The 69,545-nt window shown below is 37.9% G+C and overlaps 9 protein-coding genes across 14 annotated transcripts in view; 6 read left to right on the top strand and 3 right to left on the bottom strand.

The window, feature by feature from the left end:
• Positions 1-3,757, bottom strand: part of LOC306907115 (interferon-induced very large GTPase 1-like) — an 11,230-nt gene extending 7,473 nt beyond the window's left edge. The window contains exons 1-4 of one of the 2 annotated variants that reach the window (XM_079478977.1): positions 3,698-3,757; positions 2,395-2,436; positions 1,229-1,864; positions 1-727 (exon numbers count right to left, since the gene is read on the bottom strand). The exon at positions 1-727 is cut by the window's left edge and continues 1,588 nt beyond it. In XM_079478977.1, coding sequence (XP_079335103.1) covers positions 1-727; positions 1,229-1,864; positions 2,395-2,436; positions 3,698-3,713 — 1,421 coding nt within the window. In that variant the 5' untranslated portion in view covers positions 3,714-3,757. Of the gene's footprint in view, positions 728-1,228; positions 1,865-2,394; positions 2,437-3,256; positions 3,354-3,697 lie in introns of those variants that run through there. The other variant, XM_079478978.1, reaches the window with a different exon arrangement.
• A 14,918-nt stretch (positions 3,758-18,675) lies between these two features.
• LOC306907118 (uncharacterized protein) lies at positions 18,676-23,939 on the bottom strand. Of its 2 annotated transcripts, none has more exons than XM_079478982.1 (4): positions 22,578-23,939; positions 21,125-21,424; positions 20,663-20,760; positions 18,676-19,339 (listed from the first exon to the last, which is right to left on the bottom strand). In XM_079478982.1, exons 1-4 carry the CDS (start codon positions 22,660-22,662, stop codon positions 19,151-19,153), a joined length of 672 nt encoding a protein of 223 aa, XP_079335108.1. In that variant the 5' UTR covers positions 22,663-23,939; the 3' UTR covers positions 18,676-19,150. The 2 variants fall into 2 exon arrangements, with proteins under 2 accessions (XP_079335108.1, XP_079335109.1); XM_079478983.1 differs by lacking the exon at positions 18,676-19,339 and adding an exon at positions 19,886-20,308.
• Positions 23,940-26,571: 2,632 nt separating this feature from the next.
• Positions 26,572-39,597, bottom strand: LOC306907117 (interferon-induced very large GTPase 1-like). Of its 2 annotated transcripts, XM_079478980.1 has the most exons (5): positions 39,552-39,597; positions 37,192-37,877; positions 36,792-36,938; positions 32,315-33,429; positions 26,572-31,934 (listed from the first exon to the last, which is right to left on the bottom strand). In XM_079478980.1, coding segments are annotated over exons 2-5 (5,904 nt in total). In that variant the 5' UTR covers positions 37,193-37,877; positions 39,552-39,597; the 3' UTR covers positions 26,572-27,293. The 2 variants fall into 2 exon arrangements, with proteins under 2 accessions (XP_079335106.1, XP_079335107.1); XM_079478981.1 differs by lacking the exons at positions 36,792-36,938; positions 37,192-37,877; positions 39,552-39,597 and adding an exon at positions 34,320-34,364.
• Positions 39,598-44,102: 4,505 nt separating this feature from the next.
• LOC306906273 (uncharacterized protein) lies at positions 44,103-46,259 on the top strand. The gene is made up of 4 exons (XM_079477538.1): positions 44,103-44,181; positions 44,418-44,594; positions 44,825-44,996; positions 45,095-46,259. The coding sequence occupies exons 2-4, from the start codon at positions 44,418-44,420 to the stop codon at positions 45,892-45,894; spliced, it is 1,149 nt and encodes a 382-aa protein (XP_079333664.1). The 5' UTR covers positions 44,103-44,181; the 3' UTR covers positions 45,895-46,259.
• Positions 46,260-49,421: 3,162 nt separating this feature from the next.
• Positions 49,422-53,782, top strand: LOC306906853 (uncharacterized protein). Its single transcript, XM_079478540.1, has 5 exons — positions 49,422-49,509; positions 49,951-50,127; positions 50,215-50,392; positions 50,489-50,560; positions 51,607-53,782. The coding sequence occupies exons 2-5, from the start codon at positions 49,951-49,953 to the stop codon at positions 52,215-52,217; spliced, it is 1,038 nt and encodes a 345-aa protein (XP_079334666.1). The 5' UTR covers positions 49,422-49,509; the 3' UTR covers positions 52,218-53,782.
• A 1,664-nt stretch (positions 53,783-55,446) lies between these two features.
• Positions 55,447-58,353, top strand: LOC306906851 (uncharacterized protein). The gene is made up of 5 exons (XM_079478538.1): positions 55,447-55,543; positions 55,716-55,889; positions 56,161-56,332; positions 56,466-56,980; positions 57,060-58,353. Exons 2-5 carry the CDS (start codon positions 55,716-55,718, stop codon positions 57,747-57,749), a joined length of 1,551 nt encoding a protein of 516 aa, XP_079334664.1. The 5' UTR covers positions 55,447-55,543; the 3' UTR covers positions 57,750-58,353.
• Positions 58,247-60,836, top strand: LOC306906852 (uncharacterized protein). Its single transcript, XM_079478539.1, has 4 exons — positions 58,247-58,353; positions 58,504-58,680; positions 58,947-59,118; positions 59,256-60,836. Exons 2-4 carry the CDS (start codon positions 58,504-58,506, stop codon positions 60,062-60,064), a joined length of 1,158 nt encoding a protein of 385 aa, XP_079334665.1. The 5' UTR covers positions 58,247-58,353; the 3' UTR covers positions 60,065-60,836.
• Positions 60,837-62,429: 1,593 nt separating this feature from the next.
• Positions 62,430-67,980, top strand: LOC306907153 (uncharacterized protein). Of its 2 annotated transcripts, none has more exons than XM_079479070.1 (6): positions 62,430-62,503; positions 64,678-64,740; positions 65,010-65,181; positions 65,307-65,749; positions 66,518-66,689; positions 66,823-67,846. In XM_079479070.1, exons 1-6 carry the CDS (start codon positions 62,480-62,482, stop codon positions 67,362-67,364), a joined length of 1,416 nt encoding a protein of 471 aa, XP_079335196.1. In that variant the 5' UTR covers positions 62,430-62,479; the 3' UTR covers positions 67,365-67,846. The 2 variants fall into 2 exon arrangements, with proteins under 2 accessions (XP_079335196.1, XP_079335195.1); XM_079479069.1 differs by lacking the exon at positions 62,430-62,503 and adding an exon at positions 63,769-64,076 and having other exon boundaries at positions 64,564-64,740; positions 66,823-67,980.
• Positions 67,855-69,545, top strand: part of LOC306907154 (uncharacterized protein) — a 2,753-nt gene continuing 1,062 nt past the window's right edge. Inside the window, exons 1-4 of one of the 2 annotated variants that reach the window (XM_079479071.1) lie at positions 67,855-67,961; positions 68,112-68,288; positions 68,501-68,672; positions 68,806-69,545. The exon at positions 68,806-69,545 is cut by the window's right edge and continues 1,042 nt beyond it. In XM_079479071.1, the coding sequence (XP_079335197.1) occupies positions 68,112-68,288; positions 68,501-68,672; positions 68,806-69,545 (1,089 nt within the window). In that variant the 5' untranslated portion in view covers positions 67,855-67,961. Of the gene's footprint in view, positions 68,289-68,500; positions 68,673-68,805 lie in introns of both variants that reach the window. The other variant, XM_079479072.1, reaches the window with a different exon arrangement.

The raw sequence follows: 69,545 nt of genomic DNA, 5'->3' as shown, positions 1-69,545 counted from the left end.
TCTTTCTCCATCATCATCTTCATTCTCTTTATCTCTTCTTCTTTCTCTTTGCTCAGTTGTTCAATTCTCTCAATCAGTCCCTTTATTTCTTTTTCTTGTTTTTCTCGCTCCATCTGTCTGAATATCTTACTTGAGTAGTAACTTCCTCCGTTTGCTTTCACCATGACGTCTATTTTCTCCAGTAGAGCAGAAACTTGTGTTTGGTCTTCAGTCGCAGTATTATTGAACACATGATATCTGTTTCCACACTGTTCTATGAGGTTCTTTAATGGAGGTTTGGATTTTTTCAGGTACTCTTCAATGGTTTTATCTTTAAGATTATATCCTCTGGTGAAGAGCACCATGCTGTACATTATAGAGTTTTCACCAAAAGTCTCTTGGATGATCTTGACTGTTTCTGTCTCTTCTTTGGTGAAGCGTTGTGCTAAACTCAACACAATAATGAACACATGTGGTCCTGGCAGTGTCATTGAGATACAGTTGATCATTTCTGTCTGGATCTCTTCATGACTCAGTTCAGTATCAAACAGTCCTGGAGTGTCGATCACAGTGATGTTTTGCCTGTTGACTTTACCTGTTTCTCTCTGACACTCTTTAGTAACAGACCCATCAGATGCATCTGCTTTGAAAGCTTTTCTCCCTAAGATGATATTTCCCGTCGCACTCTTCCCAACTCCAGTTTTTCCCAGCAGGACAATCCTCACATCATCTGAACCTTCTGTGATATCTGAAGAAGAGAAGATTACATATGGTATGAAATATAGCAATAAATAAAGCCGCAACATAATCAGTTTAAATGTGAATATCACTTGAATGTTTAAAACATCTGCTATTGTCACTATTGTCCGTGTTTAAAACATCAAACTCGGGCGCAGCTGCATAGTATGTCAGTGTATTGCCTACTAGGCTATTAGTGCAGACAGAAAATTTGTCTTGAATTCAACAAATCAAGTGTTTAGGAAAGCCAATGTACAGAAGATAAATGTTTTCCTTTTAGTTCACCACAAATCATCAGATTTTACTCTGAGCAGCAAAAGACAAAACTGAAAAGAGCTGTTGCCACAAAGAATATTTCAGTTTATTAATCTTGTCAGCTCTGTTGAACACTTTGTGCGGTATTGAAATAACAGGAAAATGTGAATATTCTATTTGATCAGAGTATTACAAATAACTGATTATGGGTAATATACTTCAAATGTGTCATCTACTGTACATTTCTGATTGTCACCTTGTGTTTGCATCTGTTTCTTGTTCATCTCTTTGAGTTTCAGAAGTTTCTCCAGCTGTGTATCCCAAAATGTTTCTGTGCAGTAATAACTTCTGCTGTTGTCTTCCATCATCTGCACCAGTTTCTCCATCAACATGGAAACCTGTGTGGTAAGATCCAGAACCTGATGTCTTCCTCCAAAACTCTCAATGACAGATTTAATTTCATCATTCAGTTCTCCTGTGCTGTGCTCCGATTCATGAATAAGGACCATAGTTTGATTGTTGATCCTTGAGCTGAATATTCTCTGGATCTGCTCTGTTTCTGCTTTGTCTTCATCAGTCAGTGGACCATCACCGATAATGAAGAGAAACACATGAACTCCTGGATGACAGAGAGACACACAGCGGAGAGCCTGACGCATCACTTCCTCTTCTGAGATTCGAGGGTTAAACAGAGCTGGAAGATCCACCAGCGTGATGAGATGACCACACGCTTCTAACCTCACATACTCTGAGCTTCTGATGTCCTGATCTTCTGTCTTTGATTTGATCTCATGCTGATTCAGGATCAGGTCTGATATAGAGGATCTTAATGTGCCATCACTTCCACACAGAACCACATTCAGTGATGGCAGAGTGTCAACTTTCTCTGACACTGAGAAAACAAACATATTTGTTTACTGGCAAATAGAAAAAGTACGATTACATGATCATCCTGTTGTTGTTTTCTGCTATAACCGGCTGGATGTAGATTATCCTTTATGTATGAATATACTGTTTATACAATTTTAACAAGTAATGTTTTATGGCATTTTCTAACTATTTGACTATAAAGTCAGTCTGTCATAACTACAAGAGTCCTTATAAATAGACCGTACGAAAAATTTGGTCAAATTAATTTGCCAGGTAATGTTTTTTAGGGTGTAAGATGTATAAGTTTGTAAAAATATGTATATACTTTGATAATGGAAATTTTCAGCTGCCTTAAATTTGTAAGTTAAATCAAATTAGCTGTATGCCTAAATTGAATTTAAATGATACTGAACTGATTTGTAAAATACAACTAGTCAGTCTAACAACATGTAAGTTCAATTGACTTAAAAACTTACATCAACCAGCTTCAGTACATTTTTAAGTTGCTTTTTTACAGTGTAGTTGGCACAACTAAGCACTTTATTGACTTACTATTAGGGCGAACACCAGGTGGACTATGCCTTCTTCTGGTAACTGCATATAAAACAAAACACAAAATAATTTTCATAGGTTAGTTTACAGCAAACAAACAAAATGGATTTTGTGCTAATCAGTAATATCAATACAGAACTCAAAACACTAATGAATAATGAACCATTTGTGACCCAGTGTGTGAAAACTCTGTGAATACTGTTTTCAACATAAACTCATCCTATATGCCCATAATTGAAAAACAGTTTACAATATAAACAGAAGATATTCTTGATATCTTTAACCCACATGTTATTGGACTATTCGACGAGCCGCCAGAGTTTAACTGGTTAATGCTTTGGAACAATGCAAATTGTGAAAGGCGCTATATAAATAAAAAAAAAAAAAATTAATATCGACTGAGTAAGGCCAATTGAAATCATATATATTACATATATTACTCACAACTTTTGCTTCATTCAGGAAATTGGTTTCCCAGTTTTGTATATTGTGCAGGATTCAGTAGTGTTGTAAGTCAAAGTAGAACTGAGAAACACCGACAGAACAGTTTTTATATGTGCAGCTATTCTTCACCTGTTTTTCAGTTTTTATCATACTTTGTTTTAGTTATTCTTAAGCTTAGGTGCAGGTGTGTTCTCCATGGGGACTGTATAACATTATAAATATTTGTGCAATTCAGTTCAAATTGAATGTTTGAAAGATTGATCTCACTCCCAGATAGCAAATGGGTTTTGGGCCTTAACAGGTTGCATTATGGGTGTTGTTATGGCACACATACCACCACGGACCCACTCCCTCGATTGGGCTTAAGCTGCTTGCCTAAAAGAAACCAAACCAATACCTGAAACAGTCCAGAACTCACCCACAACTTTATTCAAGTCACTAAAACCAGCCTTAACTGTCCCAGAACACTCCCTAAACCCCCATGTGTATCCCACGAAATTGCCATATGCTGTTGCTGTCGCTGTCGCCTGTGCATTAGCAAGTTCAGATTCCAGGAAGAACACATGCACGGACCTATAAATCAAACTCATTGCACTTCATGCGACTTTTGATAAAATAATCTGTCAAATGCATAAATGTAAATGTAATGCTTGCATCATGAAACGATACCAGTTAAAATAGTAAGTTAACAATTTCTTTGGTAGGCCTAAACACTCGTTGAGTTAGAAGCCAACATACTTTAAACGTGGAAAACATGATCAAATGCATCAATAAACTGCATAAAGTAAACCGTCTATACGGTAGAATTTCATTCAACTGGATCTTTAGTTTGATTATGTTTAGTGTTTGAATTGTTTACCGTAAGTCGACGCCATTTCATCTTCATCTCATCGTCTGTAAAAGAGAAAGAGAAACTAGTTTCGCGAGGGGCGGGTTTTAGTATGAAGTCAGTACTTTAGTCAGTCAGCTTTATAAACTTCATAATCTTGAGTTTAATTAGTTTATTTATCAACAACTACACACACAGCACATAACAGCACTGACGCTATGTCTAATGTCTGTAGAGGAGGTTTGGATGCTGTGATCTTGCGGTGATTTAAAGACTCTTGCGTGACTATCATATCGCTTCCTATTAAATTAGGTAAATCCCTCAGGTAAGGTCGTGTATTTTTTTAATAAAATAGATTTGAGTTTTATTCCTGTACATTGTTCAGTAGCCTAATTCAGCCTTAATTTAGCTCAAATAACATAATGTACTATTATACTTTGCTCATTCAAATCCTTTTCAGATCCGTGGGCGTGGCTTGTTGGTTTTTCACGTTATTCTTAACTCTAACCAATAGAACTACCTTAAAGCACGGCTGCGTGATGACGTCAGACTCGAAACACCAAGGGTTTATGGAGAAGCGTAAAGTTGGTTTGACCGTCTCTAAAGTTACACACACATTAAAATACCAACCATGGCTATATATTAAAGGGTAAAACGTGCATTTTATGTGACACAAAACCATCGTTTTGATAAACGTTGTTGGTACATTTCACTTTTAACAATACTGCTTGAACATTTGTTTATGTTGAGAGAACGTTTTCCCTGTTAGCTGTTATTCATCCCTTAAAGCTTGTGTACAGTATTTTGGCTCCCTCTGGTGGAGTGACACGGATTTATCACCTGCGTATCTTTCTCTAGTGACACACAGATACTGATAAACTCCGTATAATGTTCATCAGATCATCGTTGATAATCAGTGTGAAGGGTAAGACATTTAAAACTTATGCAAAATTATGTTTTCGTGATTTTTGTCAAGTGGCCTGATGAAACTCTAAAGTTGGTAGTTAATAGATGTTGTCTATGAGAAAAGCTCAAATATTTTCATACAATAAAAGTTTTAATATTAACAAAAACATAAAAGTTAATGGTTTCAATAGACTCATAATATTATTAAGTCAAATAAAATAAAGTAGTGAAAGTTCTTGAGCAGTTCTTGTAAATAAAGAGAAATGCTTGTGTGTTCACGTGGTTGTTGTTGCGTCCCCAGGCGTGATCTAAGAGTGTTGGGATGCAACATTTAAAAGAATAAAATCATGCAGGTGTGTGTGTGTGATGGACAACAACAAAACGTGGATACAGACAAAGACATTTATTGCTGTTTTTCTCAATTGTTTACACGCATTTTCTGAAAGCATGCCTCGTACTCTCAGAGCTACACACAAATCATAAACACAAACACAATGGGCAAAACCCCTCAATTCTCCTGCAAAACAATGTTCTTTCTTCTCAAAATGGTATTTTGTTTTCAAATACATTTACTTACTTACTACAGACAGTACATAAAGTGTGTTGTAAAATATTTTTTTTATATATATATATAAAATAGTTTTTATAGTCAGAACACACAAATACACGAAAACAAATATATTTTATTTTTCCAACAAAAACAATGTACAGTGTACATCCCAACCAACGCAAAGTTGCACATACAGTGGTGTACATACAAAACAACAGAAGAATTGACTGTATACAGTTATAGTAATAAAACTATGATGCATCTTCTCTTCGGTTTGGCCACAGCACATCATCCACATCACAAGCAATGTTTTTCAGTCCAGCCATGAACAGCATCAGCTGCTATATCTCCACATGCGTCTTCCATAGCTTGGAGAAGGGCTATAGGCGTTTGTGACAGGTGTTTGCACATGTGATGAGTCAGTGTGCATATTTGAATGGCAATGTGTTCCTTGTGAAAACAAGAGATTTTTCTGCCTGAAAATTGTGCCAAATGCAGAGAATTTTGTGTAGTGTTTTGAAAAAAGTGTGTTTTAGAACTGCAATGTGAGTGTAAAGCAGGAATTGTGCTTGTAGTTTAGCAGATTTGGTTCAGGGGGTTGGTGAATGAGTTACAAGTTGTTGTCATTGTGTCTCAAGGACCAATATTTGTGTGTAAATAATCGAGAAAACTCTTCTTCAGTCTGTAGACGGGACAGCAGTATGACGGTGGAGTTTAGTCTGGAAGAATTGGATGCAGCGTCTGATAATCTGCCGCAGCTCCTGATAGTAATGGAGTAAAATACATCAACACATGCATCACAAATGTGTTCATGTTCAGATTGCAAACGTCCAAGTACAATATCTTAAATATCTACATTAATATCCAATTCATTTATGACAGTCCATTTAAAATAATATTTTCATTTTTTGTGTCTCCAGGTTCACTGCTTTATTTTGTTAAGTGGCAGTGTACTAAATAGGATAATGTGAAGTCAGTTTGTCCTTATCAAGAAATAAACACCAAAATGGTTTTAATTTAAATGATATCAATCCCTGTATGTAAGAACTTTATAAATGTTATGCTTCACCCAAACACAAATTAACATTAAATTAAAGTCTTGTTAAATTTGTAGAATAATACTTACCTTTATAAATTTGTAGCAAACAACAGCCAGAACAACAACAACAACAACAACCACCACCACTATTCCGACAATAGTGTTTCTGGACTCTGGTTTATCAATAGGTGGAGTTTCTGTGCTGCTGTTAACTTTCAGAGGTTCTGTAAGAAGCAAACAAGAAAAAATGACAATTGTAACTTCTCTACAACTCTTAATAAAAACATTTGAAAGAGACCATTAAATACGTTTAATTGCATAAAGTTAAAATTGAAAGCTTATGTATTTTGAATTGACTTTAATATATTGTGACTGTTTTATGGTTTACCCAAATTGCCCATATAAACAACCCCTCAGTGAGTATTTCAGATCACAGGTCATCATCAGGTTCAATTCTCATGAGTTTCCTTTGGGGTTCATGGTGTTTGTCACATTCGTTAAAAATGTTGTTTAAAAAAATGTTTATATCTGCATTTATGTACAAGATATTTTTAATAACGCGTTTTGCATGTCTAAATAAGACAAGGGAACAACAAAAGCACAAAATTATCATAAACCACACAATGATTTATTATAATACTTTAATTAAAAACAAGAGTAACCAAGTTTATACACACAAACACACTTTAAACAGACATTTAAATACTACAATTAATATATTTTAGGCCTATATTTAAAAAACACTACGTTTTGACATGGAAGAAGTGGCTTTAACTGGAACGCCACCAAACCTGGTCAAGCTGGTGTGGTGACTACAAAAATGTCAATCACCTCTAAACCGGCTCGCTTTACAACCAGGCTAGCTCAACCCAGCCAAATACTTGCTAATGGTTTCATATATATTAATACATTTAATAGTAAGTAAAGTATTCAGTGTTCAGGGATACTCACCAATAGTCAAATTGAAAGATTTCTTCTTGGCATCTTTTCCGACAGTTTGAAAAGTGTATTCTCCAGCGTCAAGTGCGGTAACATTAGTAAAGACTACTAAACAATGGTCAAGGTCGATATAGACTCGATGTGACGTGATTTCTTTGCACCCAATATTATTTTCTTCGGTTGAACAGTTTTGAGAGACAATAGTCTCGTTTCCGCGGGCTTGTAGGCCTACTGTGGCTTTATAGACAGATGTACAGATGTCGAATTTTAGGATGATGTTCTCTCCTTCCGTTGCAGTCACAGTCTCAACACCTGTTAATATGAACAGTGAAAGGCTTTTGTAAATTACCGAGTGACATACTGACAGTTTTAAATCATAAAACCATTTAATATAACAAAAACTTATGTGCGAGCGAGACGTGTCGTGGGAGATTCTCACCAGTCGAGAAGTTGAGAAAAATCTGTTTAGAAGTCACAATGTCGGAAAGCATCATCATCATCATCATCACTATCCCCTTGACGAAGCCGTGCATGTTTGACGCTTCCTGTTGTTATTTGGTTCAAGAACAATGTTTATAATGTTAGTTAACGGTTATTTGCAGTTATTAATGCGTATCGACTCAAACGCGGAACAAGGTGTTGAATGACCGTTAGAGCGCACACCCGGTAGGCCTAATGGTTTGCATATGTAGAATTGCTTACGGATCCCGCCTTCTGTTCGGATCTGGCCACAAGACCTCGTCGAACTCACAGGCGATATCCTGGCAGGCTGTGCACCGGGAAGAGATCGATTCGCCTTGTGTGCCGAATCCAACCTTCGATTGATCCCAAGTTCTCAAAATGGCTTACAAGTGCAAGTGTTTTCAGGTTCATGATTTGCATGATTTACATGATTTTGCCTAAAAAAGTGATTTACATTGCATTACCCTATAGGCTACATTTACATAGGTATCTGCAATCCCCTGGGATCCAACACACAAACTTGCTCCACTTGTCAGGGTTCTGCCACGAAGTGTCAGGTTTTTCTAGTCTTCGGGCAGGATCTTGACAGTATCATGTCTTTTGTGTGCGTCTCGTCTTTGGCCCCGCCCCTCTCGTTCTCTCATTAGCGTCCCTTTAGTGTTTCAGTCCCCACACCTGCCTTGTATTAATTATCCTTGTTAGTCTCCTTATATATTGCCTCTGTGTTTGCTGTCCTGTGCTGAATTGTTTTGTATTACTTTCATGTCGTGTGATATTGTTGCCTTGCCTTGCCGTGTATCCTGTGTTCTCGTTTTTGCCCTTGTGGGAAGTCTTTTGTTCTTGTTTATATTTAGTTTGGTTACATCTTTACCCCATCGTGGGCTTTATTTTATTATTAAATACTCCATTTATGCACTGCTGCCTGCGCTTGGGTTCTTCCCCTAAAAATCCCGGACAGAACAATTCAGCCAGAACCGAACCCAGCAGGCAGCCATGGACGGTGCAACCACTTCGCGGTGGCAATGCACTTCCGATCCCGAGTGGTGGGAAGCAATCGCCTCTCAGTCTCATGCTGGAGGAGGTCCATTCCCCGCCCAGTGCCAGCGCCCCTTGCTGGACTATGCCCGGGACGTCGAGGCAAGGAAGGCGTCCGTTCCTGACGTGCTGGTCCGGGCATACCTGGTGGCCGGGATGGACGATCCTCCACCCTTTCCGGAGCGGGAGGAAATGGTCTATCAGCCGTTCTCGCACCTGGTGGAGCGGCTGCAGCGTCGAGAGGAGCTAGGGGAAAGGCTTCTCTCCCAGTTGCCGTCCAGTCTCTCGTTCCGGTCTGGTGTCCGTCCCGGAGCACTGTGCCCTGGGTGTGGTCACCCTGGGGAGCAATCCACCACCAGCTAGCCTCCGGGGCAGACGCGGACGGAGAAAGTCGTGGGACTCCCCGTCCGACTTCCTACGGAACGGAGGTAACTGGGTCCAGCATCGCCTCTCTGCAGCCGGCAATACGTCCCCTCGGCCGGTCGAAGAGAAAGAAGCCGAGGAGGGGGTCGCGGTGTCCCATCCAGCAGCCGGTATCCACTCAGGCCGGCGCATCCAGTCCTTTCCAGTTGGCAGAGGTGCCCGCGATCCAGTCGGCAGTCGAGGTGCCGGCCGTCCAAGCGCCGATTCAGCCGGCCGCGATTCAGCCAGCCGGCCGCGATTCAGCCGGCCGTCCAAGCGGCGATTCAGCCGGCCGTCCAAGCGGCGATTCAGCCGGCCGTCAAAGCGGCGATTCAGCCGGCCGTCCAAGCGGCGATTCAGCCGGCCGTCCAAGCGGCGATTCAGCCGGCCGTCCAAGCGCCGATTCAGCCGGCCGTCCAAGCGCCGATTCAGCCGGCCGTCCAAGCGCCGATTCAGCCGGCCGTCCAAGCGCCGATTCAGCCGGCCGACAGCCCAGTGCTGCCGGCCGAGTCCCGGTCTGCGTCCGGGCGGCCTTGGTCTGGTCCCGGGGCCTCATGGAACTCTTTCTCTTGCCCCGGGAGCACAGGACATTTTCCCCTGGACTCTAACCTGTTCAAGGTCCCCACGGGCAGGCCACCTCAGGCTGCCCGCTCTCGCCCTATGTCCTCTCGGGCAAAGACATTTTCTCCCTCTGGCCCGCGGACTCCTTTCCCCCAGAACATTGTTGTTGAATTGTTTTGTATTACTTTCATGTCGTGTGATCTAGTTGCCTTGCCGTGTATCCTGTGTTCTCGTTTTTGCCCTATTGTGGGAAGTCTTTTGTTCTTGTTTATATTTAGTTTGGTTACATCTTTACCCCATCGTGGGCTTTATTTTATTATTAAATACTCTATTTATGCACTGCTGCCTGCGCTTGGGTTCTTCCCCTAAAAATCCCTGACAGTAACAATGCATCATTTAAATAACATGTCTAAAGAACATCGTTTTCAAAAACTTAGCATATATAACTTTTATTTCATAAAATTACTTCTCTCTTAAACCTCAAAACTGTACCCAAGAAAAAAAACTTGCATTTAAAAACTTACATGTAGATTAATAAAAAAAATCTACTTGCAGTCTCTGCTAAACATCATAGCTTGAACGTTTTTTATTATTTACTGTTAAATGTAAAAATAATAATGACAGTATCTGACCCTTACCCAAACTATAAACAATGTATTATGCTATTTCATCCATATGTCATATAATCAACTCTCTCATCAATCAACATTTTCAGTATAAAAAGAAGGGCCACATACAGACAAAAACGGATTAAGAAACAAGAGTCTTTTAGGATTAAGGAACAGTCTAAAAGACGATGAGATCACGGTTTACACTCTGCAGTGGTGTCTTGCGTGAGGACTGCTGGAATTTTTCTGGGGTCTCAGCAGCCATTCAAAGGCGGTCCATCTCACTGATGGAGCTTAGATTTGAAATGTTGTGCCTTGATAGAGAGTTCCCCTCCATCCAACTCCATTATGGGTTTTTGAAGAATTTCTAAAGTAAAACTCAACTTTTTGGGGTACTGCAGGTTAAGAGCATAAATTAGACCGAACAACATTGACGTTGCAAAAGCCACACTGTCGAGATCATGAAGCACTGCCACACCCTCTAGCACAATTCCGACATCATGGGCTTCATTGTCAACAGTGTCCTTTATCACGAAGATGCCCATGGTGGTCTTTTCAAAGGCACTCTGTAAAGGATCTTCGTCCATGTCCTAAAGATAGAACACAAGAGGAATATGTAGTTAACACATAAACAATATTTCTAGTGGATAAATGTAAATGCTAAATGTATGCTGCAGTGTGCATATTTGATGACACCATGGTTTTTAGATGTAGTAATGTGTTGCTACACAGTACAGATTCCATTGGTTAAGCTATAACTACTCACCACATACTCCTGAATGAGATCTTTAGGGTCCTCATTAAGATAGATACAGAGTCCTTTGATGGCAAGTTCACGAGCTGCATCAATGTCATCCTTAAAGAAAATTAGCCAGAGCAGAAAAAGAAAGGTTAGTAACAAACATTACTCAAAACATAATAAAAATAAAGAGCACAATGGGTCTCATTCACTAAAAGTTTATAAAAATGTATCAATCAAGCTATTATCTGTATTTTCTAAAGTGAAACGTACTGAAATGTAAATGATGATATTCGGGGATGCAAAAACATTGGGGTGAAAAAGTTGAGGTACACAAGCATATAATGACAGAAAATCATGGTTACTGAATTATTAAAATGTTGATGTCAGAGATTCCGTTAGCCTGGAGACTTTAGTGCACATAATGACATTATTAATGTTCATTCAATGTTAAGTGTAGGATAATATACAGGCACCCGGTTGTAATCAGCACTAAAGGTTTACATTTACATTTATTCATTTGGCAGACGCTTTATCCAAAGCGACTTACAAGTAGTTTTCTACAGTGTCACATTACTGCAGAGCAATCAGGGGTAAGGTGCCTTGCTCAAGGGCCCTTCAGTCATGACCTGCTGGCACTGAGATTAGAACCTGCAACCTTCTGATCACAAGCCCAACGCTCTAACCATTAGGCCACAGCTGACCCCAGGTCCACCCCAATCCCAAAAGCATGACCCCATTCGTGAATGTTATTGATCCCAATGTGAAATCTTAATGTTATAATCTATAATCTGTAATCTATAATGATATAATCTGACGATGCGTTACGTCACAGTCGGTATATCAGTCAACTTCACGCCGTTCCTTTAGACAGACATAGACGGCGCTTTTGCCCATTACTGTTATATGATAATGGTGCCGACATATAGTGGAAGACGGTCCTAAAAACACACAGCAGTGATTTTGGAAGCTAAGGTTTCCCCTTTTTTGTTAATACTAAACGTTAACGTTAGGTTGTCTAATTCACTTGCTGTACATTACCAATACCAGGCCCTGACATAAGAACGTATAGGCTACAAAACGCATTCTTTCCTATCAAACCTCAGCACAAAACACTTTTAGTCAAGGTATGGACAGGTAACGTTAGCCTAATATTATTCGCCTGACGAATAATTAACATTTATGACTGATTTAGTCACGTGGAATACGTGTGATAAACTACGAGTAATATTTACTTTGACTTTCCTCAAAAAAAGAATTCGAAGAAATAGACCGTCGACATGATTTATCTTTAAACACTATTTGTTGCATTTACTCTGACAATGACTGCCTTTTAGTTTATATCATACGACATTTACTTAAATTCTTACCTTTTAACGAGCTCTGGAAACAAATCAGTCAGCCCCCTCAAGCGTCCTCGCCTAGACCAACGGTCCTAGTTTTCAAAGCGCATGCTCCCGCGCAAACCTGTACCGAAAGCGGCTTACTTCTGGTCTGTGAACATTTTATGTTTTTTAAATAAAAAAGCCTAAAGTGGTATGTCAGCAATTTGTCGGAAAAATATTTTACAAAGGTAAAATGGTAAAGTAATTTTTTAAAATAAAAACGGAAAACAAGCAATAATTATTTGTAATAATATTATTAAGAATATGTAATATACTGTATAAATATAATTTTTCATTGCATACATGTTTTTTCAGTCAATATTCAACAATATAACACTGATGCAATAAATCATATTTATGTAGGCCTAAAAAATGAATTACTTTAATTGTATGCAATTGAATTAAGTTTATATGAAAATACAAAGTAATTGTGTGACATGAGCTAATTTTAATCAAGTAAATCAAACAACAGAAAAAATAATTTTACATGAACACCATTTGTTGGACATCTTAGTCAATTTGAACATATTCTTGCAAAGTGACCATATCATGTTTTGATGACTGTGTTGAATTTCATTTAGACTTTACACAATACAATTGTGTTTGCATTTCAAACATAAAATTATTAAGTAGACTGTAAGTGTTTTGTTTTAATATATTCAGCAAAACAGCTTTTCCTTTTTTTCAGTGATGTAAGAAAACGTGTGTTGTGTTTTGCAATAAGTGTGTTACAGAATTGCAAACAAAGTGCAAAGTTGACAATGTGTTTATGCTATGGTTACACTGTGTTTAAGGTATTCTACAAGTGGGTATTGAGGCTTTGGTCTTAGTGTGTAAGCAATGGGCAAAAACTGTAATAAATTTCCTTATGCAAATTACGTTTCAAGCCTAAAAAAGCATCATTTGACTTTTGTGATTTTGTTGTGATTGCCTAATGTAGTCTATTGTGTATGAATATGTGTTTATGATTGTGTATGTAATTATGTGTATTTTACTCTTTTCCCCTTTAATTCTATACTGTTTTTAAACCAGAATTCTTAGTGAATTTAAAATAGTCAATTTAGAGATCACAACTTTGAACTGGGAGTGTGAGTCTGACCCCCGAACAGTGTCAGGAAGGTTATTCCACAGCTCAGGTGCCAGGTGTGAGAAAGCTTTACTTCCTTTTGTAGATTTGTTTTATCCTAGAAAGTAGAAACTAGAAAGTCCTACTAAGAGTTTTTCCTCACATCCTCAGACTTTCTTACATCTGCAAAAGAGAAAACCACATTAGATGTACAATATATAAAACAACAAAATCAGTTTACAGTTTTTCTTGACATGAAACAATTCACCATTTTCTCACAACTATAAACTCATTATCAGAACAATAAATCAACTTGTACAAACCTCACACAAACACGTCCTAAATTTGCTAAAGTTTAACGATCAGAAAACACTAAACACATTATATAATGAACTGATCAAGATGTAAACTCAAATAGCACACATTTATCCATCAGTAAACATTGACACGCCAATCAGAATCTCAGGATTGAATCAATAGTTGTTCATCCTAGAGTCTACAGGGCTTTATACTACTAACCTACAGTCAACCTACAGTAGAATTACAGCACACACTTTATATGAGAAAAGAGAGCAATTTCACTATTCTATAATTATTATACCTGTACAGCCTCAACATTTTGAAGTGCATTTTGTACATGCTGTATTTTGCAGAACTTCGAGACGACTACTTACTAAAAATATTTTGTCAGAAGAACAATAAATTGTTATCCTGTAACAAAATTGGGCCAAATGTGCATAGGATGCCATGTTTATTAATATATTTATTCAATTGTTTTCTGTATTGTGTTGCATACCCAGTTTATATTGTTTTTTTTACTTTTCTTGTCTGTCTACTTCATCAATTACATTTAAGATTACTTTACAGTTGTGTCTTTTTTTCCCTAAAGCTCATTGTTGCATTTTGCTCTTTCTGCACTCTTTAAGGTTGTATGTTGTAATAGACACCGAGCTGCCAAATGACTATATTCTTGAATCCCAATAAGAGGTTCAGAAGTTTTGAATTGATCTCACCATTAGACTATGTTGTGGTGTGAGGGTTTCTGAGGGCTTGTGTGTCATGTTTGGGGGAAAAGTTTGCTTTTTCAGGAAGTTAGAATAGTTTTGAGTGAAGGGCTTCATTTTGACCCAAAAAATAAGATGTTGAGGCAATTGGGTAAGAAGATATAGATTTGGTGTTTAGAGTTCAGAGGAAGGGAGCGGTAATTTCAAGAAATGTGTTTTAAGCAATCGAGAAAAACTGTAATTGTCATGTGTTACCTTTACTTTATGAGAGAGTTGTGATAAAGTTTAGTTGCTGCACAATGTAAATGATATATAAATATATATCATCAATATATATTTAAAAAAAATTAAAACAGAAAGTACAACAAAACTGTGCAGGGAGAGGGCAAAAACCCCAAAGGGCTTATCTAAAGCCTCCACCTAAGTAAACAAAAGTAAGATAAAATTAAGCCTCATTACATAATATAATTATATCAAAACCCCAAAACAATATACACCAGAAAACAAAACAATAAAAAACACCCAGAATTTACAAAACTAAAAAACAATTTGACAAAACATACAAACATGACCGTCTAAACATTTTACTCACTTAATACTAAAACCCTCCAAAACAATACGTACCAGAAATCAAACAAAAAAACACATTTTATACAGAAAATCAAAAAGATTACACTTTCAATATGTTTTGTAACGTGATAAATATTTATTTTAGCCAAATGGGAATAACCTCAAGCTAATAGAGTATTGTCCTATACAAATAACGTATTAAGGAATATGAACATTGGCGAGTAAAATGACGTGAACCTGTGAGTTTACTTTAAATAAATCTTAAATTGTTCAGGAATATTTCCTTGACTTATATATATATCTTATAAATGAAAATGCATGATTGAGAAACATTAATATCATAAATTGTAAGAACCTGAAGTTTCTGAAATAGAGGAGCAGGCGAGGCATATGCATTTGAATGGGTTGCCATCCTCACAAGACGTTTCTAAAAAATGAAAAGTTTTGCAAGAACACTTTTACAGTTGTGATAAAGTCTTTTTGCTCCATCTGGTGGAGTGACACTGATTCATCACAAGCGTCTCTTCCTCATGACAGTGACACACAGACGGATCTTCAGTATTGATTCTTACTGCTCACACGAGCTCAATGACAAAAGACAAATCATCAATAATGATCTTCAGCTCATGTGTTTTCACTGTGCTGTTCATCAGTGTGAAGGGTAAGATATTTAAAACTCATTCTTTTCTTTCTGTAGCACACTATTGTGTTTGTGGTCAAGTGGTCAAGACTAGTTAGTCGAAGCATGCTGTCATAAATCATACTCAAAACATTTAAAGTGTCTTTACATATATGTAGTGTTTATGAGATTTGATCACATTTGTTGATATAAAATGTGTATTATAAAACAGACACCATGAAATCTGTTCAATAAGTAATATCACAGATATATATGCACGCTTTAAATCATAAGATGAGTTTAATGTTACACTGTACTTTTATAGTTGTTGAAGGATGTCTGTTTTGTCATAAGAGCAGTTGAACACACACAGTTCTTCATAAATCTCAAATTTAACCCAGTCTGTGAAAAAAAAGAACATTCGGTAAAAATATAACCTTGATATCTTTAATATTGACTGAGAAAGACCATGTCAAAGATTGAATTCATAGTGAAATGAATACTACAGTATGTGTATAGAATGTGAAATTCAGATTAGAGATTGAAGCGGATTCTGACAGCAGTTTAGTGGTGAAGGTAAAAGTAGTTCGGTAGTTTCATGTCCGCTCAGCCATTGTTGTGCCTTCCTAACAAAACCACATTGTGATGACGCTGATCTCCTCTGTTAAACACCGGTGCTGATGTGTGGGTTACAACAAACTCCCTGAAGTTCAGAACATCTGAAAACCATCAAACTGCTTCAGAGGTTCTGAGAATGATTTAAACTGACATCACAGCTGTGTATGTGTGTTAAAGCTTGTTTATTGTTTCATATTGTTTCACGTGTTCTTGAAAACAACATCTTACTACTGAATCCTGCCTGCTGTCTTTAGTTTGTGTGTAATGATAAAGGTTTGAAATATTAGTATGTTAAATGTAACCCAGATATTATTTTCATACAGTGACTGGTGAATGGCACGAGATGAAAACTGTGATGGAGGGAGATGTTCTCAATCTAACAACAAATAATGCTGAACCCAGGAGTCTTGATGATGTGATGTGGCTGTTTGAAAGAGGTGACCGAACTTTCCGTATTGCGCAGATGTATCGAGGATTTTCACCCTTTTATGATGAGAGTCTAACAGACAGAGTGCAGATGGATCAACAGACAGGATCTTTGAGCATCTATAACATCAGCACCCGTGAATCTGGACTCTACACAGCATCACTCACCATTAATGGATTTGTGACAAGGAGGAAGATCAAAGTTGATGTTTACAGTAAGTATTAGCTGCATCACAGAACCAATGTTTTATAATCAAGTCATCTGAAGAACTGATGTTTCTTCTGTTAAAGCATCAGTTTCTGTACCTGCTATCAACATCTCAAACCAAACTCAAGGTGAGTGTCCTTCAGTTTGTGAAATGAAACTCGTTTTATTTACATTAACAGAGATTTGCATGAGTTTAATGTGAATAATTAACTGATGAATGAACGTCACAGGTACATCACAGGAGATGCAGGAATTCTGCTCTGTGGTCTGTTCATTAATCTCAGTTTACCTTTAAAACTTCATTATAATGATACAGAATCATACAGCTGCACGGCTGCAAATCCAGTGAGCAATAAAAGCATCCGTCTACACACAAAACACCTCTGTCCACATGATCAAGGTAAAATAACACAGAAGTACATCAGGAAGTCTCTTCCTACCACAACCACATCTGTGGCACTTCACACAGACAAACCGTTTACTGGCAATGAGAATGTGTATGAGAATGATTCTAGCAGAATCTCTTGGTCTACAGACTGTCTGCAGCATTGTGGAGATGTTGAGGTTCTGATCCGCTTGATTCTGTCTGTTCTGGTGGGAATTGCTACTGCTGTGTTTCTACTTGAACACATGTGCTTCTGCGCTGTTCAGGGAAGAGTTGAATCTTCTGTGCACTTGTGATACTTTTATTGGACTGAGATGCAAGTGCTTGATAAACTAGATGTTTGTTGAAACTTGCAATAATACCATGAGAGTTGCTCTTATAATCATACATAATATATAACGCTTATACAATATATGTGTACGTGTTCTGTATATGTGTATGCATTTGCTTTTCCTTTCCTTCTCCATTGCATATTACACATTACAGTTATATCTTGTATGTGTGCAATGTTGTTTTTCTTGGTTTCGGTTTTCTTGTCCAGCTGCTTTGCAAATTGTAAAAAGCGCTTCATAAATAAAACTGACTTGAATTGACTTGCTTTCTTGTGTCCATGTATTTGTCACTGCCTGTAAACATTTAGCTGTGTTCAGTGGTTTGTTTTGTGCACTGTTAATGAGAAACAGGGATGCACAAAGTATAACAGAGACACAGGCATTGACACAATGCTTCTATACAAAAAGACAGTTCAAGCTGGCTTAAGATGTCAGATAATTGAGCAACAAGGGCTAGTAACTGAAAATCTATCCGCACCACTGTGTTCTTGAACAAGCCACAGACTCGATAAAATAAAGAATAGAGCAATTTGTAAAAGAAAGGCCTTAATTATTGGTAAAAGAAAGTTAAGCCGTTGACGTGAATTGCAGGCGTTTACCCTGTGCTAATATATAGTTTAACTAAACAGAAAAATATCATAAAACATAACAGATACCGCGAATAAAACATATTGTAATTATATTTTGAATGTGTTGGAAAAATTAGTTTGCTTGCTTCAGCTTTTTCTTTAGCTTTTAGGGGATTTATAGTAGGAACAGAATGTATAATGTAAAAGGTCAACAAGTATCTGTAGGTGTAAAAATCAGTTATATTGATGAAGCCTATTGAAGAAATGACTGTTCAGATTATCTTACAGAGTGTTTTAACCAATGAGTCTTTTAACCAATCAAAACATGATGCAAGTCCTGTGTATGTGTGTGTTGCTCCTTGCAAGAATACACTTTTTGAACATTACCCAGAATCTCTTCAAGTGAATTTTCTAAAGGCACGTGACATCAAATTCGCTGATACGCAATAGTTATCCTCATGTTTAGGCTCCTTATTAAAAAAACACTGGACAGATTTTTTATGATTAAACTAAATTTAAAGGAATATATTATTTGATATAAAATAATTTATGCATATACAAAATATTACATACAAAATAAGTTATGTATATACAAAATATAAATTATTAAAATAATATAAACATTATCCAATAAATACCTCTCTCCATTCCATATTTACAAATTCTAGTTTAATTGCATATAATGCAACAATTGTCCATGCCACAATGGACCTTCTGCGCTATATTGATGACCCTCTGAAGGGCTCTCCCGTCCGCCCATGAGCAACTGGCATAACACACATGAATGAAGTGCAGCACAACACTGTTGTTATCAATGATAGTTTTGCCTAAAAGTCCTCATGTACCTTCTTAGCTACTGGAGTGGTGTTGATAGCCCGCAAGAGATACACAGAAATATGTAAGCCTCAGATAATCTCATAATTATTGTTGTAAGTACATACAATTGTTCTAAGGCTATAAATGTCTTACGTTTAGTAATAGAATAATTGTGGCATACTTTAAATTAAATCATGGATGTACACTGGAATTTAAGTGGAGGTATTTGTGTGGTGGTGAGTCTTCAGATGTGTCTTGAAAGTTGTGATGGACTGGAGGTTTTTCCATCACTGAGCAACAGAGGTTGAAGGTTCCGGTGATTTATATTGTCAATGATTATGACAGAATCCATAGATGTTTCTTCACATTCTGAAGACTGGACAATCACGTCGCAGTATGGTTCCGGTTTCCCTTTAAGACAGATTTTGATTTTCTAGAGTGCAAGCAAGAAGGAAGAACAAGTTCTTATTAAAATAATCCATAAATTAATTTGATATTAAAACAGAAGTGTTGAAATATCAACACAATATCAGTGTTGAAAAACAAAACTGGACAGAGAAACAGAAAACACTTCAAGAATCCAGAATGTTTTTCTCTCAGCCGTTGCTCAATGTAAAAGGAGGAAGGAGAGAATTCAACTGACTAAACAACAATGTCAAGATGACGTCATGAGAGTAAAATCAAAGACATATGAAGAAGACAAAGAAGAGCCGTGGAGAACATACAACTGTGCTGCTCTAAAGCAACTTCATGTCTACAGGTAAATGATCAATACGGTGATTGCCGATGATGAACCAGCCGAGATAATTAAGAAGAGATCACGTTCTCGGCTGATAGGTGATTGCTGCTGATGGAACATTGGGCTGATTTATATGCTTAGGTTCCTCCCGAACTTTGTTAATAAAACATAATTTCTACGGTGTGTGTGCGAGCGATTTTTCTTATATTAAACCAAACTTTGTAATTTATATATTTATTTCCTTTAATGGAATATATAATTATCGCCAAGATAAGACGCTTATTTTAACAGCTTATTTAGTTTTTTTTATAATAAAAATATTTTTTTGAATGATTTTGATTTTTTAATCACTGCTCAACACCTTTACAATACCGTCTCAACAGTAAAGTGTGGTGGAAACAGCATCATGATGTGGGGGTGTTTTTCAGCTGCAGGTTCTTGGGCATTTGTTAAAGTAGAACAACAGCTCAGCGGCACAATATACAGAGAAAATTATCATGAAAACCTAGCCCAGAACATTCAGAACAGGACAGAAGGTTCATTCTCCAACATGACAATGATCCTAAGCACAGAGCTAAAACAATGCAAGAGTGACTTATGGACAACTCTGTAGTGGCCCAACAAGTTCTTGAACCCAACTGAACATCTCTCTAGAAAAAGGAACTGAGAAGAAGAATGGCAGAAAGATGTGTTAAACTTGTCACTTCATACACAAAAAGATTGGAGTCTGTAAATGTGCTTTATCCAACTGTTAAGGGTAAAAATGCTATATTTTTTATTTTTTTATTTTTTTTTATTTTGCAATGCTGTCACAAATCTGTTTTTTTTTATTTTTATATTATTGTGCATGGAGTGTAGATTATTGTAAACACTCATTTTAAGTTAAGATAAGGCAGCAGCATAACAAAATGTGAATAAAATGAAGGGGGATGAATACGTTTACAAGGCACTGTATATAAAAGAACATTATAAATCACATTTCAAAATGAAGATTTAAAAACATATTCTTGTACTTGCCTCTTTATGTTTGTATATGATACAACGCACCAGCAGCAGCAGCAGAATAACAGCTAATATGATTAAACATATGGCAAGTATGTTTGGTGGTTCAGTTTCTGTAAGAAACAAACAATAACACAAATTTACAACCCGAAACATTAACAACAAAACATTACAAAGAGACATTTAAACAGATTCAATGTTTTGGTATTTTCATAAATGCAGCTTTAAAAAAACATCATTAGGTGGATCACTGACAGTTTGTGAAAATTGCATAAAACTGTTTTGCTTTTGGCTAAGAAAACAAACACAGAATGGAATAAAGGCTTATTAATATGTCTTCATGTGTCTGAACTGTAAATTCATAGCCAAAGCATCTACACAGCGATGTGGATTTAAGATGAAATGGACACAACATACATCAAGTCAAGTTTACAGCGGTACAGTACTGACATTACATAGAAGAAACAGAAAGCTTACCGACAGTTACATTCAACAGTTCTTCCTTTTTACCGGAAACTTGAAAAACATAGATCCCAGCGTCACTGTCGGCCACATTATGAAGAGCAATAAAGATTCTGTCATTGACCGTCTGGACAGAGAATCTAGGTAATGTGAAGTTTTTACATCCTTTCACTTCATCCTCAGGAGAACAGAGCCTTAAGACAAGAGTCCCGTTTTTTTCCAATGTCAACCTGCCACTGAGTTCTGTTTGAGAGATGTCTTTAAGTCGAGACATCGGCTCGCCTTTCTTTAAGATCACCGGTTTGGCAACATCACCTGTTAATGTTAATAACCAAACTGTAGATTACCGAATTATTACAGTGTGAAATCTCTGGTTTCATCGATGTCATAATTATAAAATGCGTTTTATATGAGAACGAGACACATTTTAAAAAAAGCACGATAACCATTGCAATACACACCTTTAACTTCGATGGAAAGAAGAAAAATCACGGCAACGTATTGTCCAATGGGAATTTTTAATGTTTTTTTATGACTGATAAGGCGCGCCGGTAAGACACGTCAGAGAAACGTCAGCAGTAATACAGGAAGACGCTCACCAGGTGCTACAGGTAAATGCTAGTATTCACCGACCCAAGTAACTTAACTACTTTTTTTAAAGCGAATTTTTAATTCTGAATCTCAATCGTTTATTTCGTTTTTAGACAATAAAAGAAACTTGTGTGTAATCGCGGGGAACGTCATCTGGTCCGCGGCCTTATACACTTCTGGAAGATTCCGTCCGTCTGTGCTACTCGTCCATAACCGGTTCGAGCCAGTTATTGATGGGTCGTATTTTCACCTTATGCTGCTTTATGTTATGGCGCTAGTGGGTTTTGTTAATGAATCCTGTATGTATAACAATTATTTCATATGATTGAGTGAAAAAGCAACTAGCGGTTTGTTTATAACCTGAACGCAATGAGAATTCGTCATTTCCTCAATGTTTCGTTTTGTATATCATGTATTTGGTATCTAAAGGATGTACAGAAGTTTATAAAAATTTAAGCCAAGTATGTCTACTATGAGGTTTTAAATAATGTTATGTAAATATATTGGTTTCTAACTATAAATCGTCATCCATTGTAAACAGCTTAACATCCATGTTGTTAAACTTCATACATATTAGTATTTCAATGCATTTCTGATAATGCATATATTAATTCTAGACGCCGAAGTTGCTAGTTGCCATTTCAATCTCAACATTTACTCCCATCAAAAAGCTTAAGTCAAAATGCAGTAAACCGACTGTGATCGACCACCCTTTGAAACAGATTTTAATTCACTTTTGACTTTGATTGCATTTAGGTTTTGTGCTTGCAAAAAAAAGCTATGAATTTCATAAACTCCATAACCAATCATTTGTACGAGATTATATTCAAGTTGTTAAAGTAATGTGTAAGCGAGACGTGTCGTGGGAGATTCTCACCAGTCGAGGAGTTGAGAAAGAACTGTTCAGAAGTCACAATGTCGGAAAGAAGCATCATCATCACTATCCCCTTGACGTAGTACATGTTTGACGCGCTCTGTTGTTGGTTCAAGAACAATGTTTCTAATGTTCAGGGCCCTCAAGTGTTCACTTTTGTATTGCACTGCCGCCACAGATGTGTGCCACATTACTTCAGCCACAGTGCGCGAGGGAAGCGTTAAGCGCGAGTGAGTCACATGTCGATGCAAAGACGCCATAGATCTACCTGCGGTGAGATTCGCGCGAGTGATTAGGCTTGTTGAAGACAAGTACACCTGGCTGCAGTACGGGGTGGAGCTCAACGTTGTGCTACGCGTCTCATTGGTCAATGGGTGGGGTAATATTAAGGGCGGGTCTATGTGTCGTCTCGTCGTAGCCTCGCCTTATTGGTTAAACACAAGTAATGACTTCTGAGCTCAATATTTCTGTGGGTGGTATCCAGATTGAAACTAAAAAATGTGTTAAATATTTGGGTTGTGATTTAGATAGTTCTGTGAGTGGTGAAAGTATGGGTCAAAAGGTTATCATAAAAGTAAACCAAAGAATTAAATTTCTGGCTCGTAAGGCTCAGTTTCTAAATGAAGAAACTTTAAAAATGTTATCTAATGCTTTAGTTCAGCCACACTTTGATTATGCCTGTACTACATGGTACAGTAGCACCCCCAAGAGAATTAAAGTTCAACTCCAAACAGCACAGAATAAGTTAGTCAGGGTAATTTTAAACCTCAACAATAGAAACCATGTCGGTTCTTCAGAACTTAAGAAATTAAAATGGCTGACAGTTGAAAACAGGGTAAGACAACTGAAACTGAGATTAACTCGAAAGATTTTGCACAAAAATGAGCCAAGATATTTTAAAGATTATTTTAGGCTAATTAGGAACTCTCATAGCTACTCAACCAGAGGCAGTGCCACAGACATAATTCCGTGTAGATTTAAGACCTGTTCTGGGCAAAATACCTTTTTGTACATGGCTGCAATGGAATGGAATAAACTTCCAGTTGAGATTAAGTTAAGCCAGTCAGATTACTGTTTTGATCGAGCCTGTGGTGAATGGTTGCTAAATGCTAATTAGATTTTTTTAGTCTTCATGAATATTTATTATTACTGTGTGTATATTTGTGTTTGCTTTGTATTTGTATGTGGTTGAGTGTACAAGGTACCTTTAGTCATATTTATAGCTTGCCTGGACATCATTTCAGACTACAACGAGGACCACAATGGAAATAAGTTTTGCAACTTTCTTGTGTTATCCTCGACAGTTTGGATAAATGTACAATGTCACTGTGTTGGCATCTTGTTATGCATTTATTTTATTTTTTACTGTCTAATAAATAAATCAAATCAAATAAATCAAATCAAATCGATTCTTCAGTATGTATCATTTCCGCTATATCTAGCATTACGGTGAGTACACAGTCTGTATTTGGGCAGTTTATTCATAAGGTTTAATCCCCACGTGTAATGAACTTGATTGTCATTGATAAACAATTGAATAGTTCAGATGCAAAACCCTCTAAATGCCACATCATTAACTTGTGATGTTGAGTCAATGTTTTTTATACATAGCAGTCGGAAATATGTTATTAATGAATATAATTAGTTTTTGTTTAAAAGAAACGACGTCTGATTGACTCCCCATTCCAGATAAAAAAAATCACTGTAATGAAACTTAACTTGTTAACAAATCTGATAAAATTCTGATCCACATTCTGTAGCCCACTTATTTCTGTTTGCTGATCCGGTTTTCCTTGTTTCTCATTGATAAAATGCATAAAACCGTGTTAACCAAAGGGGATTGTGAGAAATTGTTAAAGGAATGCAGCAAGTGCCGAATTTTATTCAAATTGCTGTGGATTTGTTGGCAATGGCAAACGTGGTGTGTGCATTGTTTCTATGGCAGCATAGAGGACCCAGACAGCTGTTTTACTTACCAGAAATTTAATGTGTAGAAACATTACATTTTACGTGTGTGTAAATATGTTAATTGTTTATCGTTATCATTTTATGTTGGTTATATATGCTTATGTTGTCGTTTTTTATAATCATATACATTTTAATAATTTGTTGTAATTGAAATAAAGTGAATGATGTAATTCAGTAATTGTGTCTGCTTGTTTTTTTATAGACAAGGAACATTGAAGCTATGTTAGATAAATAATAATAAGTTATGTTAGTTTTCGCACAGGATACGCCAAAATCAGAATCAACCTACAAGTAGTAGAAAGACTCTTGCTTACAAACTTACAAATTAATGAAACACTTCCCCTGAATTAACTTTCAATGTATTACATTTTTTAATCGTACTATTTATATTAATAAGTAAATACAGAGTTTATATAACAATGGGTTTGATCGGCACCGCACTAAGTCGAAGAACAATGTTTTTAACCTCAGTTCCTGGTTTCAACGTCATTTCCTTGTAACCAATGGGAAGAGTTATGGGCAGAGCGACAGATGAAGGCCGCACTTAAAAACAACCCCGCCTGCTAACCAATGGGGTGTGTTGAGGACGGCGCTCCACATCTAGCTCCTCCCCCATGTTAAGCACCGCCCCGTACTTCAGCATGCAGCCAGGACCTTCTCACCAGAACACAGAACTTACAAGCTGTGTCTCGTTTTGTAATTGTAACTGCGTCCTTGTGTACTCCAGAGGTATCATCCTCTGAAGGATGCGGTATACGGAGGATTCTCAATTTAGAATTAAATGTGACGTCCTTTGTAGGACATAATGGCAGACTCTATAGAACGAGACAGCCTCGATGACGTAGCAGGCTTCAAATGAGACCTCCAGAGGACGCAGCCTCCGAAACGAGACAAAGGTACAGAGTGTCGGTTTCAAAGTGTTGCTTTAATCACTGCACAAGCAGGTACTTTAGCATGTAGCCGACTGCATTTACTAACAACAGCTGTTTTGAAGTGCTACTAGTGTAGAACATTTTTGATTCGTTTTTTTATTATTTTTGACTTAGGCCTACTCTGAACAATGTGTTTAAATGATTTGACCAAAAAAGTTACAATTTTGCAGCCAGAGCACATCTTGTGAGTTTGGAAAAAGTTTGGTTACACTTTTTGTATTTGTTGACATCAGTTAATGTTAAAGTCGTTATGAAATGTATAATGATCATTCTAGTTCTTTTACACAGTGGAGAAATATTTATTATAAATTATTTATGAATTTTTTTAAAAGTTCATTTGCATTTGTAATCCTTAATCAAAAGCGTTTACCTCCCCTCCTCAAATGACCTCTCTTCACTTCTGGTCACTAGGAATAATGCGACAGCTTCAATGACTGACTGATCGCAAACTGGCTGTCAAATCTGCCTCCAACTTTTAACCATATAATCAGTTTTAGATGGATGAGATCACGTCTCGCCCTCAAGTCGATTAGAGTCGTTTTACTCGGGTACGTCAAGATACGGAAAACATACATTCGCTACTTCCGTTTCATGCCGACTTTAATTATTACTAATACGTTTGACAAATTAGTCATTTTCATTAGTTATCATGAACATTGAAAATAAAAACAATGAGTTCTACAGCATTTATTAATATTAGCTCTTGCTATTTTTAACATTTACAAACATTGTACCTGTTAACATCAGTTAATGCACCACGAACATGAATAGCTGTATTGATATTAACTAACATTAATAAGGATTAATTATTATCTTGAAAGCTAAATTGTTCTTTGTTAGTAAATAAGAGGAGTAATTCATTAATTTCTAATACATTTAGAAGTTTAACTGAATAGTGTGAAAAGAGGCAGATACTCAACAGAAAATGAAGCCAGATGTCAGAAGAATCGATCACTGATGAAAGCAGCTGTTCATACAGATCTGATGTTGTGATTGACAGGATTAAACAAGATAAAGCTGAACTTTCATCTAGAACCTTTAATCAACAGTTTGTATTATATTTCTGCAGTAAAGGGAAAAAACAACAGTTCGATCATTTATAATCCTTGTGCTTTATTTCAAATTCAGGAAACTTTCTAAATGCGTCGATTACAAATATAGTTTATCATATAAGGCTATAGCTGTCACGATTATAACATTTGGTGATTAATTGTCTTTTATAAGCCTTTTAACAACTATTACTGATGATTCATTTATTTAATGAAGAAAATATATACTTTGGAAATGTTGTAAACAACTGATATTATTTACTGTAAAGTGACATTAACATTAACTCATAGACTTGAGTCTTGAGCACTAAAACTAGATATGAGAGTCGTGCTGTGTAGATGCAGCAAATCTGGAAACAAAGCAAATCAACAAAAAATATGAAGCTGATAAAACTCAAATGACGTTTACATTATAATTGTGATGAGACGATCACTTAATAATTTTGACAGCCCTATATAAGACACTTTATGTAGATTTAGTCAGATACTTGAGGAAACAAAATAATCTGTGATTGTAGATACATATAATTATTTGGTAGATATACTGTAGATATATATTACTACAGTGGAGATGATTCTGTGTAAGTATTATTTAATCAAACTCTGATAAATTCATCTACATCTGTCTATAAGTCTAGACCAGTTACTTCTGTGTTAATCAATAATCACATATTATTAAAGGCTATTTTTAGTTTTGTACATTACCAGGTGTGTGACAGAAACTCATTTTAAACAGTCTTGTATATCAAGAGCCTCGTTCTTTGTGTTCACTAAATGTATTTATCTAAACTCTCAATAGCTTCTTCTTTGGAGTATTTTCTCCATTCATCTGGAATCCTTCCAGTCCCATCAAAGGTTTTCTTGTAGTGCTCTTCCAGATTCTTCTGGAAATTGCACACAAACCATTTCCAGTACGGCAGCTCAGAGAGGTCAGGGGTGATACTCCACTGAGCATATTTAGGACCTCCTTTTCTGTATTCTTTCCATAGGCATTTAACATCTGAGGCATTTGGATAAAAAGATCGATCACTGGCCACTGCTGATGTGCATATGTTGATAGAAAGGTTTGTTGTTCCTCTGTAAAACCAGCTATTCAGTCCATTATTACGATGGAAAGGAACACTGTGATCTCCATCATGGTTTTCTATGGTGTTGGTGCAGATGGCAGCACAGAAAGGACACTGAACCCAACAGCACTGACAGAAATGACCAATCAGAATCTCATCTGGTCTGTCTGGATAGTCCAGCTTCACTGGAAATGTTTCTGTAGTGAATCTACGGCGTATATCTGACATTATAGAAGGGATTTCTTTTGTTATCACATCATGTAGGACGATGACATCAACATCATCAATATTCACTCCACTGATGTCACTTACAGAGAACACCAGCACATCAGACAGCAGGTGTGTGAAACGATCAAACCATGAATGAACATCTCCATCTTCATCTTGAACATGTCTGGTGGACTCATGTGCTGAGTTTATGATCTTCTTCTGCAGGATTGTGATGTTATTTTTCATCTTAGGTTGAACACTGTCATGAAATCTATCAGTGATGTACTGACCGACTTCAGCTCTGATGAAACACTTAAAGTGTTCTTCTGGATTCTGAATGTAGGTCATGTATGCTGTGAAATCCTCTGTTCTAGCCAGCTTTGTCAGGATGTGTTTCTCCAGTTTTGATCTGTTTCCATTCAGTGATTCACAGTTTGTCTTCATTTCATCTGATAAATCTCTGGCAGTTTGTTTGTAGACATTCTGCTCGATGGTTTCTTTAAGTTTATTACAGATAAATTCACCAGTAATGGCAGCTGATGTTGATCCTTTACAGTATTTCTGGAAGATCCTGTAGTATTCTTCTTTCTTACGTTGAGAATAGAGAACAGGATCATGGGCTTCTCTGAACATTCTGTGTTGATCAATGATTGTCTTGTTTGCTCTCTGACAGATGTAAAGCACTAAATCCCTGAAGAATTCTCTCTTGAACACAAACTTCACTTTTGGTTCGTTCTCATGATCTGTTATTTTTGTCTTTATGTGATCTATGAGTTGTTGAATGTAGCTGATGTTGTAGCCCATCTTTGCAATGTTATATGACTGAATCATTTTATCAGTCTGCTGTGTAACTTCAGTGATTAAAGTTCTTATCTGCACTTCATCCACTGATGATAAAACAGAGCCCAATTTCTGTTTAGCTCCTTTGATGGCATTTTTGAAAGCTCCCTTAATTCCACTGGATTTCTTCAACTGCACATAATCTGAATATCTTGGCAGAGAAAACATATCAATGTACTCGCTGCTTATTTTCATGTCTACTGGGAGACTTTCATAGTTGCTTCTAAGCAGATCTGCCACATCTTTCAATAAATCAATATTTTTGACTGTAGGAGTGTCTCTGATAATCTCAGTTATCTGTTGTTCCCAAAAGCATTCAAACTCTTTCTTCATTATATTTTCATCATTTGCTTTGTCCTTTAGTTTCATGGCAAGTTCTTTGCTCTTTTCAAACAGACTGTTTTCATGTTGTGTCCTCTGAGCATCAATCTTTTTCTTCATGTCTCGCTGTTGAAGAACCTGATCCAATTTCTTCCTCGTCTCTCTCACGATATTTTCCTGAAGCTCTTTGATTTTTATTTCAAAAGAAGATTTCCACTGATTCATTATTCCTGCATCTCTGTCTTTCTCAAAGAAGTCTGACATCGTCTTTTTCACTTCCTCACTTTTTACCTGAAGTTCTCTCTTAAGATCAGTTTCCTCAACTTTATGAACGACTTCATTTTCTATTCTGTTGTGTAGTTTGTTCTCAATTCCCAGCATGGCACTTCTAAGACTCCAGCTCCACTTACTGTATTCTGTCTCTATTTTCCCGTAAGTTGCGATTTCCAGAGAATTCTTGAAGCTGAACATAAACTGTTCATTCAGTAAAGCCTTCCAGAGATCATCAATACGTCCTCTTAGGTGTGTCAGCATCATGCCGTCTGAGTTTGAAGCATGTCTTAAAATAGATTCTTTCAGTTCTTGAACATTCTCACAGTAGTTTGGGTTTGGTGGTGCCATGGGTGGGCTTCCCTCCCACAGTTGAGAGAAATATTTCACATCATTCTGAACATCAAATGCAATGACATCACTGAAACATTCAGCATCACAGACTTCAACTTTAGCAGCGAGTTTTGTCATCTCATCCAGTGTCTCCTGCAGTCGTCTTCTTCCCTCCATGTTTTTATCTCCAGCTGTGACGTCTGAAACGTTCTGATGAACAAACATACAGCTGGGATTCAGTCTCACCTCCTTCATCCTCAGAAAGGCCTGAACAACAATCTGGAGAATGTCCTTCATGTCAGACGGGTTTTCTCCAAAGATGTTGATCAATGTCAGATTTCCCAGACCAACAACAAATGTGGCCAATTCATTATCACGACTTCTTGTTGATCTTCCATCCAGTTCTGGTGCACGAAGACCCTCAGTATCAACAACCAGAATATAATCAAACTTCAGCTGATGTTTAATGTCTTCAGACACTTTCAGCATCTGCATGAAAGCTCCTCTGGTGCAGCGGCCGGCACTGACAGCAAACTCAAGTCCAAACATGGCGTTCAACAGCGTGGATTTCCCTGAACTCTGAATCCCTAAAACTGACAGAACAAAAACTCTCTGATCTCCCAGATTCTTTATGAGTTCATCTAGAACAGCAGAAACCCACATCAGAGGAACATGAGCAGCATCTCCGTCCATCAGTTCCAGTGGAAATCCAGACATCATCATCTCTGCTGCAAGACTCGTGAGAGAAGAGAAATCTGTGTTCTTGTTTACAGATGCCCATGATTCATAGATCTGACTGACCTCTCTCATAATGTGTTCCAGTCCAAATGTTGTTCTGTTGATTTGTTCTGATGTTTTCTCAAGTTTTGTTTGTTCAATCTTGAGTTGCTCTAGTTTATCAGGCATCTTTTTTAAAGCTAAGACTTCATTCCACTTCACATCATATTCCTTATGAAGTTCACAAAGCTTATGTGACGTGAAGTCATCCAACAGGTTTATTGTCCATTTCAGCAAAAAGTTTGTTTCATCTTTTTTCAGTGATCTCAGTTCTTCCAAAAATATCTTCATAAGCTCACTTGATCCCTTATCTACTTGCTTTTCTCTTATTTCTCTCATCAGCTTTAGTTTGGTACTTTTCTCTTCTTCTATATTTTCTCCTCCTAAATGATGGAGCTCTTTGTTGACTTTACACCAGTCATGCCAGAGTTTTCCGTGACACGGCAGGTTTGTTTCTTTCACTGTTGATGGATCTTCTCCATCCAGTAATCTAATGATCTGAAGTGCTGCTTCTCTTCCTCTCTGACACTCTGGATTCTTCTCATCTACTTCAATTCCTGTGTGTTTGGCCACATCTTCCAGTTTAAAAGTCCTCTTGTGCTCTTTCAGACTGACTCTGATAGCTTCTCTTATCTGTTTACATAGATCTGACTGATTTTTGTTCAAAAGACCAATCATGAATTTTCCATCTGCCAGTTGAGTTTGATGACACTCATTCTCTGTGAGCAGACAAATAAGAGGCTGAGGAGATCTGAAGAGTGATCTCACCAAACCCTTATACTGGTTCTTCTGTCCAAAATCAGGTAAGAAAAGGACATTGACTGAAGACATGCTGGCTAAAATCTCATATTGAGTCTCATTGACTCCTGCGTCACCATGAAGATTACAGAACGCAACACATTCAGTAAATCTATCTGTGTTTGTTCCAGATGGACAGTACCAGATGATCTCCACCACTCCATCCATCAGTAATCTGCTTCTGCTGCTGCCTGAACAGTTTCTGTGGAAGAACGTGTTGTGTTTCTCATTGATCAGACTGTTCATCAGCTGAGATTTAGATGAAGACACAGAACCAAACCTGAAGAACGACACCATTGGAGTTTCTGCTTTGCACACCGGTTGGGTTTGACTGGTCATTTTACGGTCAGTATTTCTGATCTTCCAGCTCTTGTTGATCTGTCTGAATGTCCAGAGAGGAAACTCAATGTGTTGTGTGAATGGATCAGGAACAAGCAGAGGAAGAGCAAACTGACACTGAGAGAGTTTAGTGACCATCAGCTGCTTTAGGAAACTATCAGAACAATGAAACACAGCCATCTGAACATCCATCGGGTGAATATCACTTTGAATCTCTGAATCCTCTTCTCTGTGTTTTATGAGATTGTCTCTTGCTCTGTAGTTCATGTTCAACAGTTTTTGTAGGAATGAGTTCACCAGTTCAGACTCATTCTGTGGCTCCTGAGACTGAAGTGAAGATTTGCTGATTTGAAGAATGTCTTTTGTTCTCATCTGATCCTGTTGTCTGTTTGTCAAGTGTAGTCTAGTGAAGAGTGTTTTAAGCTGTTCATTCATTTTTGCTTCAGCTTCATCTCTCTGTAAATAAATACATGAACAGATTAATGTATTAAACACTAAATTGTTATTGCCAACTGAGAATGTCAAAATATTCATGATTTGATCATTTTTTATGAATATGCTCTTAAAATAAGTGTTTCATCTTGTCAATAGTGATACAGACGGTTACTGCGCATGCACGCGCTCGTGGATCGCCCTTAACTTCTGATACAGATTCATAAACAATAGAGATCCTGAAGATTATAATATGATAACAAGCAAAAGAAACCGAGAGGAAACGTTACTTGGTTAAACTTGTCTCTCCAGTATTTTGAACTACAGGTCCAAACTATTTTAAACAATAAAATACAAATATAAATGAATCAGGGAGAAGCTAAAGCGGACAAACAGAAACTCACCTGTTGACATGAAGTTGCTTTAGAGCAGCACAGTTGTATGTTCTCCACGTCTCTTCTTCTGTCTTCTTCATATGTCTTTGATTTTACTCTCATGGCTTCATCTTGACATTGTTGTTTAGTCAGTTGAATTCTCTCCTCATAATTTTTACATTCTCCTTCTCTCAGATGTTTCTCATTCTGGATTCTTTCTTCAAGTGTTTTCTGTTTATCTGTCCAGTTTTGTTTTTCATTTTCAATCCTTCGTCTTTCGTCTTTCATCTGTTGCTCTTTTTCCTCAAGTCTTTTATTGAATTGATCCTGTTTTATCAATAATTGCTCTTGTTGCTGTTTTTCTATTTCTTTAAACTCTTCTTCTCTTTTCTTCTGCTCTCGCTCATGGTTTTGTTTTTCTTGCTCCATCATCATCTTCATTCTCTCTATCTCTTCTTCTTTCTCTTTGATCAGTTGTTCAATTCTCTCCATCAGTCTCTTTATTTCTTTTTCTTGTTTTTCTCGCTCCATCTGTCTGAATATCTTACTTGAGAAGTAACTTCCTCCGTTTGCTTTCACCATGACGTCTATTTTCTCCAGTAGAGCAGAAACTTGTGTTTGGTCTTCAGTCTCAGTATTATTGAACACATGGTATCTGTTTCCACACTGTTCTATGAGGTTCTTTAATGGAGGTTTGGATTTTTTCAGGTACTCTTCAATGGTTTTATCTTTAAGCTCATCTCCTCTGGTGAAGAGCACCATGCTGTACATTATAGAGTTTTCACCAAAAGTCTCTTGGATGATCTTGACTGTTTCTGTCTCTTCTTTGGTGAAGCGTTGTGCTAAACTCAACACAATAATGAACACATGTGGTCCTGGCAGTGTCATTGAGATACAGTTGATCATTTCTGTCTGGATCTCTTCAGGACTCAGTTCAGTATCAAACAGTCCTGGAGTGTCGATCACAGTGATGTTTTGCCTGTTGACTTTACCTGTTTCTCTCTGACACTCTTTAGTAACAGACCCATCAGATGCATCTGCTTTAAAAGCTTTTCTCCCTAAGATGGTATTTGCCGTCGCACTCTTCCCAACTCCAGTTTTTCCCAGCAGGACAATCCTCACATCATCTGAACCTTCTGTAATATCTGAAGAAGAGAAGATTGCATATGATATGAAATATATCAATATATAAAGCAACAACATAATCCATTTAGATGTGCATTTCACTTGAATGAATATTTGTACACCACAAAAATTCTGTAATCAAACTCAGGCGCAGCTGCATAGTATGTCAGTGTATTGCCGACAAGGCTATTGTGGGGAAATCTAGAATATATATATTGATAGAAGAGTATAATTGTTATAATATAATTGTGAGTTATAGTTAGACCCCCCCCCCCATGTAGTAGTTTTTGTCATTTCAGTTATTTTATTAATAATGGTAATTTAATTATTCAGTACATGCATGCCAATTTGTAGTATACAGCTATGTGATGAGTGTCCAGTTGGTGGCAGTAAGCCTGAGGAAAACCCCCGGAGGAAAACCTAAAAGAGGAGAAGAAGAGTTCGTTCGCGCGAGTGTTAGCGAGTTGTATTGTACTGTGTGCTACGGAGCTGTTGCGAATGATGCGGGCTGAATAAAAGAACCCAACCAAATCACACGCTTGTTCATTCCTTCAAGTGTGCTACACTATTAGTGCAAAAAGAACAATGGTCTTGAATTCAACAAATTAAGTGTTTAGGAAAGCCAATGTACAGAAGATAAATGTTTTTCTTTTTTGGTAAGAGCATTGCGTTAACAACGCAAGGTTGTGTGTTGGATCCCAGAGGATTGCAGATACCTACGTAAAAATGTATAGGAGTCACTTTGGATAAAAGCGTCTGCCAAATGCCTAAAATGTAAATTGCTGTTTTGATTGTTTCTAGCTTAAATAAACTGTGACACAATGTTGTGAAATTATGTGGTGCATACTGGATGTTCCTTAAATAAAGTATTTAAAAAAGCATTCTCAACACTTCTTTTTCTTTGAATTACCGTTTTTGTGATCAGAATTATTTTCTGCTTTAACTAAACCGTCAACTGAAGTTTCTTTATCCGCTGACACTTTTTCATCCACTGCCGTTTCTCTGCTCACTGGCACTTTTTCATCCACCGCACTTTCTTTGCTCACTGGCACTTTTTCATCCACCGCACTTTCTTTGCTCACTGGCACTTTTTCGTCCACCGCACTTTCTTTGCTCACTGGCACTTTTTCGTCCACCGCACTTTCTTTGCTCACTGGCACTTTTTCATCCACTGCCGTTTCTCTGCTCACTGGCACTTTTTCATCCACCGCACTTTCTTTGCTCACTGGCACTTTTTCATCCACTGCCGTTTCTCTGCTCACTGGCACTTTTTCATCCACCGCACTTTCTTTGCTCACTGGCACTTTTTCATCCACCGCACTTTCTTTGCTCACTGGCACTTTTTCATCCACCGCACTTTCTCTGCTCACTGGCACTTTTTCATCCACCGCACTTTCTTTGCTCACTGGCACTTTTTCATCCACCGCACTTTCTTTGCTCACTGGCACTTTTTCATCCACCGCACTTTCTTTGCTCACTGACACTTTTTCATCCACCGCACTTTCTTTGCTCACTGGCACTTTTTCGTCCACCGCACTTTCTCTGCTCACTGGCACTTTTTCGTCCACCGCACTTTCTCTGCTCACTGGCACTTTTTCGTCCACCGCACTTTCTTTGCTCACTGACACTTTTTCATCCACCGCACTTTCTTTGCTCACTGGCACTTTTTCATCCACCGCACTTTCTCTGCTCACTGGCACTTTTTCGTCCACCGCACTTTCTCTGCTCACTGGCACTTTTTCATCCACCGCACTTTCTCTGCTCACTGGCACTTTTTCATCCACCGCACTTTCTTTGCTCACTGGCACTTTTTCATCCACCGCACTTTCTTTGCTCACTGGCACTTTTTCATCCACCGCACTTTCTTTGCTCACTGACACTTTTTCATCCACCGCACTTTCTTTGCTCACTGGCACTTTTTCATCCACCGCACTTTCTTTGCTCACTGGCACTTTTTCATCCACCGCACTTTCTCTGCTCACTGGCACTTTTTCGTCCACCGCACTTTCTCTGCTCACTGGCACTTTTTCGTCCACCGCACTTTCTTTGCTCACTGGCACTTTTTCATCCACCGCACTTTCTTTGCTCACTGGCACTTTTTCATCCACCGCACTTTCTTTGCTCACTGACACTTTTTCATCCACCGCACTTTCTTTGCTCACTGGCACTTTTTCATCCACCGCACTTTCTTTGCTCACTGGCACTTTTTCATCCACCGCACTTTCTCTGCTCACTGGCACTTTTTCATCCACCGCACTTTCTTTGCTCACTGGCACTTTTTCATCCACCGCACTTTCTTTGCTCACTGGCACTTTTTCATCCACCGCACTTTCTTTGCTCACTGACACTTTTTCATCCACCGCACTTTCTTTGCTCACTGGCACTTTTTCATCCACCGCACTTTCTCTGCTCACTGGCACTTTTTCGTCCACCGCACTTTCTCTGCTCACTGGCACTTTTTCGTCCACCGCACTTTCTTTGCTCACTGACACTTTTTCATCCACCGCACTTTCTTTGCTCACTGGCACTTTTTCATCCACCGCACTTTCTCTGCTCACTGGCACTTTTTCGTCCACCGCACTTTCTCTGCTCACTGGCACTTTTTCATCCACCGCACTTTCTCTGCTCACTGGCACTTTTTCATCCACCGCACTTTCTTTGCTCACTGGCACTTTTTCATCCACCGCACTTTCTTTGCTCACTGGCACTTTTTCATCCACCGCACTTTCTTTGCTCACTGACACTTTTTCATCCACCGCACTTTCTTTGCTCACTGGCACTTTTTCATCCACCGCACTTTCTTTGCTCACTGGCACTTTTTCATCCACCGCACTTTCTCTGCTCACTGGCACTTTTTCGTCCACCGCACTTTCTCTGCTCACTGGCACTTTTTCGTCCACCGCACTTTCTCTGCTCACTGGCACTTTTTCGTCCACCGCACTTTCTCTGCTCACTGGCACTTTTTCGTCCACCGCACTTTCTCTGCTCACTGGCACTTTTTCGTCCACCGCCGTTTCTCTGCTCACTGGCACTTTTTCGTCCACCGCACTTTCTCTGCTCACTGGCACTTTTTCGTCCACCGCACTTTCTCTGCTCACTGGCACTTTTTCGTCCACCGCACTTTCTTTGCTCACTGGCATTTCTTCGTCCACAGACGTTTCTTTGCTCACTGGCATTTCTTCGTCCACAGACGTTTCTTTACTCACTGGCATTTCTTCGTCCACTGACGTTTCTTTGCTCACTGGCATTTCTTCGTCCACTGATGTTTCTTTGCTCACTGGCATTTCTTCGTCCACAGACGTTTCTTTGCTCACTGGCATTTCTTCGTCCACAGACGTTTCTTTACTCACTGGCATTTCTTCGTCCACTGACGTTTCTTTACTCACTGGCATTTCTTCGTCCACTGACGTTTCTTTACTCACTGGCATTTCTTCGTCCACTGACGTTTCTTTACTCACTGGCATTTCTTCGTCCACTGACGTTTCTTTACTCACTGGCATTTCTTCGTCCACTGACGTTTCTTTACTCACTGGCATTTCTTCGTCCACTGACGTTTCTTTACTCACTGGCATTTCTTCGTCCACTGACGTTTCTTTACTCACTGGCATTTCTTCGTCCACTGATGTTTCTTTACCCACTGACACTTTTTCGTCCACTGCAGTTTCTTTGCTCACTGGTTTTTTTTTGTCCACTGATGTTTCTTTATCCGCCGGCATTTCTTCGTCCACTGATGTTTCTTTATCCGCTGTCATATTTTCGTCCTTAGAAGTTTTTTCATGTACTATTTTTTCTTTATTCACTGATGTTTTTTCAAACCCTAAAATCTCTTTATTAACTGAAGTTTTTTCATTTACTGATGTTTTTGTATCCACTATTATTTTTTTATCCACTGATATTCCGGTTGTGTCCTCATATAAGTCACTGACAAGAAATGTGTCATCTGCATCATCAAGTATCTTCTTAATTTTTTGGGATAACTCAGAATGGCAACCTGTCTTTCCTTCTTCAAAATAAAGATGTGCACCGCCACATTCCTGTATTAACTGATGAATAGAATCACAGCTCTGTTCTTCAGTGTTTCTGTCTTCATCTGTCAGCACTACGGTGTATTTATTCGCCTGATCACTGAATTTCTCCAGCACATATTTCACTCTGATTCTGTCGTCTTCACTGAAGTCATGATGTTGTAGTATGAGGATGATCACATGAGGTCCTGGAGCAGACAGAGACACACACTCTCTCACTTCATGACTGATCTGATCGTCTGTGAGGTTTGGATGAAGCAGATGAGGATTGTTGATCACTGTGATGTGTCTCTCCTCCAGTTTTCCTCTGACTCTCTCACTGCGCTGCTCAACATCATCTGGAGGAGCTTCGGTCTCAAACGCTGATCTTCTCAAGATGAAGTTTCCAACTCTGCTGTTTTCTGACACATTCTTGCCCAGAAGAATAATCCTCAAATCACTCACTGGAGGACACATGACAATAGAAAAAATACATGATTAAACTACAAGTCTTTTCTGTGTTATTGGACTAGAATAGATCAGGGGTCCCCAGGTTCGGTCCTGCAGAAGTTAACTCCATCCCTAAATAAACACACCTGAAGCAGCTGATCAAGATCTTAGTAGGCACAGCAGAAACTGGCAGGCAGATGTGTTTAGGTAGGTTAGAGCTAAACTCCAAGTTTGGGGACCTCGACCTATAGATCATTACTTGAGTTATCATCACCATCTTATAAATTATTAAAACTAAATATCTATATCAATATCAATAATTTGAAATGTCATGTATACATCTAAAAGGTGTGTATAAGGTTTATAAACCTCTAATTTACCAAAGTGGATTGACTTACTGTTAGGGCCATCAGATGGACTATGCCGCATTGAGTCAACTGCATTAAAAACACACACACGTGATATTATCCACAACTGTTTTCATTTCATTATTAGTAATGTTAATTCAAAGAACTCAATGCCATATTTCAACAACTTGGTTTAGTGGCCTTTGCTAAATTCTGGATGTATTGTTGTCTTTACAATGTATAGAATTTGTTATATATTTTTGTAATTTATATATAATTCCTTTGTATTTATTTATTTAGACAGTCCAACACTGAGGTGAACATGTTTATGTGGTATAAATGCGTTTATGGTGTGTGTTTCATGTTAAGTGACCGTAAACATTGTGATAATGCAAGATGTTCTCTGACTAACAGTCTTCTTCTCAGAAGATGATGCTAATACTGACTTAAAATCTTCTCTGATGAAGTTCAGGAGATTTGTTGAACAAGAGACCATGTTGTGGTATTTTATCATTTTTCAATATTTAATACTTTCAAATCTTTAGTATTTAACAGTATTTCTTAATTTATCCATTATATATTGTAAATATTTTATCTTTAGTGTTCCAATGCATTGTTTTGCAATATTTCTCCGTCCATAATACACACATTTCTAAGTGTTTGATAACATTAAGTAATATTTGTGCTAAATTGTCGTTTATACTGCTCAGCTGGTAAAGCCCTGAATGCAAAGCATAAACGGTCAACAGTCAGTAAATAATATTTATTCACATGGAAATTCAAAAGTATAAAAATGGATCAAAGTACAAACAGTGTTTTGGCGCCATTAAAGGCTATAATGCAGGATGCATGGTCGTCCCATACGATAAGAAAATGGCGTTTCTGTTTCATGCAGGTTTTAGTCGACCTCATTATGAGACGCAATTGCCCAACAGCTCCACCAGAGGTCAAGCTCAAGGGCTCTGTCCTGAATAAAGATTTGAACCTGGAATTTGCCTCTTTAAGAACTTGATCTCCCATGTAAAGAAAGTTCGATACTTGTGAGCCACAACTGTACTCTCTGTATTTATGTCGTAACCTTCCTGGTTTATATGGTATTACTTGATATATATTCATGCCATTGAAAGATTCATGAAATAACACATTATGACTCATTTGCCATTTACATTCTGAAATATTTGACAAACATGTTTTGTGCTATACACACCTAAGAAGCCAAATATAGTGTGAAACATTCCCGACAAAATACAAGTTACTACAATAAATAAATAGAACAAAGTCTATACAGAAGAATTCCAACATATTTGGATCTTTAGTTAAATGTTTTATGTTAATTCTTACCTGCACTCGACGCCATCTCATCTTCATCAAGTTCAAGCGTTCCTGTGAGAGAAAGAGAAAGAGAAAGTGGTTTAGAGAGGCGGCGTCATGTTATGTAGACAATGTTAAATTGCATTCCTTTAAAAACAACAGCGACCAAGCCCACAGATGTTTCTGAATAAATAGCTAAAGTATGACAATCGAATCATTCTATTGAATGTGTTAAGTACACAACTTAAAGACAAAATATTAAAAAGGAAAAGGTTTAATTTTGTGTAAAATAAAAAAGTTAACATTTTGTACTCTGTTCATCTCTCTAAGGTTAGGAAAAGCTTTAAGATCTAACTTCTCATTGACAGATCTATTAACAGAAAAGCAATATGATATTCATAACTATGTCTATCAGGGGTGTATAAAGACCTTACATAATGAAGCGTTGTGTATTTATTACCTTAGAATAATCTGTTTCTATCTACGTACACCTTTCATGGAACTCTGTTGTTTTAATGGCCCTAAACATTAGTTTTAGAAATGAAATGTGACCTTCCACAGGTTTGCCACTCCCTGGTATAAGTGTAATGTGTTTGCCGTTCATCTATATCATGTAATAGAAAAGAGCCGGCCATCGCCATCTTGGAATAATCAAAAACGGGCAAAGAGGCGGTACGTGGTTGGAGCTGAGGTGCCTGGCTGTCACTCAAGTGTACACGCCCTTAATTTGACAGAATTATAATGCTTAATATAATTTAAACAGATGAGTTATAATAAAACCAAACTGTTAAACAAATATCTTTAGTTGTTGTTATTGTTGTATTGATTTGGCAAAACAATCTTACTACAGTAACCATGGCTTAACTAACGATATGCAGAACAGTTAAAAATAATTGTAGATATTTACTAATAGTCTTGATACATAGCTTACAGGAGACAATTGATTTGCAATTGCAACCTCAATTTAGTGTTTTTGTGATTTGAAAAATTCATAATACACACAGTTGGATCAGATGTACAGTACAAGAATAAAACATAAATCTACTGTAGCCTAGTCACATAAAAATATACAGAAGACTCAAGTGTTTGTTGTGAATGTATAGGCATATATAAAGTCACATTCAAATATTAACCATATTTAGCCCAACAAACATTAAGTCCAATGATATGAACCATAAATAAAATATCTGCCGTGCATTTAAAACAGCATCCTGCATACTATTTAATGAAGAAGAACATAATTCACCGCTTTGTGAAAGAAAAAAATGACAAATTTCTTGTGAACAACATTATTTATTGACACCTTTATCAAAAAGAGGACTGATGATCATCATAGGCTCTCAATAACGACTCCTATGGGTTGCCACTTTTCTTCAAATTGTATTAATCCTTCTGTCAAACTGCTCCCGCTCACTGATAAAAGAACGTTTAAAGTTGTAGACAAAATTGTTATTGGAAACAATGGCAGGATGTAATGCTTGACAATTTCTCCTTTATAGCATCCTTACATACCTTATGTCAATGACAGGCCCTGGTAGAAAGGTATTCTCAGCCTCCAGCATGGTGAGATTTTGCAAAGCAGCAAGAGAACAGATGATGGACTACCAAAGAAAGAGTTAAGTTGGGTAACAGCCCAAACAAGTAGTATCATTTTAGTATCAAAATTATTTTCATATTTCTTTGTACAACAAAACTGAGTGTCGTTACATTAAAAATTTTTGTTCCGGGCCGTCCGACCGGGAGGAGACCCCGGGGAAGACCTAGGACACGCTGGTGGGACTATGTCTCCCGGCTGGCCTGGGAACGCCTCGGTGTCCCCCCGGAAGAGCTAGAGATGTTTGTCTAGGGTGAGGGATGTCTGGGCATCTCTACTTAGACTGCTGCCCCCGCGACCCGGCCCCGGATAAAGCGGAAGAAAATGAATGGATGGATTAAAACATTTCCACATATGTCTCTGTAAGTCCTTTATGTGCAGTAAATATGCTAAATGCATTTGTGAACCATGTACCTGAATGCGGTTATCTGTTGCTACAATAAAGTCCACTGACGCTTGGATGCATGACTTTTGTCTCCTCTCAACATCCACATATTGTGGCAGATCATAAGTAAGCCCTGGAAAAGACCAGTAAAGAGGTTAGTGGTTAAAGACATTAGACCTATTATATTTTTTGCTGTGCTGTAATGCTTCAGTTTGGTCAGTTATTTCCATTGGCAAGGAATTTCCATTGAAAATGAAATACCAGATTAAAAATCCAGAAAATAATACACAAGCATAAAAATCACACAATCATTGATGTTGGCCAATTGAGGAAAGGCCAATGATACAAATATAACAATTTGGAAAAATAAATAAGACGTTATTTACGAAGCTGAAACATATGAACAGTAGTATAGTTGTGTGTCACCCCAATATATAAACCAGTGACTTCTGTCCACTGTCCAGGATCGAGACGATGTGCAATAGTCCTAAAATTTGGGTAACAACTATCCTGTTATGTAGCTGTGGTTGGATAGAGGATCTACTGATGAGTGGCACAACCAGCACGTTGGTACATGTAGCTGTGGTCAGAGGTGGCACAGCAGGCATGCTGGTGGATGTAGCTGTGGTCAGAGGTGGCACAGCGGGCACGCTGGTGGATGTAGCTGCGGTCAGAGGTGGCACAGCGGGCACGCTGGTGGATGTAGCTGCCGTCAGAGGTGGCACAGCGGGCACGCTGGTGGATGTAGCTGCCGTCAGAGGTGGCACAGCGGGCACGCTGGTGGATGTAGCTGCCGTCAGAGGTGGCACAGCGGGCACGCTGGTGGATGTAGCTGCGGTCAGAGGTGGCACAGCGGGCACGCTGGTGGATGTAGCTGCGGTCAGAGGTGGCACAGCGGGCACGCTGGTGGATGTAGCTGCGGTCAGAGGTGGCACAGCGGGCACGCTGGTGGATGTAGCTGCCGTCAGAGGTGGCACAGCGGGCACGCTGGTGGATGTAGCTGCGGTCAGAGGTGGCACAGCGGGCACGCTGGTGGATGTAGCTGCGGTCAGAGGTGGCACAGCGGGCACGCTGGTGGATGTAGCTGCGGTCAGAGGTGGCACAGCGGGCACGCTGGTGGATGTAGCTGCGGTCAGAGGTGGCACAGCGGGCACGCTGGTGGATGTAGCTGCGGTCAGAGGTGGCAGAGCGGGCACGCTGGTGGATGTAGATGTAGATAATAACAGCGGTTATTATTTGCGAAAATAATACACAAATATGTTACAGTCATGGACAACTGTCCTTGAAAAGTGAAGCTGAAGATGAGTTTGTACTTTCTTTTCTTAGAGGTTTTGTAAAAAGAAGTACTGCAGAACGGAAAGTGCTAAAGGGAACAGCAGGAGGCGCACTTGCTGGTAGAAAGAGGAAATTGGCGTTAATAATTCATACAAATTCAGCGAGATTTGCTTTTCTAAACCTTTTTGAAATAACAAGTTAAAGAAAACATAAAATCACAGTACTACTGGTCGAGTGCAGATAAGCTGAAATGGTTTTGAAGGAGCTAAATCTAATTCTTTAAACTACTGAGTTGCTTATTTTAGGTGTTTGCGCTTTCCTCATGTACTGAAGTTTGCTTCTTTGTTTCATCTCCATAAAGAACGAACAGACCATTTCTTGTTTTCAACACCATATAGTTTATTGGCTCCACACCAAGGTGCACATTCCGATTATATCCAATGTAAGTACAAACATATGAAGCTTACGACGTCTGTGAGGTAGTTGCGTTGTTTCACTTTGCATTTGCGATTAAAAAAAACGTTTTGGCCCTTCCAGGTCAAACTTCCCTTCCAGGTCAAACCCCTGCCTTACAACAGTAGCTAGGTCACTTAAATACAGAATGCACAAATGATGTTAAAACTACGGACCATGTGTTTTTCTCATGTAATGTGATACAGACATTTTGGTGTGATGTATACAAATGGATTATGCAACAGTTGTCTTCAATCCCAACCTCTTTCTCTAGTGATGATATAACATTTGGATTGATATTGCAAAGCAAGGGTGATGAGCTATGTACTAATATAATTGTAAATTATTTTGTAGAATTGTGAAATCATCTCCCAAATTTGTTTTGTTTTTGAAACGAATTTAAACTGTATATGAAATATAAAAAAATGTTGAAAGGTCCTAAAGCACCAAAAATATAGCTGATGGTCACTAAATCCTCCCCTTATATCATATATTTTTTTATGTATAAATCATCTTTATTTTTGTTACTAAGACTAAATTTATCTTTTCTATTTGTATTTAGAGCTGCTCTCTCGGGTTATATCTTTTCTGTGTCCTTTTTGGAAGGAACCAATATGCAGCCATGTTTGTTTGTAAATCTTGATATTCTAAATAAACAAAATGCACAACCGTGTTAACAGCGCCACTCAGTGGCTAAAATAGAAATAATACACACCTATATATATTTATATATATATTAACAGGGTCGGAAGAATATCTTACCAGAAAAGGCCATCTCGCATAGGCTATAGAGACAAATTTAGAATATGTTCTCTATATTTTTCTGCTCCAGGTCTGCAGTCTCCCTCTTCTCGGTAACTTCGCTCTCAGTCCCGGCAGGTGGCGCGAGAGCATCACGTCACATCGACAACAGAACGAGAAGAAGAAGCTAAAAACAACAGCACCTACGTGTGGTTTGTGTTCATCATTATTATAGACGCGATTTATGTTTGTGTTTGATTTCTCGCTTGCTGTAACTTAACGTTCATGTCGGAATTTTTAAAATCTTCAGATGAGAAATGTTTTAAGATTTAGTTAATTCTTTAGTCAGGAACGTTTTTTCCTGATTTAACAAGACTCGTCGTATTTTAACGTTAAAGGGGCTTTATGCGTTGTATGAGTGTAAACATTACTGTGGTGTTGTGTTCAGATGTCCATGATGATGATGATGATGAAGGTGCAGGTGGATGTGATGTGCTGTAAGTCAGTAGGAACTGATCTGTCTATGCTGGATATTGATGATCTGATGACAGAAATCTGTCAGCTGAAGAAAGAGGTGAAGTTACTGGAGACAAAACTCAGAGAGAGAGACCAACTCAACACAAAGGTTTGGACGCATTCAACATTCATTTCATCTTTAACATCAGTGACTGTCTGTCTGACAAATATAAAGATGAGCATTGTTTTAAGTGCTGAAGGTCCAAAACTAAACTGAATACCCGCTAAGTGTGGATAAACTTTAACATTCATTGATATCTGTAATATTGGTCTTCATACTAGTTTAAAAGTGTTTAATCTCTGAATGTTACTCTGTGTTTGTTGTGATGTTGTTTTCAGGATGTTTGTGGTGTTTCTCTCTGTGACGTCACTGATCAAACATCTCCAGATCTTCTGCTTTCTGTCTGTAATGAAGAGCAGAAGACATCAGTGAAGCTGCTGGACTGTGAGATGGAGCTGAAAACACAAATCAAAGAAGAACAGACAGATGAAGATGATGTATTTTATTCGGGTGTGTGTCTTCCACAAACACTATCAGGTGTTGTTTCAGAAGTGCATTTTTTGCCACCGTGTCAAATTGATCATAATGATTTTCTGTGTTTATTCTAGACCTGATGGAGGTGAAGGAGGAGAAATTAGAAGAGAAACCTCATTTAAAAAATGAAGAAGAATCTCCGAGCTGCTTAAACAGTGAGCATTTGACACCCCAGAAATGTCAAAGTGCAACAGTCAAATATTCGTGTACATGGCCTCAGTGTGGAAAGATCTTTACTTATTACTACAACCTTGAAAAGCACATCACAATTCACTCTAGAGAACGGTCTAACATATGTTATCAGTGTGGAAAGACCTTCCGTCGTGAATACCACCTTAAGAGGCACATGAGAATTCACACTGGAGAAAAGCCTTATAAATGTGAGCAGTGTGGAAAAGCCTTCATTCGTAAAGAAGACCTTAATTCGCACATGAGAGTTCACACTGGAGAAAAGCCATACAAATGTCATCAGTGCGGAAAGATTTTCTTTTATATCTATGACCTTGAAAAGCACATTACAATTCACTCTACAGAACGTTCTTACAAATGTTATCAGTGTGGAACGACCTTCCGTCGTGAATACCACCTTAAGAGGCACATTAAAATTCACACTGGAGAAAAGCCTTATAAATGTGAGCAGTGTGGAAAGACTTTTATTCGTAAAGAAGACCTTAATTCGCACATACGAGTTCACACTGGAGAAAAGCCGTACAGTTGTGAGCAGTGTGGAAAGAGTTTTGCATGGACAGTGAATCTGAAAGAGCATCTACTCCAACATTCTGGAATAACATTTCAATGTGAAGAATGCAAAAAAACATTCATTTCAGCAAATAACCTGAGACGACACATGAAGCTTCATGTCTGGGATGGCTGATCTAATCATTATCAAATCTCATTTTTAATATCTAATTTATGTTATTTCAGCAATGTTTATATTTTTATCTGTTGGACTACCAGAATCTGATGAATTAGGGGTTTGTGCAGTTTTGGGATCTTATAATGTTAAAGTGTCTGTCTGATGATGGCCAACGCATTCTGAGTAGATAAAGTTCATCTGATACACAGTTTGGAGTTTTACACAATGAGCAACTCAAAGTTTTTCAGGTTAGTGAAAGCATTTGTTTAATATTAAGAGTTGTAATAATTCATTCTTCATCAAATCAAATGGGTTTTCATAAGCAGAGCTCTTTAAATTTAATAAATATGTAATAAACAAATAATAAAATTAACTTAACTATTACATGCTGTGTTGCACAATTTCTTAAAAGTTGTAACCTCAAGTATCTGTCAAAAAATAGAATTGACCAAAATATAACGTCAAACTAGTAAACCATGGCTGAAGAGTGGCTAACTATGTGAAACTAGAGAATACCTTGAGGGTTTTTTGGCTTCAATATGCTCTTTATTTCAGTTGCAGCCGTGACTGGTTTCTCAAAATATTGTCATTCTTGAAAAGATGTAATCATTCATCCGTTATCATTGTGTAACGTAGAAGAATGCAGAAATATGCAAGAAAAATTCATTTTCATTAAGCCATTTATGCCTTAATCCATGTTAATGTTCACGTTGAGTATGAAGTGATAGAAAAAGTAACGAGGGCCTGTGCCCAGTAGAGCTTTAGGTTTGGCAATGCCACATGAAGATTCATTCAGGTGTGAAGCCTTATATCTGTACATTCTGTGAAAAGCCTTCTCAAGACTCTTGAGATCTTAAAAAACATGAGAAAACACACCAAAACCACCGTTCATCTTGCAAATGTGAAACAATCAAACAGATTTCACATTGAGAAGTTTTGCAAAGAGAGCAAAGTTCATAAAACTGTTCAGATCAGAAGATCCCTGAGATATTCAGCAGCAGTAAAAGAACATCACATTATCAGAATCAGAAGGAGCTTTATAACAAAGTATGTTTACACACACAGAAAGGAATTTGACTTGGCGACAGGAGCTTAGAAGAAAGTGTACACATAGTGCAAATATACATTAAGATAGAATTTTGTTTTTAATTAAATTATAATTAACTATATACAAAAAGTGAAAATTATAGACAAAAAAACAACATTTAATTGTATAAATGAGTGTTTAAAGATGTGCAGATGTGTTATTTTCAGGTTTAACGTATTGTTGTGATTTTCTGAGCTCTTTCTCTCACTCTGGATGTGTAGAGATCTTTGAGTCGTGCAGATGGGCACCAATTATCCTCCCAGCAGTCCTGACTGTTCGTTGTAGTCTCTTAATATCTGATTTAGTTGCTTAAAAAAGCTCGAGCTAGCATTTTAATCTGGGATTTGCTTAAGGCTTGTCTGTGAAACCATTCATGTGTGTTTAAGATAAACCAACATTAGTCGGGTAAGAAAACAATAAAGAGCATATTGAAGCCTAAAAACCAACAAGGTATTCTCTAGTTTCTCTTCATGTTTAACTGGTGATGACATAAAGACATGAACACTATTGTTGTGATTTCAGAAGTGCTCATTGCATTTCTGTACTGTGTGATATTGATCATAATGATTTTCTCTGTTCATTTTAGATCTGATGAAGGTTAAGGAGGAACGTTCAGAACTGAATGAAATTGAGGAAAAATCTATTAGCTGCTTGAACACTGAACAGAATTTTTCACCAAAAAATTGTCAAATAGCAACAGATAACAAAGAATCTCCCTCCTGCCCTCAGTGTGGAAAGATCTTCACTCATAAATCCAAACTTAGTAGACACATGAGAATTCTGGAGAACGGCCGTACAGATGTGAGCAGTGTGGAAAGACCTTTATTAGTAACTGCCACCTTAAGAGACACACAAAGATTCACACTGGAGAAAGATCTTATAAATGTGAGCAGTGTGGAAAGAGCTTTATTCGTAAAGACCAATTTAATGACCACATGAGACTTCACACTGGAGAAAAACCTCACGGATCTGAAAAGAATTGGTCACCCAAAAAATCTCAAAGTGCATTACACAACGATTCTCATATGCGTGGAAAGAGCTTCACTTCGAAATCCGATCATATTAGGCACACAAGAATTCAGACTGGAAACGGGCCCTACGGATGTGGCCAGTGTGGAAAGGCCTACAGTCGTGAATACAACCTTAATAGGCACATGCATGTACACAGTGGAGACAAATCTTATAAATGTGATAAGTGTGGAAAGATCTTCATTCGTAAAGACAACCTTAATGCACACATGAGAGTTCACACTGGAGAAAAACCTTACAAGTGTCAACAGTGTGGAAAGAGTTTTGCGTGGGCAGATAATCTAAGAGAGCATCTTCTCTATCATTCTGGAGTGAGATCATTTCAGTGTGAACAGTGCAACAAAACGTTTATTAGTGCAATTGACCTGAACAAGCACATGAAGACTCATACAGGTGTGAAGACTCATGTCTGTTCCATCTGTGGAAAAGCCTTCTCACTATTCTCCAAATGTAAAGATCATATGAGGAAAACACACAGCACAACATATGACCAATTAAAACGGCTCCACAAATATCATACTGGACCGTAATCTTAGCCGTGCTCCTCATGTGGACGGAGCTTTCGAAAAATCAAGATATCTTGAGACATTTACATGTCTACATTTCGTTACACTGTACTTGTATATGTGTAATGACAATAAAGTTGAATCTAATCTAAAAAAAATGTCAAAAAAGTGTTGTAAAGTTCATCCTCAGAAGACTGTTTAGACCTGAAGATCCCTGAGATGATGTGCAGTTACGTTTGCAGTGAATTTTGTTCTTGTTTGACAAATCAATGTAATAATTTAGCAAAAATGCAGTTTTGGGTTATTAAAGTTTCTAGCTACTGATGATCAAAGTGTTTTGAGTAGATGCAGCTCATCTGATTCACAGTCTGAATTCAAGCTTATTACACAAAGAGCCTCTAAAAATTGTCCATGTTAGTGAATGCAAGTGTTTCAAAGGCTGTCTTTAAATGTTCTTTGGTTCCATGCACTGCTGGTTTTGCACTTTGAAGAGATTTAAATGCACTCCTCAACTATTTTTTTTAACCGGCAAAATATGCATCTTTCCTACGTTATTATAATATTGTTCATACTTCAATAAAATGAACTGAATTATATCATTTTGCAGTTCCGTAGTTTCTTAACTTGAACCTCATTTTAATCTAGATCTTTCAAAACCGGTGTGATCATGCAAGACACATACATGTATTTTAACAGCTTGACTCCTTTTGTTTAAACAAAAATATGAACCACATCTAAATTGTGGCTGATATTTTAGGACTGTTATTTCAGCAACGTTTAGCCTTTATTTTTACCAACATTTTATGAAACTGTTGTGCTACCAGAATCCGACCATGACCGAAATACAACGTACAAACAGGGAACCAGAGCGGAAGAGAGGGTAACTATGGTAAACGACTGTTGTCAGGCAGACGCCGCGTCTCACTCCAGGCCGGCAGGTGGCGCACACGCATCACGTGACACGGAAAACATCAGGTCAATGAGGAAAGTGCAATTCGCGTTTGAACCGCAGTAAGTCTTGTGTTTGTTTTTATTTTTTTATGTGATTTATAGATGTGAACAAGTCTGTGAAAACAGTCAAAAGTGTCGGAGTGTAACCGAGTTCGATTTCAACCATTCATTTCATTATGATTTAAATCCTTGACGTGACATTATTACATTATTCCGTCAATAATAAATGATCCATGTTATATTTTCACAGTATGCGCTTAACGTAATGGCGATATGTTTAATACAAAAAACATTCAATTATAAAAATGTATTTTTGCCGACTGTCTGTTCCCTCACTTACTGTAACTTCCTGTTTTTATACCGAACGCTTCTTTAGATGTTTTCAGATTCAGTTACTTCTGTAGTCAGAAAAGTTTTATCTTCATTTAACGAAGCTCCTCACGTGTATAATCACATTGAAATGGGTCTTTTAGTGTGAACATTGTGTGATGTTGTGTTCAGATGTCCATGATGATGATGATGATGAAGGTGCAGGTGGATGTGATGTGCTGTAAGTCAGTAGGAACTGATCTGTCTATGCTGGATATTGATGATCTGATGACAGAAATCTGTCAGCTGAAGAAAGAGGTGAAGTTACTGGAGACAAAACTCAGAGAGAGAGACCAACTCAACACAAAGGTTTGGACACATTTGTGCTGAAAGGTTTTGGACAGATGTGTCAACGCTCTGAATGTTACTCTGTGTTTGTTGTGATGTTGTTTTCAGGATGTTTGTGGTGTTTCTCTCTGTGACGTCACTGATCAAACATCTCCAGATCTTCTGCTTTCTGTCTGTAATGAAGAGCAGAAGACATCAGTGAAGCTGCTGGACTGTGAGATGGAGCTGAAAACACAAAACACAGAAGCAGAAGTACAGACAGAAAGAGAAGATTTGATTCGTTCAGGTGTGTGTTCTTCCGTAGTGTTCAACCGGTAATAATACAAACATGTGAACAGATTAGTATAGTACAAGCCGTTCTGATTTTCTCTGCGCGTTTTAGATCTGATGAAGGTGAAAACAGAAATGTCAGAATCAGGACAACAAACAGATGGATGTGATATGATTTATTCAGGTTTGTATCTTTCCTTACGGTTTAACCAGCAATAACACAAAGATATGGGGTGATTGCACCAGCTAGAATAGTTCTGAAGTGCCTTAAAGGGCAAATTCAACCAAAAATCTACTTTGTGGGATTTTTTAATCACCCACATGACGTAAGACATGTTTAGAGAACTTACGGCGTCTTCGGAGCACAAATGAAGATATATAGGTGGCATCGGAGAGATTCCGGACCTCCTCATAGACATCATGGTGTCAGTTGTTGTCAAGGTCCAGAAAAGTAATAAAGACAATGTTAAATTGGTCCATCTGCTCATAGTGGCTCAGTTGAATTTCTTTGAAGTGACGAGAATGCTTTATGTGCGAAAAACAAACCAAAATGCAGATTCAATGGATATATTCTCCTCTGTCTTGTCAGTGTATGGCGCGTTCAAGAGAGCACTTCTTCATAGTCTTCTTGGACGAGAGCAACTCTGTGTTTACATGCAGACGCACCCTGTGTATAAGCTGATCTTTGCAAAATATCTGATGATTTCAAACCAGAATATACAGAAGACGAACTAAGAGATAGGGAAGAGGAGTTGCACTTCAGTGCATGCGTCAAAATGCTCTCTTCCAAAAGAGGAAGAAGAAGTGCTATCGTGAACGCACGCCATACACTGACAAGACAGGGGAAACATATCCACTAAAGTATTTTCTGGGTTTTTTTGCACATAAAGTATTCTCGTCGCTTCAAAAAATTCAACTGATCCAGTATGAGCGGATGGACCAATTTAACCATGTCTTTAGTACTTTTCTGGACCTTGACAACAACTGACACCATGATGTCTAAGAGGAGGCCTGGAAATCTCTCGGATGCCACCTAAATATCTTCATTTGTGCTCCGAAGACGGCGGAAGTTCTCTAAACATGTTGATGTCATTTGGGTGAGTAAAAATCACACAACCTTGATTTTTGGTTGAACTTCCCCATTAAGTCCTGTGTAGGATTCATTTCAGAAGTGCTCCTAAATTTTTTTTACTGTTATTTGATCATAATGATTTTCTCTGTTTGTTTTAGACCTGATGGAGGTGAAGGAGGAAAGACTGGAACCACATGAAATAGAGGAACAACACCAATTCTTTCCTATAGAACAATCTCTGAGCTGCTGGAAGACTGCGAAAAAATCTCAGAGAGCAGCGGACAAAGATTCATGTAGCTGCCCTCAGTGTGGAAAGACCTTCACTCGTAAATCTGATCTTAATAAGCACATGAGAAGTCACACCGGAGAACGACCTTACACATGTGAGCTGTGTGGAAAGACCTACATTCATAAACACCACCTCAACAGGCACATGCAAATGCACGTCGGAGAAAGATCTTTTAAATGTGACCAGTGTGGAAAGACCTTTGTTCGTAAAGACAACCTTAATGTGCACAAGGAAGTTCATACAAAGCCTTACAGGTGCGACCTGTGTGGAAAGAGCTTCTTGTATCAACACATCCTTCAAGCTCACATGAGGCGTCACCCAGAAGAGAAAGCTTTCATCTGCTCCTCATGTGGACAGGGTTTTAAAGAATCAAAACATCTTGAGACTCACATGAAGAAGTACTGCAAAGAGAGCATAGTTCATCTACATGAAAGTGTTCAGATCAGAAGATCCCTGAGATCTTCAGCAGTAACTTGTTGAAATTACTAGTGAAAGAGTTTGCCCTTGACCTTCACTGAATGTTTCTTATGTTACAATTCAGCAAAAATGTTTTGTAGGACTGTTAATTCAGCAATGTTAATATTTTGTCAGCGTTTTGAATATATTTAATTTTATCAGTGGGCTCCTGACCAGGGCTGCGGAGGCCAGTAAATAATAGGTTTGTGCAGTTTTGTGACCATGTAAAGTTCAAGTGTTTGTGTTTGCTGATGATCAAAGTGTTTTGAGGAGATACAGCTCATCTGATTTACAGTCTGAAATCAAACCTGTTGTTACACAATGAGACACTTTATGCATTTGCCAGGTGAATGGATCCAAATATTTAAATATTAAAAGTTTAATTTGAGGCATTTAGAAGCAAGTGAACTTGATTTCCTGAAGCTCAGTGGTTAGAGCATGGCACTAGCTATGCCTAGGTCATGGGTTCCATCCCACCGATTGCACAAACTCGGATACAAATGTATAGTATCATGCAATGTAAGTCGCTTTGGATAAAAGCATCTGCCAAATGCATAAATGCTAATTTTACAGTTTATGAACTATGTCAAATGTTGTATGTATTACTCGAGAGAAGTATTTGAGTTTAAATGTTTCTGTGTTCTTTAATTGCTTGACATGATATTTCTTGTCAATAATCGGTTTGAAAGACTTTTTACGCCACATGTTTCAGCTCCATCAGATGTGCATCCGATGAATGAATGTGTTTCGGGTGCAGGCGTTTCAACATTGATGAGGTTGACCATAGATCACTACAAACATGAGTGATTTCTCTTGTATTAATTGACATAGTGAAACTGTCCACCCATGAGTAGAAGACACGGGTTCATCTTCGAGATCATCGCCCTCTAGTGGACAAATGCTATGACGTAACGAAGCCAATTGCTCACGTGACTTGGCCAGTTTGATCAGAGACTTGTTCGACTTGATGCGGCAGGCGGATGACATCAAAGTACCGCGAGAGCTATTCGAAAGCCAACTTTTTATGGTTTTTCCAATCGCTCTCGCGGTACTTCGATGTCATCCGCCTGTCGGATCTTGCGACGCCGCATCAAGCCGACTGACACGCTTATCAAAGTCCTGATTCGCATCAAATCCTTGAAGGTTTTAAAGTTTCGTGAAGCGAGCATCGGGTGGGACAGTATAACACACTCAACACGGAAGCGGCACCTATGTAAGCTATACGGTAGGTGGCGGTATTACTCCTGGGGAGCGAGCGGCAATAAACAAGACGAAGAAGAAAGCAAGCAGCCGCACGCGAGGTTTGAGTGCGGATTAAAGAAACAGCCGCTTTCGGTTTCAGTTGTGTTGTTTGTGTTCTTCATTCTTTTTGTAATTCATGTCGTGTTTGTGTCGCCTACGTACGTGATGTTTTAATCCTGAAGAAGTTTCTGTAACGTTATGGAAAGTTTGTTTTATTAATTTAACAAATCTCTCGCGGGAAATATTGTGTTGCACGTTGTGAGTGACTGCACAGGGAATTACTGTCTGTATGTCGAATGTAAACATGTTGAAGAAATTCTTATAAAAAATAAAGCAGTGTAAAAAGTTCTTCACCTGTAAAGACAGCCTTAATGTACCCATCTGGCAGACATCCAGTTGATGTCTTCATTTTCATCTGCTGGACATCCGGCAGATGCCGTTTGCTCATCTGCTCTCCATCTCTGAGACGTGTGCTGTCAGATGTCCTAAAGACCTCCAGAAGACGTCTGTAAGATGTGTATGATTTAGAATGGATGTTCAACAGCTCTTTCTAAGATGTTTTAACAGATGTTTTTACACAACAGATTTTTACACATCTTACAGATGTACCTGTGCTATCTGGGATGAGAATTCATTCTGGAGAACGGCCTTACACGTGTGAGCATTCATCAGTGCCACCTTAAGAGAGACATGGAAATTCATAGATGAGAAAAATCTTATGAATTTGACCAGTGTGGAAAAAGTTTAATTTGTAAAGACCATTTTAAGATGATAATTCGCACTGGAAAAAATGCTTTTTTTCTAAATACAAACTTAAAGATCACATGAGAATTGAGAAAAGCCCTACAGTTTGTGATCAGTGTGGAAAAAGTTTCCTTTCTAAATGCAGACTTAAAGATCACATGAGAATTCGTCCTGGAGAACGGCCTTACAGATGTAATGAATGAGGAAAGAGTTTTGCATGAACATCGATTCTGAAAGAGCTTCTTCTCTGTCATTCTGCAGTGTGAACAGTGTAATAAAATATTCGTAGCTGCAGTTGACCTGAAGAGCCATAGAGATGTGAATACTTATATGTGTTCCTTCTGTGAAAAGACTTTCTTAACACTCTACTGTCTTTAAAAGCATGAGTAAAAACACGCATGTGAAATCTAATGTGTAATATTTGAGAGTTCATTCACAAGAGACTGTTTGGATCTTCAGTAACGTAAACATTTCTTGTGAAGGAGTAACTTGACCTTAACTGAATGTATACAATGTAATAATTCAGAAAAAAAAATGTAGGAATGTTATTTTGGCAATTGTAAAATCTAACAAACATTTTTTATGGATTTCATCACTAAGTTCCTGACAACCGCTACTTGAAGGACCTTAAAGGGGTTTGGCAAGAGACCATTGAATTAAAGGTTAGTGTATGTTGACGTGTGTTGTTTTTACTGAAGACCAACGTGTTTTGAGCAAGCAATCTAATTCACAGTCTGCAGTCTGAAATAAAAACATGTCATCACACAATGAGCTTTGAAGAGTTTTGAATGCGCTCCTCTGCTGTCATTCTCAATGATTAAACAGGCGAAACAGATTGTTGTGTGTATGTAAGTTTACATTGTTGTTTTTAACGTTTATTCAATTTAATAGTATTACAAAATATTACATTGCAACAATTTCCCAACTTTAAGGTCCACGTTCACAGACAGAGCTTAACATGGTATTGTTTAAGTAGATGCCATTATAAAAAAACATATTTAAAGATATCTCAGTTAAGAGAGTTTGAATTTGCATTTTAATCTGGATTTGGTTTAAGCCTTATCTGTGAAACCAGTCAAATGTGTTTAAGATTAATAGACCAACATTATTCAGGTAAGGTAACGGAGGCCATGTCAAAACCATCATCAATATGATTGTCACTGCTTAAGAGTAAAAAACGGCCTACCTTTGACCACACTTTGACTTTTATTGAAACATGATCGAAATAAAAAATGGTATATAAAGGTAATAATCAGAGTTGGTACCTATTGTAAACGCGTGCTCCTCCATTCCAGCAGGTGGCGCAAACGCGGCATCTGTCACAGAAAACAGCGCGTGAAGAGCAACTCGCAGCTTCCACATCGGTAAGTGTTGTTTATGGTTTTCATTACTTATGTTCAGATTCATATTTTTATCTTTTTTGCTTACTATCGTAAACGTTTTTTTTTTCTTGATACAATCATTTTATGATATAATCATATTGTAATGGTGTTTTGCGTTGTATGAGTGTGAAGATGATTGTGATGATGTGTTCAGATGTCCATGATGATGATGATGAAGGTGCAGGTGGATGTGATGTGCTGTAAGTCAGTAGGAACTGATCTGTCTATGCTGGATATTGATGATCTGATGACAGAAATCTGTCAGCTGAAGAAAGAGGTGAAGTTACTGGAGACAAAACTCCGAGAGAGAGACCAACTCAACACAAAGGTTCGGACGCATTCAACATTCATTTCATCTTTAGCATCAGTGACTGTCTGTCTCATTGTTCAGGTGCTGTGGACTGACACTTTCCTCTTGAGATTTTTGTTGAATTAACATTTTAGTTTGCTTGGTAATGTAACTTCTGTCCTCTTTCTCTCACAATCAGACTGTTTTAGCTTCTGTTTGATATCTATAGATGTAACATTGGTCTTAGTACTAGTTTATGTGTGTTTAATCTCTGAATGTTACTCTGTGTTTGTTGTGATGTTGTTTTCAGGATGTATGTGGTGTTTCTCTCTGTGACGTCACTGATCAAACATCTCCAGATCTTCTGCTTTCTGTCTGTAATGAAGAGCAGAAGACATCAGTGAAGCTGCTGGACTGTGAGATGGAGCTGAAAACACAAATCAAAGAAGAACAAACAGATGAAGATGATGTGATTTATTCAGGTGTGTGTCTTCTCTTCGTGTTTAACTGGTGATGACATAAAGACATGAACACTATTGTTATAGTTTCAGATGCGCTCATTGCATTTCTGTACTATGTGATATTGATCATAATCATTTTCTCTGTTCATTTTAGACCTGATGGAGTTAAAGGAGGAAAGTTCAGGATTGAATGAAATTGAGGAAAAACCAGATCAACTCATAACTGGAGAAAAATCTATTAGCTGCTTGAACACAGAACAGAATTTTTCACCAAAAATTTGTCAAATAGCAACAGATAACAAAGAATCTCCCTCCTGCCCTCAGTGTGGAAAGATCTTCACTCGTAAATCCAAACTTAGTAGACACATGAGAATTCACACTGGAGAACGGCCGTACAGATGTGAGCAGTGTGGAAAGACCTTTATTAGTAACTGCCACCTTAAGAGACACACAAATATTCACACTGGAGAAAGATCTTATAAATGTGAGCAGTGTGGAAAGAGCTTTATTCGTAAAGACCAATTTAATGACCACATGAGACTTCACACTGGAGAAAAACCTTACGGATGTGATCTGTGTGGAACGGTGTTCTCTTATAAATACATGCTTCAAGCTCACATGAGACGTCACACAGAAGAGAAATCTCACCACTCCTCCTCATCTATAAATGTAAGATTGGTCTTCATACTAGTTTAAAAGTGTTTAATCTCTGAATGTTATTGTGTGTTTGTTGTGATGTTGTTTTCAGGATGTATGTGGTGTTTCTCTCTGTGACGTCACTGATCAAACATCTCCAGATCTTCTGCTTTCTGTCTGTAATGAAGAGCAGAAGACATCAGTGAAGCTGCTGGACTGTGAGATGGAGCTGAAAACGCAAATCAAAGAAGAACAAACGGATGAAGATGATGTGATTTATTCAGGTGTTTGTCTTAAAATTGAGGAAAAAACAGATCAACTCATAACTGGAGAAAAATCTATTAGCTGCTTGAACACAGAACAGAATTTCTCACCAAAAATTTGTCAAATAGCAACAGATAACAAAGAATCTCCCTCCTGCCCTCAGTGTGGAAAGATCTTCACTCGTAAATCCAAACTTTGTAGACACATTAGAATTCACACTGGAGAACGGCCGTACACATGTGAGCAGTGTGGAAAGACCTTTATTAGTAACTGCCACCTTAAGAGACACACAAAGATTCACACTGGAGAAAGATCTTATAAATGTGAGCAGTGTGGAAAGAGCTTTACTCGTAAAGACCACCTTAATGACCACATGAGACTTCACACTGGAGAGAAATCTCACCGCTGCTCCTCATGTGGACAGAGTTTTAAAGATTCGACACGTCTTGAGATCCACAGGAAGAAGTGTTTTAAAGTTTATACTCATGAAACTGTTCGGATCAGGAGATCCCTGAGATCTTCAGAAGTAACGTGTTAAAATAACTTGAGCTGGAGTTTGTGTTTTACATTCACTGAATGTTTTTTTCAGACAGTGTAATAATTTATCAAATTACATTTTGTAGTAATGTTAAAATTGTATCAGTGCTTTTAATTCATTTTATCAGCATTTTCCTGACAAGGGCTTAGAGGTTGATGAAGAAAAGGGTTTGTGATCTTGTAAAGTTTAAGTGTTTGTTTTTACTGATGATCAAATGGTTTTGAGGAGATACAGCTCATCTCATTTACAGTCGGAAATTAAACCTGTTACACAATGAGACAATTTTCCAGGTGCCTGAATGCAAATATTTGAGTATTAATAAGAGTTTAGAGTGATAGGTGAAAACTCCTAGAACTGTATTTAAAGAATTGATTAGAACATGTTGTTTTAAGTGCGAATAACACCGCTTACAGTGACATGACAAAATTAAAAACATCGAACAACTGTAAGTAGACCACAGAGATGAATAAAAGGTAAACGACTGCTGTCAATCAGCCGCTGCGACTCGCTTCAGTCCAGCAGGGGGCGCAAACGCGACACGCGTCACAGAAAACAGCACGTGAAGAAATAACAGCTCACAGTTTTACCAGGAGTGTCGCTTCTCGTAAGTTTTGTGTTATTTGTGTTTTAACATCTTTTCCTTCGCTTACTGTAGCTTGTTGATTTTAATTGACGCTTTGAAGTCTCATATAATCGTGTTAAAATGGTGTTTTGCGTTGTATGAGTGTGAAGATGATTGTGATGATGTGTTCAGATGTCCATGATGATGATGATGATGAAGGTGCAGGTGGATGTGATGTGCTGTAAGTCAGTAGGAACTGATCTGTCTATGCTGGATATTGATGATCTGATGACAGAAATCTGTCAGCTGAAGAAAGAGGTGAAGTTACTGGAGACAAAACTCCGAGAGAGAGACCAACTCAACACAAAGGTTTGGACGCATTCAACATTCATTTCATCTTTAACATCAGTGACTGTCTGACAAATATAAAGATGAGCATTGTTTTAAGTGTTGTATGTCGTAAACTAAGGTTTTTTACCCGCTAAGTGTGGATAAACTTTAACATTGTCTGCTGGGCCTTTTATTATTGTGTAATCATCGTTTTCTCACACGTGTCTGATATCTGTAACATTGGTCTTCATTCTCGTGTTTAATCTCTGAATGTTATTGTGCGTTTGTTGTGATGTTGTTTTCAGGATGTATGTGGTGTTTCTCTCTGTGACGTCACTGATCAAACATCTCCAGATCTTCTGCTTTCTGTCTGTAATGAAGAGCAGAAGACATCAGTGAAGCTGCTGGACTGTGAGATGGAGCTGAAAACAGAAATCAAAGAAGAACAAACAGATGAAGATGATGTGATTTATTCAGGTGTGTCTCTTCTCTTCATGTTTAACTGGTGATGACATAAAGACATGAACACTATTGTTATAGTTTCAGATGCTCTCAGTGTATTTCTGTACTATGTGATATTGATCATAATCATTTTCTCTGTCTTTTTATTTTAGATCTGATAATGGAGGAAAGTTCAGAACCAAATGAAATGGAGGAAAAACCTCATCATCTCATAACTGGAGAAGAATCTGAAAAGAATTTCTCACCAAAGAATAATCAAATAGCAACAGACAAAGAATCTCCTACATGCACTCAGCGTGGAAAGACCTTCACTCGTAAATCCAAACTTAATGCCCACATGAGAATTCAAACCAGAGAAAAGCCGTACAGTTGTGATCAGTGTGATAAGAGCTTCATTAAAAAATGCATCCTTACAACTCACATGAGAGTTCACACTGGAGAAAAGCCGTACAGTTGTGACTATTGTGATAAGAGCTTCATTAAAAAATGCATCCTTAAAGCTCACATGAGAATTCATACCAGAGAAAATTCTTACAGTTGTGATCAGTGTGGAAAGAACTTTGTTTCTAAACGCAACTTTCAAGATCACATGAGAGTTCACACTGGAGAAAAGCCGTACAGTTGTGATCAGTGTGAAAAGCGCTTTATCCGTAAAGACCATCTAAATTTGCACATGAGAATTCACACTGGAGAAAAGCCGTACAGATGTGATCAGTGTGGAAAGAACTTTGTTTCTAAACACAGCTTTCAAGATCACATGAGAATTCACACCGGAGAAAAGCCTTACACATGTGACCAGTGTGGAAAGAGTTTTACTTGTAACGTATACCTTAAGAGACACATGAGAGTTCACACTGGAGAAAAGCCGTACAGTTGTGATCAGTGTGGAAAGAACCTTGTTTCTAAACGCAACTTTCAAAATCACATGAGAATTCACACTGGAGAAAAGCCGTTCCGTTGATGATGATGGTTCACCATCAGCAATAGACAAACAATCTTGCCAGATAAGCATCCCTCCTCCACCCCAGCTCCTCTCATTTTCTCTAAGTCCCGCAGGACCCTCGGGGGGGGGGGGGGGGGGGTGTTCTGAGCTCGAGCCGGTTCCAAGCCTGGAGCACTTGCTCTGACCAGGGTAGAGTGCTCCGGGTTCGGATAGATCCACAACACGCCAAATACGCATAACCTTCATTCACATGCTTTACCATCGATCCCAACAAGGAGCTGTTTATCAGCGAGGGCGAACTCGTGAAAACACACACAGCTGTGAAATCATATATGTGCTTCAAGTGTGACAAAACCTTCAGTAGATCGGACCATTTGAAAAAACACCAGAGAGGTCACACTGAAGAGAAATCTCACCGCTGCTCCTCATGTGGACAGAGTTTTAAAGAATCAAGACGTCTTGAGATTCACATGAAGAAGTGTTGCAAAGTTCATCCACATGAAACTGTTCAGATCAGAAGATCCCTGAGATCTTCAGCAATAACTTGTTTAAAAACCCAGTGATTGAGTTTGTGTTTGAGATTCACTGAATGTTTCTTGTCAACACTGTCATGATTTAGTAAAAAGGTAAACACTTTAAAGAATGCTGAATTCTTTTCAATTTAATCTGTAAATTAGTTATTTTACAGAAACGTCACTAAGCTTCAAAGGCAGTCTGAGCTTTTAATGAATGTCAAGTGTCTAAGCAGTTCTGCCATCGAAATTTCAACAATAAAATTCCTTAAACATGTTAACAGCTTTATTTTACTTTCATTGCAGCAGATATACGCTAATGTTAAATACACGACATTCACTTTTACGGATTAAAGAAACCAAACATTTGTTGATTACACGAACAAATACAGTTTCAAATTCATCACTTGCGTTACTAAAACGGAAAACAAACCGATATTGTTATTTTCACATTTATCTGGACCATGTCCATTATATTTTATGATTGACACTAACCCGGCGGGCTGAGGTTCATGTTGACCTGAGGGAACCTGGTGAGATGAGTTTCCTTCTGAGTTGATCTCACGGTGTTTACACTCGTTTGTGTCGAGAAAAGTCAAGAAAATAAGATTATTAATCGTCGTTATGAAATGACTTTAGTCAAGAGCTCTAAAGATAAACGCCAAATTGTTTTGTTGCCTGAGAGCTTGTTACACGCTAAAATGCGTAAAAAGTAACCATAAACATCTAATATCAATGAAGGATAAACAATCTAACACTTTAAACATATTATGCGATATTTTGCACAGAAATACAACTTAATTGAACAAACTGAAAATGTGTAAAAACGCAGTTTGAAGGTGTCTGGCTGCTGACATATATAAATCTTTTCAATAAAACTGATGACAAATGATTCCCCTGATTTTTCACATCTCAGGTTCCTGTTGGAGAAATGTTTCCAAAACACAAGTTATTTAAGTTATTTAAGTTATTCATTCTGCGTGATTCATTCTGATCATTTCAAACACACACAGGTGATTCATCCTAAAGTAAACCAGAAACTACACAAGAAAAAGAATCTCTCCACCTTCATTTAGGCCTACTTCAACACATGTGATAACAGTTTAACATGTTAGATGAAACCTTTAATACATTCTATAAATGTAATTTTTCTAATAATTATTAAATGGAAACGTAGTGTTTCTTTATTGTGGTTTTTATATCTGTGTGAGCCTTGGTTTGTAAACGTTTGGCTCCTCATTGTGAATAACTTCAGGCAGTTTGCCAGTGAAAACTAAGATTAAAAAAATAAATCAAACCACAATGTCTCACATTTTTACATATAAAGATTTTATTCTTAAGGATTTTAATAGATTTGAGTGGGTAACTATGGCTACACGACTAACCTGCTCCGGTCAGGTTTTATTCTTGGTTAGAGATTACAAACCAAAACTGGACCAATCAGCTGTGAGAAAATGACATCTGACGCAGTGAAGCCACTCCCCTTCTAATTAAAAGTGAAAATATGTTAGAGAGAAAATAATTTGCTTCGAAGTGTTTATTTGTTTTGTATATTTACATTTATTGATTATAATTCAAAACACATTCATATAATTATTATATGAGTTGATCATTAATATTTATTAATTCATCTTAAAGATAGCATTTCAATTAATATGACTATATTCTTATTAAAACAAACTTTAATATATAAAGCATTTTAAAGTAATTAAGTATTCAGATTATCTTTTTATCTTATTGTAAACCTATAAAAATGATTTAAATTTAGTTGATTCTGTATTGATATAGTCAGTAGCTGCGTTCTCAAACTTTTCATTTGCCTTGTAAATGTGTTTCAATTCATGACATTTTCCATAACGATCTCATAATCTTCAACATTAAAGTGAATTGTGCTGATCCTCGTGAGAAGTGAATCAGACTGATGATGCTTTCCATGTTGTGTTTGGTGCACATGTCACACCTTCAGGTGGACGCGCCTCACAAACTCTGGATCAAACCTGAGTTGACGGAGAAAGTTTATACCAAGTGTTGTGTTACAGCAGAACCTGATCTAAACCAGCTTATGTTTGTCTGGTTTTGTCAACTCAAAACTTCCTCTGTAACTCAGTGTTTGTTCACCTCGCTTCGTGATACAGGCCACCAGCTATGCCCATCCTAAATGAGGGCGAGGAAGTCCAGGGGCCGGTTTAAGAAAGGACGTTTAGTAAAAACAAACTTTCTATATTAACCCTGAAATGAGGGAAACTCTGAGTTCTCTGTTTCAGAATGTGAGGTATGTCAACCCCGAGAAAGCAGAGTAACTCAAGCCAGTTTCTAAAAAAGTTTATTTCGTTCTCATTCACTTATACAGTCATTCATGGCACACATTTTGATCACAGAGACCATCTCGGTGACTTATATGTCATATTTGCTTTTATAGAGGATTCAGTACATGAAGAGGCTGCATTCATAGGGACGTACTTTGATTTCAGGAGAGCAATTTAGGACCCGAGTGGAATTTTGTCATTTCCCTGTGCACTTATATTAAAACTGTACCGTTTTTCTTTACGTTGAATAAGATATATCGAAACATATCTCATCCCTTCTTACATCAATAACATCAGCCATCATACGGGTATTACATCAGAGCATAATTTTCTATGGACAATGAGAAATTATAAAGTGTATTAATAAAGTGCATGAATAAAGAAATGAATAAATACAGACATACATGCAGAATTGAAGCAATAAAGAGCGGCCTTAGAGCAGGGTACGTCCCGGCGATCAGACTAACTTTGGACGAGACTCATGACGGCTAATTCGCACGACTAAAGCACTTATTTTTTATTATTTCTATTGTTTCATTCATTTATTGATTAATTTACTTGTTTATTGGTACATTTATCTATTTATTGATTTAAACTTATGCCATTTTCAGCACATCAGTAAATCCACTGTATGCAGAGCGGACAGTGTGCCTCGCTCTCAAGTGCTTTTTGCCGCCATGTTGCTTTTTTTGGTCCCGTTGCCATGGTGAATCTTAATATCGGAGCTCCATTAATGATGGCTTTTCATAGTCGTGGTGCACACGCTTAACCCAGTGTAAGCCCACCCTGAGTAAAGAGAACCAACCCAAATCAGCTGTTCTGAAGGCAAAAACTCAAAGTAGCTGAAGCCAACTCTTATTGGTTGAACCTCCTCATTGAAACGGGTGCCAGGTGTTTTAACATTGATGAGGTGTCATGATTTGCCATCACACAATTGACCTTTGACACTTTCCTCCACTCATCTTATAATGGATGTCACAAAAGGGTTTCGAAGCTTCATGAAGACTATTTTGAAAGCGGCCATCACTTCATTCCTCATTCACTGTAATGTTAATATATATAATCTTTGAGAGAGATGAGTGGGTAACTAACACATGACTGTTGTCAATCAGCCGCTGCGACTCGCTTCAGTCCAGCAGGGGGCGCAAACGCGACACGCGTCACAGAAAACAGCACGTGAAGAAATAACAGCTTACAGTTTCAACAACAACAGTATGTTTTGTGTTGTTTGCTTTTCATCGTTGTTGGCGAATCATATTTGTGTTTGCTTTCTCGCTAACAGTAACTTTTGTTTTTAGTGATCGCTTTCAAATTTTGCGATTATATCAATAGCTGTGTCTGAAATAGCCCCCTATATCCTAATATAGTGCACTATTCGAGTGGACATCCTTTTTTAGTTGTGTCCGAATTCATATTGGACATTACACTACTCAGTGCACACATTCAATCCCTATGATACATCATAATAACGAGTGTACAACCAGTGCAAACTCACGGCTAGCTGCGTACTCACCCGCTCCTTAAAGTGGACATTAGTGAACGAATGTAGGGTACAGTGAATGAGGGTAAAGAGGACGATTTCAGACACAGCCAACGTTTAAATATGTTTTAATCAGAGAGGGTTTACGTTGATTTATCAGCGCTATGTAAAATGTTTTGCGTTGTATGAGTGTGAAGATGATTGTGATGTTGTGTTCAGATGTCCATGATGATGATGATGATGAAGGTGCAGGTGGATGTGATGTGCTGTAAGTCAGTAGGAACTGATCTGTCTATGCTGGATATTGATGATCTGATGACAGAAATCTGTCAGCTGAAGAAAGAGGTGAAGTTACTGGAGACAAAACTCAGAGAGAGAGACCAACTCAACACAAAGGTTTGGACGCATTCAACATTCATTTCATCTTTAACATAAGTGACTGTCTGTCTGACAAATATAAAGATGAGCATTGTTTTAAGTGCTGAAGGTCCAAAACTAAACTTAATACTAGCTAAGTGTGGATAAACTTTAACATTGTCTGCTGGGCCTTTTATTATTGTGTAATCATCGTTTTCTCACACGTGTCTGATATCTGTAACATTGGTCTTCATTCTCGTGTTTAATCTCTGAATGTTTCTCTGTGTTTGTTGTGCTGTTGTTTTCAGGATGTTTGTGGTGTTTCTCTCTGTGACGTCACTGATCAAACATCTCCAGATCTTCTGCTTTCTGTCTGTAATGAAGAGCAGAAGACATCGGTGAAGCTGCTGGACTGTGAGATGGAGCTGAAAACACAAATCAAAGAAGAACAAACAGATGAAGATGATGTTTTTTATTCTGGTGTGTCTCTTCCCTTCTTGGTTAACCAGTAATGACCTGAACACTATTGTTGTGATTTCAGAAGTGCTCATTGCATTTCTGTACTATGTGATATTGATCGTAATGATTTTCTCTGTTCATTTTAGACCTGATGAAGGTTAAGGAGGAAAGTTCAGAACTGAATCAAATTGAGGAAAAACCTCATCATCTCATATTTGGAGAAAACCCTATTAGCTGCTTGAATTTCCCCCAAAAGAAATCTCAAACAACAACAGACAAAAAATCTCCTATCTGCCCTCAGTGTGGAAAAATCTTCACTCATAAATCCAAACTTAGTAGACACATGAGAATTCACGTTGGAGAAAGATCTTATAAATGTGAGCAGTGTGGAAAGAGCTTTATTTGTAAAGACCAATTTAATGACCACATGAGACTTCACACTGGAGAAAAATCTCACCGCTGCTCCTCATGTGGACGGAGTTTTAAAGATTCGACACGTCTTGAGACCCACAGGAAGATGTTCTGCCAAGAGACCCAAGTTCATCACTGTGAAAGTGTTCAGATCGGAAGATCCCTGAGATCCTCTGAGGTAGGCTAACGTGTTAAAATGACTAGTGATGGAGTTTCTCTTTCACCTTCGCAGAATGTTTCTTATAAAACAATGTAATAATTCAGCAAAAGGATTTTTTACACTCTTATAAATAAAGGTTCTTAAAGGGTTCTTCACACTGATGCCATAGAAGAAACATTTTGGTGTTTCAAAGAACCTTTCAAATGAAACTTATTTTAAACCTTTTTATATTTTGTACAGTCTTTTTCCACCATAAAAGGTTACAAGGTTCTGTGGATGTTAAAGGATTTTTTTGGAACCATAAAGACAAAAAAATATTCTATGGAATTGTGTTGCAGTTTTATTTTTAAGAGTGTGTAAATGTTCATATTTTTTCAGAATTTGTATCAGTCGATTCCTGGCAAGAGCTACTTGTTTGACAACCAAAGGTCAATAGATAAAATGTTTGTAGAGTTTTGTAATCTTGTAAAGTTATGATCAGGTTAGTGGATGTAAATATTTGAGTATTAAGAGTCTTAAGAATTTGCTGGCCATTTACTGTTGAGTAGTTCACCCAAAAATTCAACATCTGGCATCATTTTCTCACCTTCCTTCTGTTTCATATGTGTATGATGTCTATAAATGTAACATTAGTCTTCATACTAGTTTAAATGTGTTTAATCTCTGAATTTTATTGTGTGTTTGTTGTGATGTTGTTTTCAGGATGTTTGTGGTGTTTCTCTATACTAGTTTAAATGTGTTTAATCTCTGAATTTTATTGTGTGTTTGTTGTGATGTTGTTTTCAGGATGTTTGTGGTGTTTCTCTCTGTGACGTCACTAATCAAACATCTCCAGATCTTCTGCTTTCTGTCTGTAATGAAGAGCAGAAGACATCAGTGAAGCTTCTGGACTGTGAGATGGAGCTGAAAACAGAAATCAAAGAAGAACAGACAGATGAAGATGATGTGATTTATTCAGGTGTGTGTCTTCTCTTCATGTTTAACTGGTGATGACATAAAGACATGAACACTATTGTTATAGTTTCAGAAGTGCTCAGTGTATTTCTGTACTATGTGATATTGATCATAATGATTTTCTCTGTTCATTTTAGGCCTGATGGAGTTAAAGGAGGAAACTTCAGAACTGAATGAAATTGAGGAAAAACCAGATCAACTCATAACTGGAGAAAAATCTATTAGCTGCTTGAACACTGAACAGGATTCCCCCCCTAAAAAATCTCAAACAGCAACAGATAAACAATCTCCCTCCTGCCCTCAGTGTGGAAAGATCTTCACTCATAAATCCAAACTTAGTAGACACATTAGAATTCACACTGGAGAACGGCCGTACAGATGTGAGCAGTGTGGAAAGACCTTTATTAGTAACTGCCACCTTAAGAGACACACAAAGATTCACGCTGGAGAAAGATCTTATAAATGTGAGCAGTGTGGAAAGAGCTTTATTCGTAAAGACCACTTTAATGACCACATGAGACTTCACAATGGAGAGAAATCTCACCGCTGCTCCTCATGTGGACGGAGTTTTAAAGATTCGACACGTCTTGAGATCCACAGGAAGAAGTGTTTTAAAGTTCATCCACATGAAACTGTTCAGATCAGAAGATCCCTGAGATCTTCAGCAATAACTTGTTAATTGTGCTTGAGTTTGTGTTTTACATTCACTGAATGTTTATTTTCAGACATTGTAATAATTTATCAAATTACATTTTGTAGTAATGTTAAAATTGTATCAGTGCTTTTAATTCATTTTATCAGCATTTTCAAGGGCTTAGAGGTTGATGAAGAAAAGGGTTTGTGATCTTGTAAAGTTGAAGTGTTTGTGTTTACTGATGATCAAAGTGTTTTGAGGAGATACAGCTCATCTGATTTACAGTCGGAAATTAAACCTGTTATTACACAACGAGACAATTTTCCAGGTGCCTGAATGCAAATATTTGAGTATTAATAAGAGTTTAGAGTGATAGGTGAAAACTCCTAGAACTGTATTTAAAGAATTGATTAGAACATGTTGTTTTAAGTGCGAATAACACCGCTTACAGTGACATGACAAAAATAAAAACATCGAACAACTGTAAGTAAACCACAGATATGAATAAAAGGTAAACGACTGCTGTCAATCAGCCGCTGCGACTCGCTTCAGTCCAGCAGGGGGCGCAAACGCGACACGCGTCACAGAAAACAGCACGTGAAGAAATAACAGCTCACAGTTTTACCAGGAGTGTCGCTTCTCGTAAGTTTTGTGTTATTTGTGTTTTAACATCTTTTCCTTCGCTTACTGTAACTTGTTGATTTTAATTGACGCTTTGAAGTCTCATATAATCGTGTTAAAATGGTGTTTTGCGTTGTATGAGTGTGAAGATGATTGTGATGATGTGTTCAGATGTCCATGATGATGATGATGATGAAGGTGCAGGTGGATGTGATGTGCTGTAAGTCAGTAGGAACTGATCTGTCTATGCTGGATATTGATGATCTGATGACAGAAATCTGTCAGCTGAAGAAAGAGGTGAAGTTACTGGAGACAAAACTCAGAGAGAGAGACCAACTCAACACAAAGGTTTGGACGCATTCAACATTCATTTAATCTTTAACATAAGTGACTGTCTGTCTGACAAATATAAAGATGAGCATTGTTTTAAGTGCTGTATGTCTTAAACTAAACTGAATACCCGCTAAGTGTGGATAAACTTTAACATTCATTGATATCTGTAACATTGGTCTTCATTCTCGTGTTTAATTATTGTGTGTTTGTTGTGATGTTGTTTTCAGGATGTTTGTGGTGTTTCTCTCTGTGACGTCACTGATCAAACATCTCCAGATCTTCTGCTTTCTGTTTGTAATGAAGAGCAGAAGACATCAGTGAAGCTTCTGGACTGTGAGATGGAGCTGAAAACAGAAATCAAAGAAGAACAAACAGATGAAGATGATGTGATTTATTCAGGTGTGTGTCTTCTCTTCATGTTTAACTGGTGATGACATAAAGACATGAACACTATTGTTATAGTTTCAGATGCGCTCAGTGTATTTCTGTACTATGTGATATTGATCATAATCATTTTCTCTGTTCATTTTAGATCTGATAATGGAGGAAAGTTCACAACCAAATGAAATTGAGGAAAAAACTCATCATCTCATAACTGAAGGAGAATCTGAACAGAATTTCTCACCAAAGAATAATCGTATAGCAACAGACAAAGAATCTCCTACATGCACTCAGCATGGAAAGATCTTCACTCGTAAATCCAAACTTAATGCACACATGAGAATTCAAACCGGAGAAAAGCCTTATACGTGTGACCAGTGTGATAAGAGCTTCATTAAAAAATGCATCCTTACAACTCACATGAGAGTTCACACTGGAGAAAAGCCGTACAGTTGTGACTATTGTGATAAGAGCTTCATTAAAAAAGGCATCCTTAAAGCTCACATAAGAATTCATACCAGAGAAAATTCTTACAGTTGTGATCAGTGTGGAAAGAACTTTGTTTCTAAACGCAACTTTCAAGATCACATGAGAGTTCACTCCGGAGAAAAGCCGTACAGTTGTGATCAGTGTGAAAAGAGCTTCATCCGTAAAGACCATCTAAATTTGCACATGAGAATTCACACTGGAGAAAAGCCGTACAGATGTGATCAGTGTGGAAAGAGCTTTGTTTCTCATCGCAACTTTCAATATCACGTGAGAATTCACACTGGAGAAAAGCCGTACAGATGTGAACAGTGTGAAAAGAGCTTCACTCGTAAAGACCATCTAAATTTGCACATGAGAGTTCACACTGGAGAAAAGCCGTACAGTTGTGACCAGTGTGGAAAG

This window comes from Barbatula barbatula (genome assembly GCF_947034865.1).
Source record: "Barbatula barbatula genome assembly, chromosome: 17".
Lineage (NCBI taxonomy): Eukaryota > Metazoa > Chordata > Actinopteri > Cypriniformes > Nemacheilidae > Barbatula > Barbatula barbatula.
Note: the sequence above shows the minus strand (reverse complement) of the source record. Positions and strands in the feature narration are given on the sequence as shown.

Bases quoted from the DNA above. Each gene is read 5' to 3' on its own strand.
- LOC306907153 (XM_079479069.1), top strand. From the start codon at position 64,564: ATGTCCATGATGATGATGATGATGAAGGTGCAGGTGGATGTGATGTGC. The intron at 65,750-66,517 runs GTAGGCTAACGT...TGTTGTTTTCAG, and splicing joins GATCCCTGAGATCCTCTGAG to GATGTTTGTGGTGTTTCTCT. The intron at 66,690-66,822 runs GTGTGTGTCTTC...TGTTCATTTTAG, and splicing joins AGATGATGTGATTTATTCAG to GCCTGATGGAGTTAAAGGAG.
- LOC306907118 (XM_079478982.1), bottom strand. From the start codon at position 22,662: ATGTACTACGTCAAGGGGATAGTGATGATGATGCTTCTTTCCGACATT. The intron at 21,425-22,577 runs GTGAGAATCTCC...TAACATTAACAG, and splicing joins CTTTCTCAACTCCTCGACTG to GTGATGTTGCCAAACCGGTG. The intron at 19,340-20,662 runs GCAAGTACAAGA...CTTGCACTCTAG, and splicing joins TCATATACAAACATAAAGAG to AAAATCAAAATCTGTCTTAA.
- LOC306906851 (XM_079478538.1), top strand. From the start codon at position 55,716: ATGTCCATGATGATGATGATGAAGGTGCAGGTGGATGTGATGTGCTGT. The intron at 56,333-56,465 runs GTGTGTGTCTTC...TGTTCATTTTAG, and splicing joins AGATGATGTGATTTATTCAG to ACCTGATGGAGTTAAAGGAG. The intron at 56,981-57,059 runs GTAAGATTGGTC...TGTTGTTTTCAG, and splicing joins ACTCCTCCTCATCTATAAAT to GATGTATGTGGTGTTTCTCT.
- LOC306906853 (XM_079478540.1), top strand. From the start codon at position 49,951: ATGTCCATGATGATGATGATGATGAAGGTGCAGGTGGATGTGATGTGC. The intron at 50,393-50,488 runs GTGTGTGTTCTT...TGCGCGTTTTAG, and splicing joins AGAAGATTTGATTCGTTCAG to ATCTGATGAAGGTGAAAACA. The intron at 50,561-51,606 runs GTTTGTATCTTT...TGTTTGTTTTAG, and splicing joins ATGTGATATGATTTATTCAG to ACCTGATGGAGGTGAAGGAG.
- LOC306907117 (XM_079478980.1), bottom strand. The intron at 33,430-36,791 runs GTAAAGAAACGT...TCTCTTCTTCAG, and splicing joins GGACGAAGAAATGCCAGTGA to ATATTACAGAAGGTTCAGAT. The intron at 31,935-32,314 runs GTGAGTTTCTGT...ATTTATTTACAG, and splicing joins AAGCAACTTCATGTCAACAG to AGAGATGAAGCTGAAGCAAA.
- LOC306906273 (XM_079477538.1), top strand. From the start codon at position 44,418: ATGTCCATGATGATGATGATGATGAAGGTGCAGGTGGATGTGATGTGC. The intron at 44,595-44,824 runs GTTTGGACGCAT...TGTTGTTTTCAG, and splicing joins GAGACCAACTCAACACAAAG to GATGTTTGTGGTGTTTCTCT. The intron at 44,997-45,094 runs GTGTGTGTCTTC...TGTTTATTCTAG, and splicing joins AGATGATGTATTTTATTCGG to ACCTGATGGAGGTGAAGGAG.
- LOC306906852 (XM_079478539.1), top strand. From the start codon at position 58,504: ATGTCCATGATGATGATGATGATGAAGGTGCAGGTGGATGTGATGTGC. The intron at 58,681-58,946 runs GTTTGGACGCAT...TGTTGTTTTCAG, and splicing joins GAGACCAACTCAACACAAAG to GATGTATGTGGTGTTTCTCT. The intron at 59,119-59,255 runs GTGTGTCTCTTC...TTTTTATTTTAG, and splicing joins AGATGATGTGATTTATTCAG to ATCTGATAATGGAGGAAAGT.